Source organism: Apium graveolens, chromosome 1 (genome assembly GCF_009905375.1).
Source record: "Apium graveolens cultivar Ventura chromosome 1, ASM990537v1, whole genome shotgun sequence".
NCBI lineage: Eukaryota > Viridiplantae > Streptophyta > Magnoliopsida > Apiales > Apiaceae > Apium > Apium graveolens.
This window is the reverse complement of record NC_133647.1, coordinates 60273887-60345975: the sequence shown is the minus strand read 5'-3', so window position 1 is coordinate 60345975 and position 72089 is coordinate 60273887.

Below are 72089 nucleotides of genomic sequence, written 5' to 3'. Positions count from 1 at the left end.
AGGATAATGCAGACAAATCTACCACCAATGAAGCACATAAGTCAACATCCGTCGAGTTACATAATGCTTCATCCGTCACAAGACAACCTGCTTCATCCGTCGGTACTCAAAATTCACCATCTGTCGGGTTATCTAAAGGAGCAGGAAATCAAGGAAGGTCACCCATAGAAAGTACCCCTTTCTCAAATCAAAGATCCACAAACTTAGGGGGAGTTTCTAGCAATCATAACTCAATCACACATCAAGACAACATTGAGGTCTCATCATCTAGAGCTAATCTACCTCAACCAAGGAAATGGACAAAAGATCACCCCTTTGAACTGATTATTGGTGATGTTTCTTCTAGAGTTCAAACCAGGAGAGCAACTCAAGAAGAATGTCTATATAGCAGCTTTCTGTCAAAGGAAGAACCAAAGAAGGTAGAAGAAGCCCTGTTAGATCCTGATTGGATTTTAGCTATGCAGGAGGAGCTAAACCAATTTGAAAGGAATAAAGTCTGGAAGCTGGTACCCAAGCCTAAAGGAAAGAATCCAATAGACACCAAATTGGTATTCAGAAACAAGATAGATGAAAATGGCATAGTAGTAAGGAACAATGCCAGATTGGTTGCTAAAGGCTATTGCCAGCAAGAAGGAATAGATTTTGATGAAACATTTGCTCCTGTTGCAAGACTTGAAGCCATCAGAATCTTTTTACCCTATGCAGCCCATGCCAATTTCAAGGTCTATCAAATGGATGTCAAAAGTGCCTTTCTGAATGGAGATTTGGAGGAAGAAGTGTATGTTAGTCAACCTCCTGGCTTTGAAGATCCAAATTTTCCAGAGTATGTCTATTATCTACTGAAAGCACTTTATGGACTGAAGCAAGCACCTAGAGCCTGGTATGACACTTTATCAAAGTTCCTTTTGGAAAATCACTTCACAAGAGGTACTGTAGATAAAACTTTATTCTTCAGAAATGTTAATGGCTCTAGCATACTTGTTCAAATTTATGTAGATGATATTATTTTTGGCTCTACAGATGAGAAACTTTGTAAAAAGTTTGCCAAACTGATGCAAAGTAAGTATGAAATGAGTATGATGGGAGAACTAACTTACTTTCTTGGTTTACAAGTTAAGCAAGTTAGTGATGGAATATTCATCAGTCAAACTAAATATATTTTTGATCTTTTAAAGAAGTTTGATCTAATGGATTGCACATCTGCAAAAACTCCCATGGCCACTGCAACTAAGCTTGAACTAAACACTACTGAAAAGTCTGTGGATATTTTAAGCTATAGAGGCATGGTTGGCTCACTTCTGTACTTAACAGCTAGTAGGCCAGATATAATGTTTGCTACATTTTTTTGTGCTAGATTTCAGGTTGATCCTAGAGAGTCTCACTTGATAGCTATTAAGAGAATTTTCAGATATCTCAAGGGAACACCAAAATTTGGCATTTGGTATCCTAGAGATTCTGGTTTTGATCTAACTGGTTATTCAGATGCAGATTATGCAGGTTGTAGAATTGACAGATAAAGCACAACAGGAACTTGTCAATTTCTAGGAAACAAGCTTGTGTCCTGGTTCAGTTAAAAGAAAAATTCAGTTTCTACTTCTACAGCTGAAGCTGAATATATTGCTGCTGGCAGTTTCTGTGCACAGATTTTATGGATGAAAAAACAATTACTAGACTATGGTTTGCAAGTTGAGAGGATTCCTATTTTCTGTGATAACACAAGTGCAATTGCCATCACTGAAAATCCAGTGCAACATTTAAGGACAAAGCACATAGACATCAAGTACCATTTCATAAGGGAACATGTAATGAATGGTACTGTAGAGTTACATTTTGTTCCAAGTGAGAAGCAACTTGCAGATATTTTTACCAAGCCACTGGATGAATCCATCTTTTCTAGGTTGGTAAGTGAGTTAGGTATGTATAATTACTCTTGAATCTATCTGAGTTATTTTGCAAGTTGATATGTAGCCAGAAATCTAACTGTTTTTTTTTGTCATGAGTGAAATTTTGGCTAAGTCAAAATTTGCATCTCGACGGATGACTATTATCCATCGAGTTGAGTCATCCGTCGATATACTATGTGCAAATAAAAATCAATTACTTTTCTGGAATCTTTTAAAACTCAACGGATAACAGTTCATCCTCATCCGTCGAAGTGTCTAAATCTTAACCGTTAATTCCCTGAACATTATCCATCGAGTATACTTACAGTTTGTAAGCATTACACGACGGATAATGGGTGGAATTTTTACAGTTTATTTTTAAACGGCTAATTTAGGCAATTTCTATTGGGTAATTTACTTTTCTTTATTATTTTCATCCGTTATTTTTGAGGGAGTATAAAAGCTTATTTCATTCCAATTATTTTCTTTTATCATTCTCAAATTCAACTGCTTTTATTTTATTCTCTCTCAAGCAAATATCCTCTTTCTCTTCAAGCTTTCATTCTCTAACAATGGCACCTGTAGTAAAGATCATGTCTCAGACTGGGTTCATTTATGAGAAGAACAACTTCACTGCTTTGGTCAATAAGGGTATTCAGCAATCAGAAGACTATCACAAGATGATAGACTTCGTGAAGAACTGCAAGTTAAGTTATGCCATGCTTGAATCACCCACAGTTTACTGTGAAGTTGTTAAATAGATGTGGACCACTACAAACTACAACTCTACTGACAAAACCATCACTCTAACTATCAAAGGTAATGAGTTCTGTATCAATAGTGATGTGATAAAAGCATGTTTCAAAATTCCTGATGATAATGTAACTTCACCACACACTGACACTGATATTATCAATATGCTTAATTCCATGCATTATGCACTTCCTACTAATAAGCTAAGTGAGATTAGAAGATTAGGTCTTAGGAAGGAATGGAGTTTCATGTGTGATGTTGTGACTAAAGTTTTCTCTGGAAAAGTCAGTAATTTTGATTCTGTGAACATTTCCATGCTTAACATGCTATACATGCTAGTTAGAGATAAATTTTATAATTTCAGTGACCTTGTCTTGTATGAGTTAGGTTTTAAACTAGGTGAGTTAGCCAAAAGGGGAAAAAATGAATATTATGCTAGATTTTTCATGATATTGGCTAACCATCTTTGTCAAGAGATTGTACTTGAGAACCCAAACAACAAATTTGCTTGTTGGGTTCAAGAGAGAAGAATCATTGCAGATTTGAACAGAGCCAACCATCATAGGGATGTGCCAATGTTCTACTTTCCTTTAATGCAGACACCTCAGGTAAGTGAGGTAAGTTCATCCATACCCTCAACTATTCCAATCTCCTCAATTTCTTTGAGTTCAGGAGTAGTTATGGCAACTGTGACAATGACCAAATAGTTGCCTACCAAAGCTTCCAAATCAACTACAATTTCTAAATCCAAGTCAAAGAAAACCCCCTCTGGTATCTCTCAAAAGGTACCAGTTAAAAAATCTACCAAAGCCAAAGAGGGGAGTGTGAAGGAGGGTCAGTTAGGTGAGGGAAGGGGTGAACATCAAAGAAACCCCAAGGATAAGGTTGGAGAGTTGAGTGAATCCCAGCCTAGCCACACTGCAGTTTCCCAACAAACTGCAGTGCTTAAAAAGGACAAAAGCTCACTTCTAGCTGCATCCTCCCAAAAGGATGTGGTTATTGAACAAAGCTCCCAGCCAAGAGCACAGGCCAAAAGGGTTAGGGACACAAGCTCACCCCAAACTTACACAAGAAAGAAGAAATCCAAAACAACTGGGGATGCACAGGGCACACACACAGTGCAAACTGGTGCTAAAGACACAGTCCCTGCACTTTCTCAAATTCAGATTGATGTGGCTCCAATAAATGTGGAGTCACATCCAAAATCTCTTATAATAGAAGCCTCTGAAACACCATACTCACCAACAAACTCTCTTGAAGTGGATATGATAAACACTTCAATTCCTGATTCCCCTTCTTTAACTCTGTTGGGGAAGCCAAAATCTAGTGCAAGTGAGCATCATCTTTTAGATGATTTGTTGGCTCACTTGCCAATTCTTTCAGATCCTATTGTGACATCTGTGCCTCAAATAACTTCACTCAACATAGAGTCAACAATAGTTTCTCTTCCCACCTCATTAATTTCTACTCTCTCGATGGATATTGCTCATCCGTCGAGTAGTGATTGTATCCCGACGAATAAGCTTAACAGCAGTTATCCGTCGGATAGCTTTACCACTCACCCGATGGATATCACTTATCCGTCGAGTGTCTCTGCATAACTTCAAACTTTAATTATTTCTAGTGCAGAAGATTTAGTGGTAATACAGTCACTCTTAGGACTGAGAGAGGAGACTGCTTTGAGTGAGAGGCTGGGTTGCTCCCAGGCAAAAGGAGAGGAAAAGAGTGAATCTCAGCAATCCATTTATTCAGGATTGGCAAAAGTGAGTGAGAGGAGTCCCACCTTAGAAGGTGAAGGTGAGGGTGTGAGGGTGGGGAGCCAGGGTGAGACCCTGATGCAACAAAAGAGAGATTACGAGAGAAAGGCAGGTATAGGAGAAATAAGGGTGGATCCAGCCATTGCTAGTGAGTCAATGATTGTGGATGATGCTGAAAAGGGAAGACAAATTCAGCAACATTACAAAGCTGAAATTGATAACATTTCCTTGGATCCTGACACTTTTACTCATCCTGTGTCAGCCTATCAATTGTTGGCTGCTCAGGGCAATGTGGAGGCAGAGCAGACTTTGAATTTAGTGCACACCACAGAATCTCTTCAAAGAGATAAACCTGCTGTTAATAGGATACCTTCTCAAGCTGGAGAGCCATCTGAAGAATTTGGAGTAAATTCTAATGATGATGACTCTGGTTCTTTGGATGGAAGCATGACCTTAGGGGGAGCTAAAGGCCCAAGTTCTGCTTTAAGTTTACCTGATTGGGCATGGGCAAAGGAATCTACACCAGGACAATTTGAGGTGTCTTTGGTCAAACAAGTAATGGCTATTCAACAGGCCCTTCAGGAAACTTCAGATGTTGGTACCAAGGTTGTTCTTCAAGCTCATCTAGACTCTCTACATCTAATGAAGATCCAACACTTAAGACAGAATCTCAGTGTGGATGAATTGAAAAGAGATATAGCTGACTTGAAGACCTATAACTCTGAGAAGCTGGATTCAGTAATGCCATATGGTACCATGCAAGATCTACTACTAAGATTGAGGAGAGAATCAGACTCTGAAAAGAAGCTAGCCAAGCTGGAAAACAGAGTTCAAGTTATTGAAGATTCAGTGGCTATTCTTCTTCAAAATCAACAGACTCAGACAAATCTTCTCATGCAACTGGCTAAAGCACAAGGCCTAACTCCTCAACTCGATGATAACAAAAAGGGGGAGAGAGAATCAAGTAAGGGGGAGAAAGGACCAATAGAAGGGGAGAAACTTCAAGTACAAATTAGCAAAGTAATTGTACCTTCAATTACTATCTCCAAGCCACCAGTTGCAGATGGTATAGATCTAATTGAAGCAGCAACAGCAAATTTGAAAGTTGCTGAAAAAGGAAAGTTGAGTTTAATCAACTGGGAAAAGATTGATGAGGAAATTCAGAGAAAGTTTAAACTAGTCAAGGAGCCAGTTAAGTCAGCCATCCATCACTCTCATGTCAAGCCAATCACTGTGAATGAGATGAGCATGAACTATCTGGAGAAAGGACAATCTTCCTGCATCAAATCACAAAAGGCTGAAATAATTCTCAAACCAAGGGCAAATTATCCAAAGTCATCTTTGAAGAAGCCCTTGGACACTGTGTATGAGACACCCAAGCCTGATGAAAAGAAGCTTCTGTCAAGATCCATTGACTTCTATAAAGATCCAACTGATTCAGCCTCAAAAAGGAGAATTGCTAAGATATTCAGAAATGGAAAGGAAATTTGTGTAGTAGCTGGACATCCACAATTTGCTCAAGCAAAGAAATAAGAGAAAGCAAGATTAAAGAAGGAAAAGAGGCAAGCTGCTCTAGATGCAAAGAAATCTAAACAAAAGAAAGAGCAGATTGTCATCTTGGCCAAGCTACAGGCTGTAAACTCTTCTCAACAAATTCCCTCTCAACCATCTGAAGCTGCTGAATCAAAGAAGAAGATTGAAGAACAGAAGAAATCCCCAAGAAAGAAAGAATTGGCTAGAAGAACAAAAAGGAAACTGGATGTTGTTGACAAGGAATTGGAAGATCAATTTCCTAAGGAATCCACACCAGCTAAAACTCAAGCATCAAAGCCCTCTGTGGTATTTGAAGACATAAGGGTGGTGGACCCCTACAGGAACATACATGGAGAGCCTATTGTGCCAAAGGATGAGCCAATAGAGTGGGATAAATTACCAATTCCTGACTTCAACTTGCCAATCCTTACCAAGCCAAAAAGGACAAAATCAAGGGCAGTCAAGAAAGTGAAGTTGTCACCTCTCAAATCCAAGTCAGTAGTTAAAGCTCAACCCAAGGTCAACAGGGGAGACTACTTGTACTTGTGTGACATCAAGGAATTCTTAGATCTAAACCTTTATCTGGATGAACTGGATGAAATAAGGGCAATTGATGCATACAGAAACCTACCTGAAAGGTTGGTATTCAAGTACAAAGGAGGAAGGGAGATTCAGTGGCCTCTTCACAGGATACTTCAAGAAAGCCAAGCTATGTTGATCAAAGTCTATTCATCCTTCAAGAAAAACTTTGGGTTCAATGTAACTGCAAGAAGACTAGTATTGAAGAGGATTGAAGAGCTGAGGAGTGTTAGAGCTAAAGATGCACTCCCAAAGACTCTAATCATCCCATACACAGGGTGAAGAGTGCATCTAAGGCCCTACTGGCTGATGGAATTCATGGATGACAAGGGTGTGAGAAGATTCTTCAGACTAGAAGACCAATTGAGTATCTCTAACAATGAGACTCTCTTGGAGATGCTAGAAATGCTAGATCTCTCAGAATCTGATGAACTAGAATTCCACAGGCAGCTCCAGAATCAAATTGAAGAAAACAACAGAAAGCTTGGAAGAAGATCCAGACCTTCAAGGAACTAGAAAAACCTGCTCAGGCTAGAGGAGCATCTTGAACTGACTGTGAGCCAAACCTTGTACATTTTGTTTAATTGAAGCACTTTCAGTTTTATCTACTATCTTTAAAGATATATGTTTAGGATGTTTTTTTATCATCAAGTATCTCTTAATTTATGGCTACAATTCCAGTAGACATAAATTGGGGGAGATTGTTGTGAATATGCTGTGTACTTAATGATCACTTAAACAAAACATCTAACTAGATTTTACTTAGTGAAATAATGTAGCACTCGACGGATAAGAATTATAGTCTCGACGGATAACTCATTATAGTCCCGACGGATGATTAATTTATTATCCATCGAGTGAGTAGCTTATGTAATAATAAGTTTGTAGCACAGTGATGTATGCACCTTTGTATAGAATCTGTAGTAGCATATAAGTCATGTTGACTTTAACTAGATATGCAGAATAGGTTGATTAATTGTACATAAGTAATGTCTTGTAATTCTGTATAAGTGAAATGAAGTCAAGTGCCAAAATAGCTTCCGACGGATGATTAACAAAGCCTTCTACGGATGATCAAATGACTATCAACGGATGTTTAACATAGCAGTCGACGGATGATCAATTAAGTCATCGACGGATGATCATATCAAGAATTCAAACATCAGTTGAACAGTGAAAGCTGACACACAGCCGTCGAGTTGTATACAAACACATTGTGGAAGCCTATTAATTGGGTAATAGAGGACGAAAAGCAGCAAAGATTAAGACGTATAGATTTTATATTTGTTCAGTCTTTTTGACTTTGTAATCTTGGTATTATATAAACCAAGTGACTAGCAAATAGAAAAATAACCGAGATAGCTGAGAAACACAAAAAACAGAGAAATCTTTGTAAGCATAATCTTTAGCATTTCTTGTATTCTCAGCAGTTCCATTTGTAAGCAGCTGTGAGCATTTCTGCACACAGAGTCCTTTCGATATATTATATATATCTCTGGTGGAATTGTTTAAATCCACCAGAAAGTTTTTAAAGACTCCTGTTTTTAATTACTTATGTTTTGATTCATTTAAGTTTACATTCCGCATTGTGCTAATCAAAACAAATATATCTATAATCGAGTTGAACATTTTTATTTCAAGAAAAAGGTTCAGTAATTCCATTCAACCCCCCTTCTGTAATTCTTGCTATATTGTTAAGGGACTAACAACTATGGCACAAGAAGCTATCCCATTTAAACTTCAAGACCATGAATGAGTTGGTAAAGAAAGAACTAGTAAGAGGCATTCCTCTAGTGGAGTTTACTAAGGATGGACTGTGTGATGCCTGCCAAAAGGGGAAGCAGATTAAAGCATCATTTAGGAAGAAACTTGATTCAGCAATTGAAGAGCCTTTGCAACTGCTTCACATGGATTTGTTTGGACCAGTCAATGTATTGTCAATATCAAGGAAAAGATTTTGCCTTGTAATTGTAGATAATTTCTCAAAGTTCTCTTGGACATATTTCCCAAAGTCTAAAGATGAGGCTAGTGAAATCATCATCAATCACATAAGGCAAGTTAACAATCATCCTGATTTCAAAGTTAGAAGAATCAGGAGTGACAACGGAACTGAGTTCAAGAACTATGTCATGAGAGCATTTTGTGAAGAAAATGGGATCTTGCATGAGTTTTCAGCATCAAGGACTCCACAACAGAATGGAGTAGTGGAAAGGAAGAACATATCACTTATTGAAGCTGCAAGGACAATGCTTGAAGAATCTAAACTTCCAACATATTTTTGGGCTGAAGCTGTAAATACTGCATGCTACACTCAGAACATTTCTCTGATTAATCAAGCAAGATGCATGACTCCCTATCAATTATTCAAGAACAAGAAGCCAACTCTAAACTTTCTTCATGTCTTTGGCTGCAAATGCTATATCCTGAGAAATCAAACTGATCAAAATGGGAAGTTTGATGCTAAAGCAGATGAAGGATTTTTTGTTGGATATGCTGTTGGTAAAGCATATAGAGTCTACAATCTAAGAACCAATATTGTTTTGGAATCTATACATGTTGTGTTTGATGATAAAAGGATTGAAGGACTGGAAGATGGAGGTCGCCATGAGAGCCTCAAATTCGATAATGTTGAGATGGTTAGTGATGAAAGTAATGATGAGAGTGATCAAGAAACAGTGTCTAAGGATAATGCAGACAAATCTACCACCAATGAAGCAAAAAACTCAACATCCGTCGAGTTGCATAATGCTTCATCCGTCGGAAGGCAATCTGTGTTATCCGTCGGAAGGCAACCTGCCTCATCCGTCGATAATCAAAATTCACCATCCGTCGGGTTATCAAAAGGAGCAGGAGGTCAAGACAGATCACCTACAGAAAATTCTCCCTTCTCAAATCAAAGATCCATAAACTCAGGGGGAGTTTCTAGCAATCAAAACTCAATCACACATCAAGACAATCATGAGGCCTCTTCATCTAGAGCTAATCTACCTCAGCAAAGGAAATGGACAAAAGATCACCCCTTTGAGCTTATCATCGGTGATGTGTCTTCTAGAGTTCAAACAAGAAGAGCAACTCAGGAAGAATGTCTATACAACAGCTTTCTATCAAAGGAAGAACCAAAGAAGGTAGAAGAAGCTTTGTTGGATCCTGATTGGATTTTAGCTATGCAGGAGGAGCTAAACCAATTTGAAAAGAATAAAGTATGGAAGCTGGTACCCAAGCCTAAAGGAAAGAATCCAATAGACACCAAGTGGGTATTCAGAAACAAGATGGATGAAAATGGCATAGTAATCAGGAATAGAGCTAGATTGGTTGCTAAGGGTTATTGTCAGCAAGAAGGAATAGATTTTGATGAAACTTTTGCTCCTGTTGCAAGACTTGAAGCCATCAGAATCTTCTTAGCCTATGCAGCCCATGCCAATTTCAAGGTCTATCAAATGGATGTCAAAAATGCCTTTTTGAATGGAGATTTGGAGGAAGAAGTATATGTCAGTCAACCTCCTGGTTTTGAGGATCCAAATTTTCCAGAATATGTCTATTATCTTCTGAAAGCACTTTATGGACTGAAGCAAGCACCTAGAGCCTGGTATGACACATTATCAAAGTTACTTTTGGAAAATCACTTCACAAGAGGTACTGTAGAAAAAACTTTATTTTTCAGAAATGTTAATGGCTCTAGCATACTTGTTCAAATTTATGTAAATGATATTATTTTTGGCTCTACAGATGAGAAACTTTGTAAGAAGTTTGCCAAATTGATGCAAAGTAAGTATGAAATGAGTATGATGGGAAAACTAACTTACTTTCTTGGTTTACAAGTTAAGCAAGTTAGTGATGGAATATTTATTAGTCAAACTAAACATATTTTTGATCTTTTAAAGAAGTTTGATCTAATGGATTGCACATCTGCAAAAACTCCCATGGCCACTGCAACTAAGCTTAAATTAAACACTACTGAAAAGTGTGTGGACATTTCAAGTTATAGAGGCATGGTTGGCTCTCTTCTGTACTTAACAGCTAGTAGGCCAGATATAATGTTTGTTACATGTTTGTGTGCTAGATTTCAGGCTGATCCTAGAGAATCTCACTTGATAGCTATTAAGAGAATTTTCAGATATCTCAAGGGAACACCAAAACTTGGCATTTGGTACCCTAGAGATTCTGGTTTTGATCTAACTGGTTATTCAGATGCAGATTATGCAGGTTGTAGAATTGACAGAAAGAGCACAACAGGAACCTGTCAATTTCTAGGAAACAAGCTTGTGTCCTGGTTCAGTAAAAAGCAAAATTCAGTTTCTACTTCTACAACTGAAGCTGAATATATTGCTGCTGGCAGTTGCTGTGCACAGATTTTATGGATGAAAAATCAATTGCTAGACTATCGTTTGCAAGTTGAGAGGATTTCTATTTTCTGTGATAACACAAGTGCAATTGCCATCACTGAAAATCCAGTGCAACATTCAAGGACAAAGCACATAGACATCAAGTACCATTTCATAAGGTAACATGTGATGAATGGTACTATGGAATTACATTTTGTTCCAAGTGAGAAGCAACTTGCAGATATCTTTACCAAGCCACTGGATGAATCCACCTTTTCAAGGTTGGTAAGTGAGTTAAGTATGCTTAATTACGCTTAAATTTATGTAATAACCCCAAAATTTTGAACTTTTTGTAACCCTTATGAATAGTGTTTTTGCTGATATTGCTGAATAAGAAAACTGTTCATGCCACACTATGTAGGGGTTCTTTTATGGATATTCTGAGATTTTATTGGTACTCTATATGATATATAAGTGTATGTAAAGATCGTCAGAATCCAAATTTGAACCTTTTGATTTTTCCCGAAAATCCACCAGATATCGAAAGAATTGAGTATAAGGTAACAAGATAAAAAGGATTTAAATTCAAGGATTTTAATAGAGGAAAAAGGAATATAATGTATTGAGAAAGGTTAAGGGAACCTAAGTAATAAAATCCCGGGTATGATCCCTCAAATGATAAACGAAAATGAAAGTTAAGCGAACCGTATAACAGATCAGCGATCATTAGCCAAATAATTAAAAGCTAATCAAAGAGATTAGTGGGGATGATGTCATCAAACCAATGAGAAGATGACAAAGGAGGGAGGGTGACATCACATGGTGACATAAGCATGACCAAGCAAGTGTGTTGTTGGTTGAATTAGAACCACACAAAAATTACCATGGTAAAAAGGTAACAAAATAAATCAAAAAAATCAACCAACCAAGCCAACAATTCATTTTCACCAAAAACACAACATTTTCTCACCTTTCTTCTTCCATGCTCTCGGCTTTTTCTTCTTTTCCAAAGCAAGAAAATCAAAAATCAAGTTCCAAGCATTGTTAAATCACAAGGTAATTATCTAAGACTCCTTATGCATAGTTATGGATATCCTATAAGTTTGAGCTCCTAAATCATTCACAATCTCTTCCTAAAAAATCATGGAAGAAGATGGTGAATAGTGTTTTTCAAGAACTAAAATTTTTGTTCTTGAAGTTTTGTTTAGTTTAAGCTTGGATAAGGACTTTAAGGGTGATTCCAAGCCATTCTCTTGATTCTCCACTCTCCATGGAAGGTATAACCCCTCCAAACCCTAACTTTATTTGAGTAATTAGGTTTAGTTTTGTTGATTTTAATTCATGGGAGGCTTGCTTGTTGTGAATGTAGAGATTAGTTAGTTTTGTGAAGTTTTGGAGTGGTAATTCTTGGATTGTTGAGTTATGAACTTAAGTATAGTTAAATTCAAGTTTAAGAATAAGTATAAATTGTTAATGTTGAGTTGTTGGGGCTGTTATGATGTAATATGGATGGAGTTTTGATTGGGTTGTGATTGTGGATTGATTGTGGGTTGAATTGGAGTGTTTTAAATTTGGGTAATCGCGTAAACATAGCCGTCATAATGTCCGATTTACTTTAGGCTGTTTTTGTTCTTAACATTAGGACCCGTGAACTCACTGCTAGGTTTTGACCATTGCCATGATTAGATAGTTCATGTTACGAGCTTCATTTTGATATGTAGTTTGTTTGATTCCGATGTACGGTTTAGGAGAAACGGTCGTTTTAAGTAACGACGTTTCACGAACGAATCATTACCCCTCGCCTTACTTTGAAACATAGGTTAAAGACCAAAAAGGACTAATTCGAGTATGAAACAATTATGTAAAGTGTATGAGGCAGTTGGTAAGACACTAGTGAAAGAATCGCCTTAAAACTCGTAATGATTAATTTATTAAAAATGGTAGAGCCGAGGGTACTCGAGCGACTTAAGAGAATCAGTAAGCGCAAAGCAAGCGTTAGAGTCTAAATTGGTTAAAGTATAGATTGATAAGTGACTTTGGTTTAATTCCAACTTATATGTTGTTTATAGGTTACCAGACTCATCCCAAGCCATTTATAACCCCCAGTCGCTCAGGCAAGTTTTCTATCCGTTATACTGTTGTTGTGATGTATACATTTGTACATGCATTATCTTGTGATAGATGCATAATGGTTACTTAGAAAATTCTTGCGATATATTGTAGCATGTGATATGGTATATATGCATGCCTGTTTTGTATGCTTGATACATATATCTGTTGATTCAGTTGATAATACCTATGCTAGAGATAAGCGGTAATTTGCATATACCCTTAGTATAGGGGACCCAAAGGTGAACTTTTTCTAAAACCGGGAGTCGAGGCTCCCGAGTATAATATATATATATATATATATATATATATATATATATATATGAATAGTTTTCAAAACTATGAATCGAATAAGGTTTATTCGATAACTTTGTTTTATTAATGAATATTATATTGAATATTCATTCGAGGGTTTATGATCCCGTTTATTTTATTATTGAATATTATTTCGAATATTCATTCGAGGGCTTATAACTCCGTTTATTTTATTAATGAATATTATTTTAAATATTCGTTCAAGGACTTATGACTTCGATTATTTACTAAATAATATTCTTTATTTTATTATAGAATAATGTGTCGATAATCAAACTTACTTTTGATTATTCAAATAAAGATATTACTTTCGTATAAGTACATCTTTGGTTATTTAAGATTCATTTCAAGTATAAGTTTTACAACTTCTACTTCAATTATTTTTATAAAGATTATTCTTTATGGGAATATTATTTAAATAATAATATTCAGATATTTTCTAATATATTGGGACTAATTTATTTTATTAAATCAGCATTACTCCAAACATTCTTAAAAATGTTTTGCGAGTCTTCAAACTGATTTTAAAAGTTAGAGCGAATCCCAATACTCATTTTATATTTAAGATCCTCCTTTCGAAGGGGATTTAAATACTCGCTCAAAACCTGAGGGATCCGGCTATGTGGTGTATTTTATATTCGCAACAAGGTTGTTATTTTGATAAAAGAGTTTTGATTACTTACCTAATACTCGGGAAGTAAAATTCTTGGAACAAGTTAATCCATTAACAGGCATCGCCTGGGAAATATCAGTGAGTTTTCCTTTCCTACTAGATACGACTTCTTGGTGGAGCCGTATCAACAAGTTTCTACCTGGGGAAGGTGAGGACGAGCTTTACATTTCAGAGTCATGGATTTCATCTGAACTAGGAGTGGCGTAAGTGGTCGAGTGGCGCCGACCCAGCCTAATTATATTGGCCCAAATGGCCTGGAAGTTCCGCTAAGACGGTCCATTCCTTAGGAGTCCAGTGTTCGGTTGACAAGTAAATCCGACAGGTTCTCCTCTATATGTAGAAAATGGTGGGGTTGTACTACTGCGACTGATCATCGTAAGTGGTCTTCCTGGTGCGACAAACTCCCGTAATGAGTTCATCATCCAGTTGGATAATTCTGCAACACTACCCGTAGCTTTTCGATCGAAAGGCTACGAATGGGTGGTTGCCGAAGCATTGACAGGGTCAAACAGTTGTAATGGTGTTTCCATTGAATGAAGTATCTCGTAACTTCATTTCCTTTAAAAAAAAGAATTTTTTAAAAATTGAATCTATTCAAGTCTTAGCTTGTGGTCTCATCTATGGGATGACCTGTTGAAACTTATTATACTTTGAACAGTAATAGTTCAAGTAGATTTCTAAAAATGGTATAAGTATAATGAAGTAATTGGTAACTTCATCTTCCTTAAAACTTATATCCAGTAAGTAATTACCTTACACTTGATAAAGGATTCTAGTAAGTTATCCATTTAGATACTTGCATTATTGTTTACACTATATATTATCTTGCCAGCTGTAATTCTCACTCTTGCTTCATTTCTTCATCACACAACAACAGTTAGGAAAGATGGCCAGACTCAAGCAGACCCAGCGAAAGCGCGTGGGAAGCGCCCCGCGTCTTCCCGTTGATGTTGTAGCTGCTATAGCTGCAGAGGTAGATCTATTGGTAGATCAGGCATTCTACTTTTGGGAACCAAATATTGTATAATTATAACTTGTGGCAGATAATGGCAATTAACTGTAAATTTATCAAGTAATCATTTTGGGTTGTAATAACTTTTAAATTGTGGATTCAAGGACTTTTACTTATTTCAATTTCATCTCTGAGACTATAACGGGTTGTGGTGTGTGTTAGTGTGGGTCACAGCATAAGGTTATTTATTATTAATTAAGTGAAGTGATATTATGGAAAGAAAGACCATGACGACCCGGATCCCTGACCCCGGATCTGGGGGTGCCACAATTTATCTGAGTTATTTTGCAAGTTGTAATGTAGCCAGAAATTTAGTTGAATTTTAAGTCTTGGATGAGTTTTTGGCTAAGTCAAAATTTGCATCTCGACGGATGATCCTTATCCGTCGAGTTTAGTCATCCGTCGATACCCTACTTGTTAATAAAAGTCAATTGCTTTTCTGGAATACTTTATGACTCGACGGATATCAGTATATCCTCATCCGTCGAATTGTCTAAATCTCAGCCGTTAATTCCCTGAACATTATCCATCGAGTATACTTACAGTTTGTATGCATTACACGAAGGATAATGGGTGGAATTTTTACAGTTTATTTTTAAATGGCTATTTTAGGCAATTTCTATTGGTTAATTTACTTTTCTTTATTATTTTTGTTAGTTATTTTTGAGACAGTATAAAAGCTTATTTCATTCCAATTATTTTCTTTTATCATTCTCAAATTCAACTGCTCTTATTTCATTCTCTCTCAAGCAAATATTCTCTTTCTTTTCAAGCTTTCTTTCTCTAACAATGGCACCTGTAGTAAAAATTATGTCTCAAACTGGGTTCATTTATGAGAAGAACAACTTCACTGCATTGGTCAATAAGGGTATTCAGCAATCAGAGGACTATCACAAGATGATGGACTTTGTGAAGAACTGCAAGCTAAATTACGCCATGCTGGAATCACCCACAATCTTCTGTGAAGTTGTTGAAGAGATGTGGACCACTGCAATCTACAACTCTACTGACAAGACCATCACTCTAACTATCAAAGGTAATGAATTATGTATCAATAGTGATGTGATAAAAGCATGTTTCAAAATTCCTGATAATAATGTGACTTCACCAAACACTGACACTGATATTATCAATATGCTTAATTCCATGCATTATGCACTTCCTACTTCTAAACTGAGTGATATTAGAAGAATGGGCTTAGGAAGGAGTGGAGTTTCATGTGTGATGTAGTTACTAAGGTTTTCTCTTGAAAAGTCAATAATTTTGATTTTGTAAACATTTCCATGCTATACATGCTAGTCACAGATAAATTTTACAATTTCAGTGACCTTGTCTTGATTGAGTTAGGTTTTAAACTAGGTGAGTTAGATAAAAGAGGAAAGAATGTGTATTATGCTAGATTTTTCATGTTATTGGCTAACCATCTATGTCAAGAAATTGTGCTTGAGAACCCAAACAACAAACTGGCTTGTTGGGTTCAAGAGAGAAGACTCATTGCAGATTTGAACAGAGCCAACCATCACAGGGATGTGCCAATGTTCTATTTTCCTGTAATGCAGACACCTCAGGTAAGTGAGGTAAGTTCATCCATCCCTACAACTATTCTAACCTCCTCCATTTCTTTGAGTTCAGGAATAGCTATGGCAACTGTGATAATGACCAAACAGTTGCCTACCAAAGCTGCCAAAACTACTGCAATTTCTAAATCCAAATCAAAGAAAACCCCCTCTGGTATCTCTCAAAAGGTACCAGTTGAAAAATCCACCAATGCCAAAGAGGGGAGTATGAAGGAGGGTAAGTTAGGTGAAGGAAGGGGTGAATATCAAAGAAACCCCAAGAATAAGGTTGGAGAGTTGAGTGAATCCCAGCCTAGCCACACTGCAGTTTCCCAATAAACTGCAGTGCTTAAAAAGGACAAAAGCTCACTTCTAGCTACATCCTCCCAAAAGGATGTAGTTATTGAACATAGCTCTCAGCCAAGAGCACAGGCCAAAAGGGTTAGGGACACAAGCTCACCCCAAACTTACACAAGAAAGAAGAAATCTAAAACCTCTGGGGATGCACAGGGCACACACACAGTGCAAACTGGTGCTAAAGACACAGTCCCTGCACTCTCTCAAATTCAGTTTGATATGGCTCCAATAAATGTGGAGTCACAGCCAAAATCTCTAATAATAGAAGCATCTGAAACACCCTACTCACCAACAAACTCTCTGGAAGTGGATATGATAAACACTTCAATTCCTGATTCCCCTTCTTTAACTCTGTTGGGGAAGCCAAAATCTAGTGCAAGTGAGCATCATCTTTTAGATGATTTATTGGCTCACTTGCCAATTCTTTCAGATTCTATTGTGACATCTGTGCCCCAAATATCTTCAATCAACACAGAGTCAACAATAGTTTCTCTTCCCACCTCATTCATTTCTACTCTCTCGATGGATATTGCTCATCTATCGAGTAGTGATTGTATCCCGACAGATAAGCTTAACAACAGTTATCCGTCGGATAGCATTACCACTCACTCGACGAATATCACTTATCCGTCGAGTATCTCTGCACAACTTCAAACTTCAACTATTTCAAGTGCAGAAGATTTAGTGGTTGTACAGTCACTCTTAGGACTGAGAGAGGAGAGTGTATTGAGTGAGAGGTTGGGTTGCTCCCAGGCAAAAGGAGAGGAAAAGAGTGAAAATCAGCAATCCATTTATTCAGGATTGGCAAAAGTGAGTGAGAGGAGTCCCACCTTAGTAGGTGAAGGTGAGGGTGTGAGGGTGGGGAGCCAGGGTGAGACCCTGATGCAATAAAAGAGAGATTATGAGAGAAAGGCAGGTACAGGAGAAATAAGGGTGAATCCAAGCATTGCTAGTGAGTCAATAATTGTGGATGATGCTGAAAAGGAAAGACAATTTCAGCAACATTACAAAGCTGTAATTGATAACATTTCCTTGGATGCTGACACTTTTACCCATCCTGTGTCAGCCTATCAATTGTTGGCTACTCAGGGCAATGTGGAGGCAGAACAGACTTTGAACTTAGTACACACCTCAGAATCTCTTCAAAGAGATAAAGCTACTGTCAATAGGATGCCTTCCCAAGCTGGTGAGCCATCTAAAGAATTTGAAGTAAATTCTAATGATGATGACTCTGTTTCTTTGGATGGAAGCATGAACTTAGGGGGAGATGAAGGCCCAAGTTCTGTTTCAGATTTACCTGAATGGGCATGGACAAAGGAATTTACACCAGGACAATTTGGTGTATCCTTAGTTAAGCAAGTTATGGCTATTCAAAAGGCCCTTCAGGAAACTTCAGATGCTGGTACCAAGTCTATTCTTCAAGCTCACCTAGACTCTCTACATCTCATGAAGATCCAGCAGTTAAGACAGAATCTGAGTGTGGATGAACTCAAAAAGGATATAGCTGACTTGAAGACCTACAATTTTGAGAAGCTGGATTCAGTCATGCCATATGGTACCATGCAAGATCTATTACTAAGATTGAGGAGAGAATCAGATTCTGAAAAGAAGCTGGCCAAGCTGGAAGACAGAGTTTAAGTTGTTGAGAATTCAGTGGCTATCCTTCTTCAAAATCAACAGACTCAGACAAATCTTCTCATGCAACTGGCTAAAGCACAAGGCCTAACTCCTTAACTTGATGATAACAAAAAGGGGGATAGAGAATCAAGTAAGGGGGAGAAAGGACCAAGTGAGGGGGAGAAACTTCAAGTACAAATCAACAAAGTAATTGTACCTTCAATTACTGTCTCCAAGCCACCAGTTGCAGATGGTATAGATCTGATTCAAGCAACAGCAACAAATTTGAAAGTTGCTGAGAAAGAAAAGTTGAGTTTGATCAACTGGGAGAAGATTGATGAGGAGATACAGAAAAAGTTTGAACTTGTCAAGGAGCCAGTTAAGTCAGCCATCCATCACTCTCAAGTCAAGCAAATCAGTGTGAATGAGATGAGCATGAATTATCTGGAAAGAGGACAATCGTCTTGCATCAAGTGTCCAAAGGCTCAAACAATTCTTAAACTAAGGGCAAATTATCCAAAATCATCTTTGAAGAACCCCTTGGACACTGTGTATGAGACACCCAAGTCTGATGAGAAGAAGCTTATGTCAAGATCAATTGTCTTCTATAAAGATCCAGCTGATTCAGCTTCAAAATGGAGAATTGCTAAGATATTCAAAAATGAAAAGGAAATTTGTGTGGTAGCTGGACATCCACAATTTGCTCAAGCAAAGAGAGAAGAAAATGCCAGATTGAAGCAGGAAAAGAAGCAAGCTGCTCTAGATGCAAAGAAGTTTAAACAAAAGAAAGAGCAGATTGCTATCTTGGCTAAGCTACAGGCTGTGAATTCATCTCAACAAATTCCCTCACAACCATCTGAAGCTGCTGAATCAAAGAAGAAAATTGAAGAACAGAAGAAATCCCCAAGGAAGAAAGAATTGGCTAGAAGAATAAAAAGGAAACTGGATATTGTTGACAAGGAATTGGAAGATCAATTTCCTAAGGAACCCACACCAGCTACAACTCAAGCATCAAAGCCCTCTGTGGTATTTGAAGACATAAGGGTGGTGGATCCCTACAGGAATATTCATGGTGAACCTATTGTGCCCAAGGATGAGCCAATAGGGTGGGATAACATACCAATTCCTGACTTCAGCTTACCAATCATGAGCAAGCCAAAAAGGACAAAGTCAAGGGCAGTCAAGAAAGTGAAGCTGTCACCTCTCAAATCCAAGTCAGCAGTTAAAGCTCAATCCAAAGTCAACAAGGGAGAGTACTTGTACTTGTGTGACATCAAAGAATTTTCAGATCTAAACCTCTATCTGGATGAACTGTATGAAGTGAGGGGAATTGATGCATACAGGAACCTACCTGAAAGGTTAGTGTTCAAGTACAAAGGAGGAAAGGAGATTGTGTGGCCTCTTCACGGGATTCTTCAAGAGAGCTAAGCTGTTCTGATTAAAGTTTATTCATCCTTCAAGAAGAACTTTGGGTTCAATGTAACTGTAAAAAGACTAGTATTGAAGAAGATTGAAGAACTAAGGAGTATTAGAGCTAAAGATGCACTTCCAAAGACTCTAATCATCCCATACACAGGATGAAGAGTGCATCTAAGGCCCTACTGGCTGATGGAGTTCATAGATGACAAAGGTGTGAGAAGATTCTTCATATTAGAAGACCAATTGAGTATCTCTAGCAATGAGACTCTCTTGGAAATACAAGAAAAGCTAGATCTCTCAGAATCTGATGAACTGGAATTCCACAGGCAGCTCCAAAATCAGATTAATGAAAACAACAGAAAGCTTGGAAGAAGAACCAGACCTTCAAGAAACTAGAAAAATCTGCTCAGGCTAGAGGAGCATCTTAAAAATGACTGTGAGCCAAAGCTTGTACATTTTGATTACTTAAAGCACTTTCAGTATTATCTACTTATCTTTAAAGCTGTATGTTTAGGATGTTTTGTTATCATCAAGTATCTCTTAATTTATGGCTATAATTCCAGTAGACATAAATTGGGGGAGATTGTTGTGCATATGTTGTGTACTTGTTGATTTCATAAAAAAACATCTAAGTGAATTTTACTTAGTGAAATAATGTAGCACTCGACGGATAAGAATTATAGTCCCGACGGATAACTCATTATAGTCCCGACGGATGTTAACTTATTATCCATCGAGTGAGTAGCTTATGTAATAATAAGTCTGTAGCACAGTTCTGTATACATCTTTGTATAGATTCTGTAGTAGCCTATAAGTCATGTTGACTTTAACTAGATGTGCAGAATAGGTTGATTAATTGTATATAAATGATGTCTTGTAATTCTGCATAAGTGAAATGAAGTCAAGTGCCAAAATTGCTACCGATGGATGATTAACAAAGCCATCGACGGATGATCAAATGACTATCAACGGATGTTTAATATAGCAGTCGACGGATGATCAATGAAGCCATCAACGGATGTTCAGAAAGTCGACGGATGATCATATATCCAACGGATGATCATGTAAAGAATTCAAACAACAGTTGAACAGTGAAAGCTGAGCACAGCCGTCGAGATGTATACAAATCTACTGTGGAAGCCCACTAACTGGGTAATAGAGGACGAAAAGCAGTAAAACTTAAGTCTGATAGTTTGTATATTTATTCAGTCTTTTTGACTTTGTAATCTTGGTAATATATAAACCAAGAACGTAGCAAATAGAAAGATAAGTGTTGAGACACAAAAACAGAGAAATCTTTGTAAGCAGAATCTTTAACATTTCCCTGTATTCTCAACAGTTCGATTTGTAAGCAGTTGTGAGCATTCTTGCACACAGAGTCCTCTCGATATATACTATATATCTCTGGTGGAATTGTTTAAATCCACCAGAAAGTTTTTAAAGACTCTTGTTTTTAATTACTTATATTTTGATTCAATTAAGTTTCTATTCCGCATTGTGCTAATCAAAACATTTATATCTATATTAGAGTTGAACATTTTTATTTCGAGAAAAAGGTTCAAGAATTTCATTCAACCCCCCTTCTGTAATTCTTGCTATATTGTTAAGGGCTAACAGTGATAATACTAGTGCTATATCTATAGTAGCTAATCCAGTTAATCATTCTAGGACAAAGCACATTGATTAGAGGTACCATTTTATTAGAGAGCATGCTACTAATGGTACCATTGAGCTTATTTTTGTACCAACAGAAAAACAACTAGCTAACATTTTTACTAAACCTTTGGATGAAGTTACTTTCACTAGACTTGTAGGTGAAATTGGAATGCTCAATTCTTCACCCTAAGGCAAGAACTTAGCTAATGCTTTGCAGCAGATTAATCTCTAGTAAATCAAAATTAATTTGATTAAATTGGAAATTAACTGAAATATGAATTATAAATATTTCAGAAATCTCTGCATATTTGTTTTTCAAATTCAATTAACTTGGAACTTTTCAAATTCTGAGTAAACTCCTTAGTTGTTAATTTACATCATTTTTATGTAAAATTAACACAAGGCAGAATTACAATAACCAAAAGTATCTAGCAAACTAAGTTCTCGATAAGTATAAATTGACTTCTCGACAAGTCATTTTAAGACTTCTCGAGTGAGTCCTCGATAAGTCAACTCAATGACTTCTCGAGTGACTTCTCGATAGGTTTAAAATGACTTATCGGCAAGTCCTTGTAGAGTTCTCTAATAATGTTCATTCATAGAGTTCTCTACAAGTACAATTCTTGACTTATTAATAACTCAGAACTGAAATAATTTAAACTGATAAATTATTTTGGTAAATTACTTTTGGAAAATTTATTCTAATTTTATTTCGAATTTATTCAAATAAAAGTTAGAATTGATTCAGTCCGCTTTTTGGACAAACTGGGTATTTATTTGACATTTCGATAAGTCAAGTTTGAGTTCTCTATAAGAGTAATTTAAAATGACTTCTCGACATGTACTTCACTTCCTTAAATGACTTCTCGATAGACAACTCCAAATGTCTATTTTTGAGTTCTCGACAAGTCATCTATTTTCACTATAAATACCTAGACTTTTTGATTAATTTGAACTTGGAATTTTTCAAAATTCTAAGTAAACTGAATATTTATTACTTCATATCCTCAGTATATGAACTTAATAAATAACAGATCAAAATAAACAAAAGTATGAAAAACTGAAAAAATTTAATTCATAAGTTCTGTTCAGAAAAATACTTTTGATATACTTTGTCTCTAATTTCTCTAACTTATTGACACATCTACATGCTTATATGATTTCTTGTTTACGTGGAAATAGGTTAGTCCAATGTTAGTAGACTAGTACATTATTTATGTTGTTTTGAGTATGCTAATAGTGGTTAATTTATTTGACTGAATGCTGATAGGAGGAGTTACTTTTTGTGTAGGGAGTACGTGCTTATATGCATGGGGAATAGTCACTCTCTAAAGTAAACTAATATTCTTGAGTACTTGCATTGGGAATAGTAACTAGTCATTTCTAACTGTCTAATATGCGTATGTGTTTATTATTCGTATTATCCGTGTAACTCAAGAATCTATTGCTTTCTATCTTTATTCCCTCTATAAATTAAAAACGCCTCCCTCTTTATCATTCATTAGCACTCTCTTTCGAATAAACTTTTTAGCCTCAAAATTCACCTATTGTTCTTTTCGCTCCAATGGTTGCCCCCGTTTTTCACACACTCAACCACGGTGTTTATCTTCCAGCTCGGAACTTGAATGACGATAAGGTCTATTATGACCCTTTTGGACTTCAAATCCGCATCAAGGGGTTCATATGCAGCCCTTTTAATCTTTCACGAGAGATCTTTGATGAACTCTCATGGGATGACCAACTTGGTATTCTTTTTTTTAAGATGGAAGTCTCTCTTGAGCAGGAGAGACAAGCCAGGTGGCTGAGCAGCAACGACTTGCTGCTCTGGAGCTGCAGGAGAGAATCATTTCTCTTGCAAACTCCATGTCCAGAGCGTACGAGCGCAGGGCAAGGAGGTTGGCGGCATATAAGAAGGAGGCTGAACTAGAATAGTTAGGATTATAATTTACTTGTTAAATCTATGTCTTAATGTACTATGTTTCCATTTTTAATGAAAGTTCTGATTCTTGTCTTGCAATCTCTTGTTTTTGTAATAATTACTATGTGCTTATATCTATATTAAATTTTGTCTTCTCTATAATAATGCTTGCAACTAAAATATCTTACAATGTATTTGTCTAATGAAACTCCAAAAAGATACATTTGTTCAATGCATTACAGGTTTATACAAGACATCAACAGGGAATTCAAATAATCAATTCACAGGTATTGGTGCTAAAACTGCAGCTAAAACAATTCAAAACCAAACTGCAGTTTACCCAGGCACAACAACACAAACACAAACTCAAACACAATCTCACTCAGGTAACTCTCAAAAGGAACCTGTTTTACAAAAGGACAAAATCCCCAAAATGTTCTTCAGTTATTTTATTGTTTGAGAAAAAGGAACTGGTATCATAAACATGGAAATTTATCAGCTTTTCATGAATATCACTAATGCACCTTCATATGCAAAACAGTCTTAACGGACTGATAGGTTTGAGGGTAGTACTCCTGAGGGGGAGCTATCTAAATCCTCTCCAATTCAATTGGAGGTTCCTCAAGAAGGAACAACTCCCCTCATAACTCTAGCAGAGGCTGCCCTAGCAGTCAAAGCTAGAAGAACAATTGCCTATGATAATGTCATAAGAAAGGCAAGCTTAGCATATTTAAGTGTCAGTGTGTTGCAAGACACACAAGGTTTTGAGGCTGGTGCACATGGCATTAACCCAGTCAAATCCCCTCCAATTCAATTGGAGGTTCCCACTATAAGTGGAGGACAACACACTGTCATAACCACAGAGAAATCTGTGAGTCAAACTGTGGCCCCAGTCATAGATGCTTATGCACTCATTTTTCTGGTGAAATAAGTATGATTAGCCCTATATGGTCTTCCCCTAATCGTATGATCACAGATTAACTCTTCTCAGCCACCTCTTATTTCTGTAGGACAAACAACAATTGAGCCTTTCATGTGAGAATGAGAGAATAGATTGAGAGAAAAACATAAAATAAGAGAGGCAGGATCCTTCCTGGCAAAAGGAGAGGTAGAATGAGTGTCTAGATTTAGCAATCCTTGTGAGGTAACTCTGACTCTTAAAAGTCATTAGACTAGTGCAGTGAGAAGTAGTGAGACTACTTATTCAAAAGAACAGAGAGCTTAGGATTTTCCTATTCTAATTTACTTGGTAAACTCATCACTACAGACTTCACTAAAACTTGAAGCTGCTGATAGTGTTCTACATGAACATTGACAAAATCTTGAACAATATGCATCTAGCTGGATCTTTCTTCCTGAAGATAATGTCAAAAAGGTGGAAAATATATCTAAATGCCAAAACAGCTAATGGATGTTGCCAGATAATAATATTCTTTTCTTGATAGGGGGGAAGGGAATTTTTCTTGATAAGAGGAGAAGGAAGAATAAATCTAAATGCAATTCTGCAACTCACAATAGAAGATCATATGTGGAAATTGGGTTCTGTATTTAGATAAAGTTTTGACATCATCAACCAGAACTTGTGCATAATTTCATAATGAACAAGTTGGGGGAGATTGTAATACATAATAGATGATGTCAAAGATTACTGAAGCTGAAAATGTCATTAGCAATCAGTTAATCTTGAGGCCAATCCTAAGTAAGTTGTATTGTTATCTAAATTTGTATTCTGTACTTGTAACACTTAAAGTCTGTAAAAATGCAAAGGAGCGGACTAGAGTCTTTTTCCTAAAATAGTCTCAAGCCTAAGGATTCTATCTGGAAGAAGATCAAGAAGATCATGCCTCAGAAGAATTTTGAAGAAGCTTTGAGTTGAATAAATCTGTTTGGAGAAAAATGTTCTAAATCAAGATCTCTACAAGTCACAGATTTAATGTTATAGAGAAGTCATTCGAGAACTCCAGAATGACTTATCGAGAAGTCATTCAAACTCCAAAGAGTACCGACGGATAAGCAATATCTACTCGAGGGATGAGCTATATATATCCACTCGATGGATGAATAACATCTACTCGACAGATGAGCAATATCTACTCGACGGATAAGCTATACATCTACTCGATGGATGAGCAATATCTACTCAACGAATAAGCAATATCCACCGGGAGTAGAGAAGTCAGGAAAGTTACTCGAGAACTCAAAAAGATATCGACAAGTCATTCCTTCACTAGAGAACTCAGAGGTATCGACAAGTCTATATCCATTCGAGAACTCAGTGATATCTACAAGTCAAGTGAAGTTATGAAGACTAGAAATCTCGATGACCTGAAGACCTCTACAAGCCAAACTCATTATGGAGTACTAGATATCAAGTGTTCAAATGAATCAAACTGGAGATCTCGAAGTACAGTCTCAAAGTACAGAATTGCAGATCAGTTTAATATCCAAGATAAACAATCAACAAATAATCCAACAGCTGGATTGACAAGTCTACAAAAAGCAGTTTGAAAAGTGTGCAAGATCAAAGGCAAAGATTAACTGACAGAGGAAGATTAAAGTAAACACGGGATGCTAAAGATATGCTAAGCCAGAAATGAAAGATTTGCTTTTCTATAAATAGAAATGACAAGTGATAGTTTAGAAAAGCTAATAGCATGTTTATTATCCACTGTGTAAACTATCAGTTAACTGAGCTATAAAGTTAACACTGGTCCTCTAGTTAGATGTAGCAAATTAGATAAAAATTCTTGTAACACTCTTGAGAAGAAGCTGAGCTCTTTAACTTAGAAGAGCTTAGAAATTTTGTAACAAAGCATCTTAATTTTTAATACAAAAATTAAGTGAGTTTTGAAGATATGTGTTCTTTATTTTATACAAGTTTAATCCCTGCATGAACACTTTTCTATACAGGATTTAATTTACTTTGTTCAACCATTATCTTTCTAGAAAAGCCTAAAATCAGAAAACACATTCAACCCCCCCCCCCTTTGTGTGTGATTCATTACCTAACATTGTTCACCTGCATCCATACCTATGTCTACAACTATAAAGTTGGATGAAGATAAAAAGGGCAAACGTGTAGATATTTCAAGATATAGAGGAATGATTGGATCTTTGTTGTACTTAACTGCAAGTAGACCAGACATCATATTTGTAACATGTCTGTGTGAAAGATTTCAAGCCAATCCAAAAGAATCATATTTGATGGTTGTGAAGAGGATTTTCGGATACTTGAAGGGGACCCCAAACTTGGAATTATGGTATCCTAAGGGAACTGGTTTTGAATCTGTTGGATACACAAATGCAGATTTTGCTGGATGCAGGGTTGACAGAAAGAGCACTAGTGGAAGTTGTTAGTTTCTTGGACAAAAACTTGTATCCTGGTAAAGAAAGAAACAACAATCTGTGACAACTTCCACAGCTGAGGCTGAATACATAGCTGCTGGAAGTTGTTGTTCTCAAGGGCTTTGGATTAGAAATTAGCTAATGGATTATGGCCTAGTGTTACACAAAATCCCAATTATGTGTGACAATACTAATGCTATATCTATTTTGGCTAATACAGTTAATCATTCTAGAACAAAGCACAATGATGTAAGGTACCTTTTTATTAGAGAACATGCTGTAAATGGTACCACTGAGGTCATTTTTGTTCCAACAAAAAAATAATTAGCTGAAATTTTTACGAAACCTTTGGATGAAGCAACTTTCACTAGACTTTTAGGTGAAATTGGAATGTTAAATTCTTCATCCTAAGGCAAGAACGTCAGCAAATGTTTTACAGCAGATTAATTTCTAGCAAATCAAAATTAATTTGATTTAATTGGAAATTAACTGAAATATGAATTATAAATACTTCAGAAATCTCTGCATATTTATTTTTCAAAATTCAGAATTTAGCTTGGAATTTTTCAATTCTAAGAAAACTATGTAAATGTTGATTTGTATTTTCAATATGTAAAATTAGCACAAGGCAGAATCAAAATGATCAAAAGCATATAGAGAACTGAGTTCTCGATAAGTCTAATTGACTTATCGACAAGTCATTTTAAGACTTCTCGAGTGAGTTCTCGATGAGTCAATTTTCTGACTTCTCGAGGGACTTCTCGATAAGCTTCTTATGACTTATCAATATGTCATTGTAGAGTTCTCTATATGTGTTAACTCACAGAGTTCTCTACAAGTATATTCTTAGACTTATAAATAACTCAGAACTGAGATAATTTAATTTCATTAATTATTTTGGTAAAATACTTTTGACAAAATCATTCTGATTTTATTTTGATTTACTCACATAAAAATTGGAAACAATTCAGTCTATTTAGGACAAACTGGGTATTTATTTGACATCTCCACAAGTCATTTTCTAGTTCTCGATAAGAGTCAGGAAAATGACATATCGATATATTTTTATTTTCTCTTTATGACTTCTCGATAAGCAAACTCCAAACGTTTATTTTGAGTTCTTGATAAGTCATTTACCTTTTACTATAAATACCCAGACATCTCGACATACACATCCTTACGTCTTCGAGAACTCTATGTGACCTAATTTTCAAATCCAAACCAATTTATCTCTCGTTTCAAGCTCTTTCTCTCTCATTTTTCTTACCCATTCTTTCTTATTCAACAACAATGGCACTCAACAATGTTAGAGTTGATATCCCCAAGAATGGAACTACCTTTCTTTCACTGATCCTAACCAGGCCCCTGATTCTTTCAAGGGGTTTATTAAGTTCTTGTCTTAATTATATGTTGCAGGTTCTTTAACTGCTAACCCAGTCATGTACCTGGATGTCCTGCATGAGTTCTGGAAAGAAGCTGTAGTAAGGACATATATACATGACAACTGTGTATCTATGGTGGTGACTTGCTCAATTGGAGGCCAACAAATTGAGTTCAATGAGCTAGATGTAAATGCAGCTTTGGGTCTTCCAACTGAAAATCTGGTGGAGGTGCCAACACAAGATGAGCTAGCTGAGTTCATAGTTTTCATAAACTATGGTGGAAGAATCAACCTAGCAAGTCTGAACAGAACAAATATGAGAAAGGAATGGTCTTTCTTGTTTGAATCTTATAGTGAGGGCATTCACCTGCAGGAAGACAGGTTATGACAACATATCAAGTGTGGTGTAGAAGCTAGTGTCCTCCATAGCCCACAATAGACATTTGAATGTTGGTCTATTGATCCTTCAAGAACTTTCCACCAGGCTCACAATGCCCCTAGCTGCAAGAGGTAAGGAAATATTCTTTCCTATATTTATCATGTCTACTTTAAATCATCAGACATTCATTTACTTAATGGTATAAATAATACAAAAATAGGAAATCTTAAATAAGTGTCTAAAATTATATTTGGCTCACTAACTACAAAGAAAAAGGTGCGGGTGGGTCTTAAACTAACTCCATTCCTGTTGGAGAAATTTAGGACTTATCCCTATCCTATGCCTGGCATGAGGTCTAATGTAAGTCAATCTAGTACAGTAATGGTCCCTGAACCTGTGGAAGTACAAATACAGGAACACCAATAGGGACCTTCCAATACTGAGACCCCTTCTTCTATACCAGTAGCTTCTTGGAAGCCAACCACTTCATCCTTTCAAAAGGGTGAAGTGAGTAAAAAGAAGAGAAAGCGGGCACCTTTACCAGTTATCAATGAGAGTGGTGAGGATAAAACACAAATAGAGTCTACCTTGGTCAAGAAACTAAAGAAGGCTAAAAACTTAGAGCTGACCACTCAAACCACCAATGCATCCTCTCAAAAGGATGTAGTTGTAAAATAGGGACAAAAACATACTCTAGGGGCATCCTCTGAACAGGGTGTCTCTATTGAAAAGAGCACTCTCCCTAGTGCACATTGTAAAGGCTCTGCACCATCACTTGAACACATTCAAGTGTATGAAAGAAGGAATAAGGATGACACACACAAAGAGAGCACATTACTTGAAGCTCCCTCTTCAATTCAGGGGGAGCTGCCAACACTTCAATCTGAGATTCAAACTTTGATTTCTAAAATTTCTTCATCTTATAGTTAAACACTTGAATCTAATCTCATGTGTTGCCAACTTCAAGTGACATTGTTCAAGAAACTGTGCTCACCACCCAGACACCAAATCTAGATGGGGAGAGGCTACGAGTTGGGGTAGACCTTAATGACACCGTCACAAACATGGGGGGTCCATCAGTTTTTACTGCAGACCTCATGATAGTTACAGATGCACCTTTATGTGCAAATCAATCTTCATATGATGTAAGGTTTGTGTTGGTGAGACTGCATAGCTGTATGAACAGTTACGTGATAACTCAACACAATAACAACACTAGAACAAGATAGGTTAATAATACTATGTCTACACAAGAAATCAGGAAGAATGAAGACAAGAAAAATACAAAGAATCAGAAGATTAGAAGAAAGCCTGAAGTCTATCTACAGGTCACTGAAAGAAGTTCATTAATATGATCATGCCTCAGTGAAGAACAAATATTAAAGACTTTCAGGGTTTCAGAAATGTTGAAGATTCAGTATACAAGTGCTACCGGAAGATTTCAGTGTATTGGCACTGATTGAAGATAGACAGTGTTCGAAGCATAGGAATCTGAAGAATTGAAGGAAGGGTATAGACAGAAGTTCATGAAGACATTGTCTAGAGTACCAGAAAGGATTCCAGTGAAAGTACAATTGTTTATTGACAGTCAGTGTTCGAAGCAATAAAGTTGAGGCAAGCTAAACAATTTAATGAAGGCTATAATACGAAGACCTGAATCGGGGTTAGTCGTCTGTGAACCAGACAAGTTGCACTAGGTCTCAACAGCTCGTGAAAGGAATCTGAGTATTATTTATAGAAGAATTGTTAAGTTGAGGAACGTACTTGGATTGAACGTTTATCTGTTAAAGTTCGAGAAAAGGTGCGCGGGGTATACAACTAAACAGCTCAGGGGATTGCGAAGCACAAAGTTTAATTGTTAAATTAAATAAATTATATAATGGACTTTAATATAATTTATTTATTAAACTTAAAATGATTTATCTTATAAACTTTAAATAAATTTATTTTATAAATCTAAATTAGTTTATTTATATAAGTTATATTTAAGTTAATTTTATAAATTAATTTAATTACAATTTAAACTTAAAAAGAAAAAGAAAAAAATAGAAAAATAGAAAAACAAAAATAGAAAAAGGAAAAGGAAAAAAAACAAAAAAAAGAAAAGAAAAAGCAAAAAGAAAATGAAAAAAAAAGAAAGAATAAAAAGTTAACCAAGGGTGGTATTCCCTGGTCGCCACGGAAGGTGACTTGATTTTAATTAATAAGTACATAAACATGTACAGGTGGTTTGTCGCCACAGGAGTTTCCCCCATCCCCTGTCGCCATAGCAATCTTTACTCCCTCTCCTGTCGCCACAGAAGTTTTGATAAGCTTGCTCGCCAGAGAATCCTTAGCCACACATATTATTGATAAATTCTACACTTTGCAGCAGAAGATATTAAGCCATTCATTTTTTGGATCAAGTTATGTTCATCTTCTCTCCCAAGAGAGGAGTGAAAATGGCAGCATTGATTTACAGAGAAGCTCAAGCTTTTTGTTTATCTGTTTAACTTCTCACCGGAGTAACGTTATAATGCCCGATTTAATTCTTGTATATTCATAGGGGCATTATAATCGTTTCCCGGTAATTAAATCCTTAGACAAACAAAAGCTAGATTATTGTATAGGATTTGATTTGTAAATCTTTGTAGAAGCTAGGAACTTTGTTGTTCTTAGATTGTAGCCAATTAATTTATTTACCGGAATGTAGCAACACCCTCGAGGATTTATCTACGAATATATATTTCCCCGAATATCTTGTGTTCCTCGTTTTTATCATTTCAAACACTATTCCTCTCAAGAACACGAAATCACTAATCGAACACTAAATATTTTATCCGCTAAAGATTCAAAATAATTTTTAATTTAGTGATTATCGTATTCAACCCCCCCCCTTCTACGATAATTCGGGACCTAACAATTGGTATCAGAGCCAACTGATTGATACACAAATCAAGATCCTTAAATAAATTTATTTTATTAATTTGAATTTACATATATTTATTTTATAAATTTGATTTAAAATATTTATTTTATAAATTTAATTTAAATGAGTTTATTATTTAAACTTGAATAAGTTTATTTTATAAACTATATTTAAATAGATTTATTTTATAAATTTGATTTAAATTAAATTATAATTTAAATTATAGTAAATAAGAATTTTAATTTAAATTATTTTTTCGATCCTTTTTGGAGTTATTATTAGCTGCCATTTTTCCAGTTGTTTAGCTCGTTCACTTCTGCAGTTTAGGAGTCCATTTTGTTTATTCAAGTGAATAAACAAGTTTTGGCACCTGGAGATAAACATGAAGTAAACATTTGGGCAGCGAATGGTTTTCTAGTTAGTGACCATCACGCGCGCTAAAAACAATTGTAGGAGTCTGCTTGATGTCACGAGTACACGCGCCAGAAAACGGGACTTGCATCTCTCTACTGTTTTAATAAAATGAAATCAAAGCTACAGGAAGCAACAGAAGGTCGCAACACGCGAGTTGGGTGTTTTTGTTATTCACCTGTAGTCGCCATACACTCTGTGGCGATTGCTATAAATTCCTTCTCACACTTTGTCGCTATAGATTTTTTTTTCGGTCCACAGAGTGCTAGTAGGTCGTCACAGGGAGAAATTTGGAGTGCATTAGTCGCCATAGAGCACTTAACTAATTTTTGTTACCTTAATTAATTATTTCTGATTCAATTATTTTTCCATAAAATTTAAAATTCTTAAATTTAAATTTTTCTTAAATAATAATTTACGTTTGATTTAATTTTTAAGAAAATTCGAAATTCTTGAAAATTAATTTTCTTGTAAATATTTATTTTTAATTAATTTATTTTCTAAAAAATTTAAAAATATTGGAAATTTAAATTTTTCATAAATATTAAATTAAGGGTACTCAAGGATTGGTAGACCCAAGATTCCTCCGGGCTTTTTCTATGATTCTAGATTATACAGTCACACAGTGGTTTATACCAATGCTATATTTATCCGGGAATCAATGAGATCATACAGGCAGGAATTGCGGAGGTAAGAGAGAATAGTGGGTAGAAACAAACATCTCAGTTACATGCAGTATAGTTGAAACCTCGGGACAGAATGTTGGAGTCACTGATAGTTGAATCAGAAGAAGCTTAGGTAGAAGTACTTGAGGGACTGGACGTCAGGGCAGTGTTTCACATGTCAGGCAAGTTTGGTCGTATCAGATTCACAAGGAATACTTAAGCTATATCCAAGGATCAAGCCTATCTATTCTGAAGCAGATATTTTTACAGATTCAGTTCAAGAGGTGGTTACAGACTGAGAATGGGACATAAACAACATTTGATAGCTACAGGTATGACAAGCGATATATGTCAAGTAACTATCAGGGGTTTTGCTACAACAGAACAAGAAGCTTGACAAACAAGGATGAGTAGGGATTCAGTTGAAGAGCTGAGACAAAGGTGGAATATTTTCTTAGGGAAGCTGCCAGTCAAAACTTATAGTGCACGGGTAAGAGTTGAGATGGATCTGATGACGAGCATAATGAATATCTTGCTTTCATAGCAATCTCCGAAGATGGTCCAACTCACATATCTCAAGTTTCAAATTTCTTGAACCACTGTAATATTTTGCTCTCAATATTTAATGCATGATAAGATCATAGTGTTTAAATGTTTAACACTCGCACAAGCATGATAGCATCATACATAGATAATGCTGAACTAGTTTACTAGACTATTTTTCTGGTAACTAGGATTGATGTTTACTTATGCATGTTACTTTAAGATGATCTTAAATATGTGTTTGAATATTTGTTGAACATGATTAATTGCTTTAGTGAGGTATAGTTTTTCCAGCGTATAAGACCTTTGTTTATGATTATCTTCTATATCCTAATACATTGTGGTTTATTCATTTGATCTGAATTATTTGTTAAGATGTATTACTTTATTATTGGATTGAGATAGCTAGATGAGATTTATCAACAGGATTGGACTAGATAGATTTAGTGATTTATTTGTTAATTCTGTTTGTTCCATATCATGCCTGTCTTGCTTAATTCTTATGCGTAATATTTTTGAATGAATGCCATGTATTCTTAATACAATGCTTGCTTATTTTTATGACATGAATGCATCTCTTAGTACTTGCATTAATTGTAGAAAAATCATGTTTAGAATTACAATAGGTCAAAGACTGCTAGTCCTCCTTATGTAAGGCTGGAACCATTTTTCCCTAGCCTAGAGACAAATCTATCAAGGGTATTAAACTAGAGAAGATGGTCAGTCAAAGATAAGAATTAGCATGATAAGGTAGCAACTGTTGTTATCTCTGTTTATAATAAAATCTCTAATCCATCTGGACCCAAACTGATTAGTTGGGTACCGAGAACGATTAATTCATTTGTGAGTGCAGGACATAACAGGTTAATTGATTCATATGTATTCTTGATAATTCATACTCAAGGCATATGATCAAATAAAGAGCCTTACACAAATGCGATTAATAAAAGCTATTCCGTCAATAATCTTTGAAGATGACAACAAAGGTTTTCATTATGGGACAAGCTATACAGATAAAGGGATGTCATCATGAATTGAAAAATTGGTATCACTGATAACAACTAATCATTGGTGTCACTGATAACAATTGAAACAACTTCCTTGCTGGAGAATCAAGGCACAAATCCTCTTATCAGACATGTAACACCCCCAAATCCGGGGTCGGGGATCCGGGTTGTCACGAGTTCCATTTCCCTTAATAACACCCAATCTTAATAAATAATCAACTACTCTGTACTGTGACCCCACAATAAACACACACACCACACGTTATAGTCTCAGAGATGAACATCAAAAAAATAATCATAAGTCATTTTATTCCACAATTATCTGCCAATACACCTTAAAAGGTTTTCTGAATAAATTTACATTTTCTTTGCCATTATTACAATTCATAAATATACATAATCTGATACATCAAAAGTTGAAAGCCTAGCCTATTGGTAGTTCCTACCTCAGCTACAGCGACATCAACGCCTATAGGAAACTGCAGAACGTTTCCTAATCGCTTGCGAATTGGAAGCTTGGTCCTGTTCATCTTGTCTATCTGATGTTGTGTGATGAAAGAAGAAAGCAAGGGTGAGCAGCAAGCCCACCAAAATAATATGTATAATAATTAACAATATATGAGCATTCTCATAGTACTCATGAAAGTCTTGGTCAAGAAGAAATGAACCAAGTTGATATCTTAATGCGATGAAGTCGTAAAAAAATTCAGTATATGTACATATATACTTTTCAAAATCTTGGAAGTCCTTTTCCATGTATAATATACACAAAGTTCCAGTGTATAACTGTATAAAAATACCGTTGCAAGGTGATCTCATATATCTAACCTTGTCTCAACGTTTTTCTGAAAATCTTTGTCATGCATAAGATAATCATTTACTAGATATAAGTTTAAAAGATGAAGTTATAAGATACTCCAATATACTTATATCTTTTCCAAATACTACTTGAACTACCACCGTTCAAGTTATAATTAGTTCAAAAGTTCATCACATAGATGAGACTACAAGATAATACTTGAATAGATTCAATCTTTGAAATATTATTGAATGAAATGAAGTTACGAGATACTTCATTAAGTCCCGATATATATATACACCTATATATATCTCTCATACATTTCCTGAAAACCTCTGTCATGTAAAGTATGAACAGGGTTGCAATATCCAATGAATTTGGAAAGGAAAGAATTTTGGCATAAACCTAATATCTTGCTGATCAGGCAAAGATACCAATAAGTAACATTTTCTACTAGTAGATGGATGAATCCCCCACCGGTCATCACCCTGGCCACATAAGGACCTTGTGCTGGACCGCCACCCGGCCTCTTACGCGTTGATGGACTGCCACCCAGCCACTTACACTTTGATAGACCGTACCCCGGCCTGTCGCTTATGCCGACTCAATTAGATGGGCTTACTTCCCGGACGTTGGGTAAGTAATCAATTCATTTGTTTTCTCAAAACAGCAACCACGTTGCGAATGTAAAATGCACCACAGAGCTGGATCCCCCAGGTTTTGAGCGAGTATTTAAATCCCCTTTGAAAGGAAGATCTTAAATATAAAAAAATGAGTTTTGGGGTCCACTCTAACTTTAAAAATCATTTTGAAGACTCGAAAACATTTTTAAGAATGTTTGGAGTACTGCTGATTTATTAAAATAAATCAGTCCCGATATATTAGAAAATATCTTAATATTATTATTTAAATAATATTCTCATAAAGATAATCCTTATAAAAATAATAGAAGTAGAAGTTTTAAAACTTATACTTGAAATGGATATTAAATAACCAAAGATATACTTATATGAAAGTACTATCTTTATTTGAATAATCGAAAGTAAGTTTGATTATTGACACCTTATTCTTTAATAAAATAAAGAATATATTTCAGTAATAAGCGGAGTCATAATACCTCGAATGAATATTATAAATAATATTCATTAAATAAAATAAAGGAGTCATACATCCTCAAATGAATATTCAAATAATATTCAATTAATAAAATAAAAGGAGTCATAAGCCCTCGAATTAATATTCAAAATAATATTCAATAAATAATATAAAGGAGTCATAAGTCCTCGGATGAATATTCGAAATAATATTCAATAATAAAATAAAGGAGTCATAAGTCCTCAGATGAATATTCGAAATAATATTCAATAATAAAATAAAGTTATCGAATAAACCTTATTCGATTAATAGTTTTGAAAACTATAACCATATATATATAAATATATATATATATATAAAATCTACTCGGGATCCTCGACTCCCGGTTTTAGAAAATGTTTTCACCTTTGGGTCCCTATACTAAGGGTATACGCAATTTACCGTTATTCTCTAGCATAGGTATTATCAACTGAACCAACAGATATATATGGCAAGAATACGAAACAGGCATGCATATGTACCATATCACATGCTACAATATATCACAAGAATTTGCTAATATAACCGTCATGCATTTATTACAAGATAATGCATATACAAGTGTATACATCACAACAACAGTATAACGGATAGAAAACTTGCCTGAGCGACTGGGGGTTACGAATGGCTCGGGACGAGTCTGGTAACCTATAAGCAACAAGTAAGTTGGAATTAAACCAAAGTCACTTGTAAATCTATACTCTAACCAACTCAGACTCTAACGCTCGTTTTGCGCTTACTGATTCTCTTAAGTGACTCGAATACCCTCGGCTCCACCATTTTTAATAATTTAACCATTATGAGTTTTAAGGCGATTCCTTCGCGAGTGCCTTACCAACTGCCTAATCCACTTTACATAATTGTTTCATACTCCAATTAGTCCCTTTAGGTCTTTAACCTAGGTTTCAAAGTAAGGCGAGGGGTAATGGTTCGTTCGCGAAACGTCGTTACTTAAAACGGCCGTTTCTCCTAAACCGTACATCGGAATCAAACGAACCACATATCAAAATGAAGCTCGTAACATGAACTATCTAAACATGGCAATGGTCATAATCTAGCAGGGAGTTCTCGGGTCCAAATGTTATGAACAAAAGCAGTCTAAAGTAAATCGGACATTATGACGGCTATGTTTACGCGATTTCCCAAATTTAAACCATTCCAAAACCATCACAATTCAACCCCAATTCACAACCCAATCAAACCTCCATCCAAAATACATTACAACAGCCCCAAACCAACTCATTATAATCCATTTACTTACTCCTAAAACTTGAAATTAAACTATACTTAAGTTTTTTTAACCAAAACAACAAGATTCACCATTCCATTTCACTACCACTCCAATCCAAACTCTAAACCACAAGCATTAAGCTACTATATCATCATAACAATCAAAATCATCTTATTATACAAAGGAATCTAGGGTTTGGAGATGATATACCTTCCTTGAAGTGGTGGGAGTAGCTAGGAAGCCTTAGGAAGCCTTGAGGAGTCTTAGGAAAGCTTGGATCTTAAAGGAAAAGCAAGAAAAATCAAGTTAAAAACCTTGAAATCACTATTCATTGTCTTCTTCATTGATTTATTGGAGAAGATAGAGAATGAATGGGATGCTTAAACTCATAATATAGCCATATCTATGCATAAGGAACACTAGGGAATTATCTTACCAATTTAGGAAGCTTGGATCTTGGATTTTGAAAATTTTCCCTTTAAAATTGAAGAAAAGCCGAGAGCAACCTTGGTGAAGAGAAATATTTTGTGTTTTTTTTGATGAAAATGAAATGATTGGCTTGGTGGATGAAGTTTTGTTTTTGTTTTGGTTAATTACCTTTTTAGCCTTAACTTTGTGTGGTTTTAATTCAACCACATCTCCTTCCTTCCCATGTCATGCTTATGTCATGCTCATGATGTCATCCTCCCCTCCTTGTCCTCTTCTCATTAGTTGGGTGACATCATCCTCTCTAATCCCTTTGATTAACTTCCTAATTGTGTGCCTAATGACCGCTGATCTGTTATACAGTTCGCTTAACTTTCGTTTTTTTATCGTTTGAGGGATCATACCCGGGATCTTATTACTTAGGTTCCCTTAACCTTTCTCAATATATTATATTCCTTTTATGATCCTCTCTTATAATCCTTTAATTTAAATCCTTTTTATCCTGTTACCTTATACTCAATTCTTTCCGTATCTAGTGGATTTCCGGGAAAAATCAAAGTGATCGGAATTGGATTCTGACGATCTTTACATACACTTATATACCACATAGAGTACTAATAATATCCTAGAAGATCAATAACAGAACCCCTACATAGTGTGGCATGAAAAGTTTTCTCATTCAGCAAAAACACTATTCATAAGGGTTTCAAAAAATTTCCAAAAATTGGGGTTATTACAGTCTCCCCTCCTTAAAAGGATTCCGTCCCGGAATCAGATGGAAAATGAATAGGGATACTCTCTTAGCATTACACTTTCTAACTCTCAAGTAAATTTTCCCACATTGTGGTCCTACCACCAAACTCCGCCTAGTTTGATAACCCTTCTCCTAAGCACTTGTTCCTTTTCACTCTATAACCCTTCCTGGTTGCTCCATATAGGTTACGTCTGGTTGCATGTCTATGCGCTCATATGCCCCTATTTATCTGGCATCCGAATTACACTTCCTTAACATTGATACGTGAAACACGTTATGACTTGCTACATGTTCTGGGGTAAGGCTAGCTCATATGCTAACTTCCCAATACTTCTTAATATATCCAAGGGTCCAACAATTGGTGGACTTAGCTTTCCTTTCTTTCCGAATCTCATTAATTCTTTTCAAGGGAATACTTTTAACAATACAAGGTTCCCTCCTTCCTATTCTTTGTCCTTTCGTGTCAAATCGTCATACTTCTTATGTCCTTCCTGGCTACTACCAGTCGTCCTCTGATTAGATCTATTATATCCCTGGTCCTTTGGACTACTGCAGGTCCGAGCATCTTGCGCTCTACAACTTCATCCTAACATAAGGGAGATCGACATTGTCTTCCCTCAAGGATTTCATAAGGCGATACCTCAATACTGACATATGATCTATTGTCGTAAGAAAACTCAACCCATGTTAAGTGATCATTCCAATTTCTTTCAAGTCTATTGCACAGACTCTCATTATAGCTTTTAGCATTAGAGCTTTTGCTTCTCAATACCCATTCTTTTCGAGTTCGTAATCGCTACTACCTTCCGTTCCTAATATTATACTGGTTATACTTTTGCTCGTTAGCGTTCTATAACCTTTTAATACCCATGTCAACCTTAGTATCACGAATGTGTTTCCATTCCGAATACCACCGCAACTTTACTACTCCTTTTTCAGTTGTTTCTATTTCCCAAAGTTTGATCAATCATATAGAAGTAAAGGAATTTGTTGAGAGATCACTATGATCATGAACACTTGTCATATCGCATAGTTAGTACAGAAGGTGGCCAGCCTTTAGTACTTGACAAGCAATTAAACAATATATGGTATCCTACTAGGCTTCTATCACACAGATAGATAGTCATTCGGTAATACCTCCCCTTCTGGAAGGGTTGTTCTTCTCAGCTTACATGAAATGAAAAGAAGAGAAAAGAACGAATTGAAGAGAATTGTATATATGAAAAAAAAATATACTGCCACCAAATATCTGGCTTGGAACCTACCTCTGAACTATAGAGGTTTGTCACAGGAGAACAAAACATATATGTATTTATATCAACATCCAGTATTATAGCATCGTATTTCACATGCCTAAATATTTTCGCCATCCCGTCCATCATTCTATGGACCCATGCTCTTCCTCGAGCTTATACACAATCACCTTTGAAACTCCCTCGACATCGAAAATTGAATCTGGGATCTCATTCTATATATCACCGTTACTAGAATTCTATGCTTGCACCGCAACCTTCCTCATATAGTAATACGACTCTCTTTTCATAAGAGGGAATAAATATTCAATAGGTAGATACTCTACTTAATTAATCTATCAATGATAACTTATACACTACCACGACCCGATTAGTGGTACTCAATCTCAACATCCATTCCAATACAACTCTCACGGTTGTAATCAACTCATTACTCGCAGAATCATTGCTGCATTACTATGGTCCACCACTGACCTACTGTCGTCATTCACTTTCCATGAAATCTTCATATCTAACCATACGGAGTCCATACATGTCATATAGAATACTTCTAAGGAGTTAACATAACCACCAATCATAATTCATGAAGAACACTCCAAACTCTGACGTACTTTCATGACATGAAGTAGATAAAATTGCAGAAGAGTTTCAGTCAAAGCAACGATAGCAGGTTAATACCATTCTTAATCGTATGCCTTAAATAGAAGACTTAACTCAAGGGTTCGTCTAGCCCTTTTTGAAACATGGTCCTGGCTTATCTCAAGATAATATCTTCTGAGATAGATAGCCCGCTCATGGAGATTACACGAATTAAACCTTTACCAACTACTATTACGGTTGGGTATTGCACAGTCATCAGAAGGAATGTCAATCTTCCAAACCATAATACAACCTGCACAGCTTTAACCATCATCACTGTATTCCTTTGGCACAAGCGCCTATAATTATCCTATTACCTTTAAAGTGTCGGCCACCTCTTTGGCCTTTCCTGATAGTAAAATTTCCTTACAGTCAATGTCATTTTAACCACCTCCAAATAAATTTTCTACCTTATTTCAGTCACAGCCTATGTGAAGATGTTTTCCTTAAAATCTGATGTGTAAAAAAAAATTACCATTTTTCCATAAGTTATTGCCTCAGTCTTTAGAGGTTAATCACTGTCACGACTGACTCTCAATCATACTTAGAACATCTTTTATCTTAAGTCCTAATTGCCCTGAACAATTTCGACCATTACTGGTTCGATCCATACTTTCTCGTGGTTTAACACGTGCCCCACTTGGCATCATTATAATTATGTCATATTTCCTTTATCAACATTTCTATTCTTGAGAATTTTGAGTATTACCTTTCTCCTTGTAAAACCTCTAAGGTTATCCTTGAATCGTTCCTCCTGTATTCCCTAGATACAGGGCATATCAAAATACCATTTACTAATACTAAAACCATTGTCTATATACTTCTGAAAAATTTCTCCACTGATTCTTAAAGGTTGTTGTTACCTTAACCCTTTCCAAATCATACTGTCAAAACTCATACTGTCCCTATTAAGGGTGAAATGCCAACCTTTATGCATTCCCCTAGGATTCATTTTAAGTTACCGATGTTCTATCCGTAATTCCACCTTTAAAAGGTACCTGCATCCTTCCATGAATAAATCAAGTCATATATCCCTGATAAGGGTGTCTTATTCAATCATTCCCACCTTGATAGTATATGCCTAATTTCAAAATAACATCTGTATACAAAATGAGGTTAATCAAAATGGCCTCCAAAAGATAACAACGGTTATCTGCTTTTCTTGCCTAATCTGGTAACGATAACAAGGATGTTCTGGAAGATATTGGTCGTGTTCAACAGGAACTTCTTCTTAATAATTCCTTATTTACTTTTGTTATTTATTTCAATAGTCATCTCAATGTTGGGATATCTTTCATACCTGGCGTCTCCCTTTCTGGGTATCAAGCCACCGGTCTTACACTTCACATTCTTGAAGGTCACTTCCTTCATCCAATTTTCCTAATTTCTTACTTCCTTGTCTCCTCAGTCTATCCGCGTCTCATTATTTATCCTTCGAATTATCTCAAGGTTTCCTCGAATCCTCCCAACTTACAGGGGATAAAATATATGTATCTCTTGTGCCTTCAACCATCAATTTTAACTCATGGTGAATCACCCTCATCCTGACGATTACATACTTTTCTATTTCTATTGCTACGAGTCTTTAGGGTTTCCTCATACCCAATTCCTTTATCATTCCTCAAACTCTATTGCCTTTATATTCCTTTCCACTTCAGTTTCTTTTTATTTTCCTTTCTCTTATCATTATTTCATGAACCAACACAACATAAGCATTGATTTCAACATCCCGTCATTCTGGATTCATGTCCTCAGAACGAATCTTGATAACTTTTACAGCTTAGATTCATAATTCATCATACTCGTCTGCCTTTGTTCTGGATTTAAAGCTTTTACACTATCTCCATAACCTTGGGAAGTACTTTCCTGAAAACAATTGACTGAACTTTAATCAGTTTATTCTAACCTCTGGCTCCGTGCCTTTTTTGGTCTTTCACCAGTGGTGGCCCTTCTCTTAGGAGGGTAAGTGACAAAAATAGTCTTTTGTGATTCGTCCATCATTTAGAATCTCAAATGATTCCTATATTTCCTTTAGCCAGACTCTTGCCTCGACTGGGTCAACCTGCTCCTTGGAACTCTGAGAGCTTAGCGACTGAAAAGTCATGAAAGAATTTCCTACCGCATTGTTTCCTCAAGGTGGTGGTTGGGGATAATAGTCTAAGTTCTTTTTAGACAGGTCCATGAATTGTCGTATAGGAGTACCGTCTCGGGTCTCCTTTCCTTACTCGACTTCTGTTTCCTTAGTCTGAACGTTCCCTCCTCCTCCCCATAATTGGGGTCATCCTATATGTTTTAAATCCTCATTTTCCACTTCATTATGTTATGGGTTCCTTCTATCTTGATGGCGACCTCCCTGACTATCACGTTCAGGGTTTGCTCTAAATCTTATTCCTCAAACTAGCTTTCATCTAAGATTTCATCTTTAAGCTCTTGAACATTTGGAACCCAAATTCTGTAGGAATACCTCATTATTCCCTTATCATCTTTCTCGGTATTAATCTTTTATCTAATTGTTGGCTCTCTGCCTTCATTCATCACCTTTTTTTCTGGCACAATATGTTCTTTTCCGATAATTCGGACTGTATTGCAATCTCAAACAGCTTTTCGGTACCAGCTCCGGTTACCTTCACTTCTATTTCCATTTTCTCAAAATCTCTTATAAACTCTCCCAAAGACATTATCATCTTGAGTCTCTCCTTTTTACTAAGGGCATCAGCCACCACATTGGCTTTCCCCGAATGATAAAGCATCTCCCAATCATAATTCTTGATTAGCTCTAATCGCCTCATCTGGCGTATGTTGAGCTCTTTCTACGGGAAAATGTACTAGAGCACTTATGGCTTAAGTAAATCTCGCACTTCTCTCCATACAAGTAGTGCCTCCAATCTTTAGGGCAAAACTATTGCCACGAGCCCAAGCTCATGGGTGGGGATATCGAATTTTATATTTCCTTAATTTTCTTGACGCGTACGCGATTACCTTGTTGTGCTGTATAAGAGCACCCTAATTCCTTATGCGAAGCGTCAATACAAATCACAAAATCTCCTTTTTCCATCCGGCAACGCCAATATATGGGCCATCACCAACCTTTGCTTCAGTTCTTAAAAGTTGTTCTCGCATTTCTCTGTCTATTCGAACTTCTCAGTCTTACGAGTAAGCCACGTTAAAGGGGCTACTATCTTTACAAACTTGAACGAACCTCCGGTAGTGATCGACCAATCCTACCTCTGGTAGTCAACCTAACCATGGTCATCAATTCATCAGTGGTCCTTTATTCATTCTTGTCAGGATCCTCCATGGGATCCTCCTCAGCAACTGTCCCTTCTAGGACAACATCCTCAACCGCTACATCCTCAATATGAACATCATCCGATCCCACGTTAGGACGCTCTATCGGATCCATAATCCGATCTCCAATAAGTAATAAAACATCATCGCGTTGTTGCTCCTCAACCTCAGGGTTCGGAGTCCCGCTACCATCTACGATAACGAACTACGCTTCTATCACGATATTTATAAGGGTTCCCATAAGGGTTTTAACTGTCAGTACTATGTTAGGTAGCCCGACTAAGAACTTGGCAAGAGTTCTTATTATCTTAATGAACTTATTATCTTAAAGTCACATCATCTCTGAGGTTTATAACGCTTAGCTCTGATACCATTTCTGTAATACCCCCAAATCCGGGGTCGGGGATCCGGGTTGTCACGAGTTCCATTTCCCTTAATAACACCCAATCTTAATAAATAATCAACTACTCTGTACTATGACCCCACAATAAACACACACACCACACGTTATAGTCTCAGAGATGAATATCAAAAAAATAATCACAAGTCATTTTATTCCACAATTATCTGCCAATACACCATAAAAGGTTTTCTGAATAAATTTACATTTTCTTAGCCATTATTACAATTCATAAATATACATAATCTGATACATTAAAAGTTGAAAGCCTAGCCTATTGGTAGTTCCTACCTCAACTACAGCGACATCAACGCCTATAGGAAACTGCAGAACATTTCCTAATCGCTTGCGAATTGGAAGCTTGGTCCTGTTCATCTTGTCTATCTGATGTTGTGTGATGAAAGAAGAAAGCAAGGGTGAGCAGCAAGCCCACCAAAATAATATGTATAATAATTAACAATATATGAGCATTCTCATAGTACTCATGAAAGTCTTGGTCAAGAAGAAATGAACCAAGTTGATATCTTAATGCGATGAAGTCGCAAAAAAATTCAGTATATATACATATATACTTTTCAAAATCTTGGAAGTCCTCTTCCATGTATAATATACACAAAGTTCCAGTGTATAACTGTATAAAAATACCGTTGCAAGGTGATCTCATATATCTAACCTTGTCTCAACGTTTTTCTGAAAATCTTTGTCATGCATAAGATAATCATTTACTAGATATAAGTTTAAAAGATGAAGTTACAAGATACTCCAATATACTTATATCTTTTCCAAATACTACTTGAACTACCACCGTTCAAGTTATAATTAGTTCAAAAGTTCATCACATAGATGAGACTACAAGATAATACTTGAATAGATTCAATCTTTGAAATATTATTGAATGGAATGAAGTTACGAGATACTTCATTAAGTCCCGATATATATATACACCTATATATATCTCTCATACATTTCCTGAAAACCTCTGTCATGTAAAGTATGAACAGGGTTGCAATATCCAATGAATTTGGAAAGGAAAGAATTTTGGCATAAACCTGATATCTTACTGATCAGGCAAAGATACCAATAAGTAACCTTTTCTACTAGTAGATGGATGAATCCCCCACCGGTCATCACCCTGGCCACATAAGGACCTTGTGCTGGAACGCCACCCGGCCTCTTACGCATTGATGGACTGCCACCCAGCCACTTACACTTTGATAGACCGTACCCCGGCCTGTCGCTTATGCCGACTCAATTAGATGGGCTTACTTCCCGAACGTTGGGTAAGTAATCAATTCATTTATTTTCTCAAAACAGCAACCACGTTGCGAATGTAAAATGCACCACAGAGCTGGATCCCCCAGGTTTTGAGCGAGTATTTAAATCCCCTTTGAAAGGAAGATCTTAAATATAAAAAAATGAGTTTTGGGGTCCACTCTAACTTTAAAAATCATTTTGAAGACTCGAAAACATTTTTAAGAATGTTTGGAGTACTGCTGATTTATTAAAATAAATCAGTCCCGATATATTAGAAAATATCTGAATATTATTATTTAAATAATATTCTCATAAAGAAAATCCTTATAAAAATAATCGAAGTAGAAGTTTTAAAACTTATACTTGAAATGGATATTAAATAACCAAAGATATACTTATATGAAAGTACTATCTTTATTTGAATAATCGAAAGTAAGTTTGATTATTGACACCTTATTCTTTAATAAAATAAAGAATATATTTCAGTAATAAGCGGAGTCATAATACCTCGAATGAATATTATAAATAATATTCATTAAATAAAATAAAGGAGTCATACATCCTCAAATGAATATTCAAATAATATTCAATTAATAAAATAAATGGAGTCATAAGCCCTCGAATGAATATTTGAAATAATATTCAATAAATAATATAAAGGAGTCATAAGTCCTCGGATGAATATTCGAAATAATATTCAATAATAAAATAAAAGAGTCAGAAGTCCTCAGATGAATATTCGAAATAATATTCAATAATAAAATAAAGTTATCGAATAAACCTTATTCGATTAATAGTTTTGAAAACTATAACCATATATATATAAATATATATATATATATATATATAAAATCTACTCGGGATCCTCGACTCCCGGTTTTAGAAAATGTTTTCACCTTTGGGTCCCTATACTAAGGGTATACGCAATTTACCGCTATTCTCTAGCATAGGTATTATCAACTGAACCAACAGATATATATGGCAAGAATACGAAACAGGCATGCATATGTACCATATCACATGCTACAATATATCGCAAGAATTTGCTAATATAACCGTCATGCATTTATAACAAGATAATGCATATACAAGTGTATACATCACAACAACAGTATAACGGATAGAAAACTTGCCTGAGCGACTGGGGGTTACGAATGGCTCGGGACGAGTCTAGTAACCTATAAGCAACAAGTAAGTTGGAATTAAACCAAAGTCGCTTGTAAATCTATACTCTAACCAACTCAGACTCTAACACTCGTTTTGCGCTTACTGATTCTCTTAAGTCACTCGAGTACCCTCGGCTCCACCATTTTTAATAATTTAACCATTATGAGTTTTAAGGCGATTCCTTCGCGAGTGCCTTACCAACTGCCTAATCCACTTTACACAATTGTTTCATACTCCAATTAGTCCCTTTAGGTCTTTAACCTAGGTTTCAAAGTAAGGCGAGGGGTAATGGTTCGTTCGCGAAACGTCATTACTTAAAACGGCCGTTTCTCCTAAACCGTACATCGGAATCAAACGAACCACATACCAAAACGAAGCTCGTAACATGAACTATCTAAACATGGCAATGGTCATAATCTAGCAGGGAGTTATCCGGTCCAAATGTTATGAACAAAAGCAGTCTAAAGTAAATCGGACATTACGACGGCTATGTTTACGCGATTTCCCAAATTTAAACCATTCCAAAACCATCACAATTCAACCCCAATTCACAACCCAATCAAACCTCCATCCAAAATACATTACAACAGCCCCAAACCAACTCATTATAATCCATTTACTTACTCCTAAAACTTGAAATTAAACTATACTTAAGTTCTTTTAACCAAAACAACAAGATTCACCATTCCATTTCACTACCACTCCAACCCAAACTCTAAACCACAAGCATTAAGCTACTATATCATCATAACAATCAAAATCATCTTATTATACAAAGGAATCTAGGGTTTGGAGATGATATACCTTCCTTGAAGTGGTGGGAGTAGCTAGGAAGCCTTAGGAAGCCTTGAGGAGTCTTAGGAAAGCTTGGATCTTAAAGGAAAAACAAGAAAAATCAAGTTAAAAACCTTGAAATCACTATTCATTGTCTTCTTCATTGATTTATTGGAGAAGATAGAGAATGAATGGGATGCTTAAACCCATAATATAGCCATATCTATGCATAAGGAACACTAGGGAATTATCTTACCAATTTAGGAAGCTTGGATCTTGGATTTTGAAAATTTTCCCTTTGAAATTGAAGAAAAGCCGAGAGCAACCTTGGTGAAGAGATATATTTTGTGTTTTGTTTGATGAAAATGAAATGATTGGTTTGGTGGATGAAGTTTTGTTTTTTTTTGGTTAATTACCTTTTTAGCCTTAACTTTGTGTGGTTTTAATTCAACCACATCTCCTTCCTTCCCATGTCATGCTTATGTCATGCTCATGATGTCATCCTCCCCTCCTTGTCCTCTTCTCATTGGTTGGGTGACATCATCCTCTCTAATCCCTTTGATTAACTTCCTAATTGTGTGCCTAATGACCGCTGATCTGTTATCGGTTCGCTTAACTTTCGTTTTCGTTTATCGTTTGAGGGATCATACCCGGGATCTTATTACTTAGGTTCCCTTAACCTTTCTCAATATATTATATTCCTTTTATGATCCTCTCTTATAATCCTTTAATTTAAATCCTTTTTATCCTGTTACCTTATACTCAATTCTTTCCGTATCTAGTGGATTTCCGGGAAAAATCAAAGTGATCGGAATTGGATTCTGACGATCTTTACATACACTTATATACCACATAGAGTACTAATAATATCCCAGAAGATCAATTACAGAACCCCTACATAGCGTGGCATGAAAAGTTTTCTCATTCAGCAAAAAACACTATTCATAAGGGTTTCAAAAATTTTCCAAAAATTGGGGTTATTACAAGACAGTTCTGCATCGAAGGAAAAAATGTCAATTCAATGAAGGATTAGTGTCTCATCTGAAGCAGGAAGATTGAGAAGCTTGTTCTGGTTAAGAGTAAGGAAAGGATATGCTCGTGGATAGACTCTCAAGAAAGGTGAAGTCAATGGTTTCTACTATAAAGCTTCATTTGACAAAAGTTTAGCTATGGTATTAGAAGCTCTCACCCTTGAACATTAAAACAAGGAACTCTTTTGTAAAAAGAGTTTAGTGAGAGGACTGCCTCATCTGGAATTCAGAAGATGAAAAATGCGAGGCATGTCAGAAAGAGAAGTCAAAGACAACTTTACTTCAAAGTAAAGATATACCTTAGTGATGGTGGTTGGCTACTCTTATGAAACAAAGTTGTTGTTCGTGCATTCTCAAGACAAGATATCACAGATGGTGATTGATCATATTAGAAGGTCAAGCTGGAAGCAACTGTAAAAGAAATGATCTTGTGGTCAGTTAATGGGACTGAATTCAAGAAGCAGTTCTGATTATTATCTGTAACATCAAGAATATTTTGAGACATATTCAGCACTGGAAGCTCCATGTCAGAATGGAGTGGTACAAGGGAAGAACTAGAACTTGATTAAATCTACAAGGGAAATATCAAGCTAATCAAGACTTTCTAAATACCAAAGGGCTAGAGTAGTCAAAACAGTTTGCAACACGTAAGATCAAGCCTTGATCTGGATGTATACATGAAGCCCACTATTGAGTTAATGGCCTATGGAAGCAAACACTAGATAACTTAAAAGTGTTTGGAGAGAATGTTCTACAGAAGCAAACAATAAAATGTTTTCAGTTGTTTGAAGATCTTGGGATTTACAGCTAAGACTTGTAAGGATATTCTTCATGGCTACTTAGTGGAGTAAACAACCTACAGGGCATTTATGGTTGATTAACAGAAGATGATTGAAAGTCTAAGTGCACAGTTCAACAACTCAATGCTCCAAGCTGTTAAAGGAGAAATTAATGGTATTGATGATTCATATCCAAGCAATGGAATGGCAGTGTATAACACAACTCATTATTTCAATGAAGCCAGTCAGCAAGGGTAAGGATTTTCAGGAAATCCCAGTAACAACTTAGGGGGAGCACTAGAAGGATCAACTAGTCAGACACAACACCACATTGAAAATCAGAGGACATTAAAGTACATATCTGCTGAGACAAAGGGTTTGATGTCAAAATTATTCCCAGAGTCTAGTTTTCAAGTGATCCAGATGGAGGAGTAATGATTAGAAGGGCTAGTGAGTACGAATGATTATTTCTCTAGTTTTCTATCTGAAAAAGAAACTGAGAAAGTTACAGAAGCTCTGATAGATCCGGATTGATTGGGTGATTGCAAAGGAAGATGAACCCAATCAATCAGCAAACAGATTGTAGGGAAGCTGGTATCCAAACCAAATGCCAATATTGTAATTTGTACAAGGATAACCAGAAGTCAAGCTGGATGACAATGGCATTGTTACGAGGGACAAGGCTAAACTGGATGCTAGGTTATTATCAGGATGTAATATCTGACAAAAAGCACCAGTGACGAGACTTGAGGATATTATGACATATCAAGCACCTGATGCACATTCTACCTGGAATTGGACTCTGGTAAGTGTGTACAAGTGCACTCCTGGTTGGTGAGTCAAAAGAGGAAGTCAAATGCAAAACAGTTCATGGACTTTGCAATAGCAGATCAATTAGACTCTGTATATCTCTTCTTCACAGGCTCACTTCAGATTGGTATGAACTAGTATACTACTCAAGAAATCATAAAGGACATGGTATGGCACTCTAACTGAAGTTACAGTTTAATATGAACTAGTAGAGTCGTCATGTTAATAACTCTCTTATCACTAGACACAAACATAATGTTATATATGTGCTCTAATATAATGATAATGTTATATGTTGGTCTACTAACAAAAACTTGTGCAAGATTATTTGCTAAGTAATTGCAGAGTAGGTATAGAGGAGCGTGTTGGAAAGGTTGTAATTCTTTTTAGGATTACTTTAAGCAAACCATTAGAATAATTCTTTTAGGAGCTCAAGCAAGCCAAAAGAACAATTCTTTTAGGAGAACAAGTAAACCAAAAGAATGATGGCAATAAAAGTAAGTTAAGGATCTTTTGAAGATGCAAAATTTGGAAGATTCTGAACATGCCAAGACTACTTACCAACAGAAACCACTAAAGCTTGATCAGTGCAACTCAGGTATAATAACAAGCTATAGAGGTATGATGAGCTCACTCTTTTACTCAAATGCTAATGGACAACATGTAATGTTCTCAAGATGCCAATGTGCAAGGTTCCAAGTGGATCCTAGAGAATCCAATTGTATAGCTATTAACAAGATTATTAGATATCTTAAGGGACTACCAACTCTTGGAGTAAATTACCCTAAAGATATTGGGCTTAACATGTTTGGCTATATAAATACAGATTATGCAGGTTGTAAGAAAGATAGGAGAAGCATCTCTGAAGCTGTCAACCTAAGTGACAGGAGAAGCATCTCAGGAAGCTGTCAAATTCGTGGAAGAAGATTGATTTCTTGTTTTGATTAGAAATAAACTCAAATCCAACAACTACGTGGAACACTCTATGACAAGGCACTTTCACACCAGGTATCATTTATTTTGAGAGCATGTCTTTTAGTCAAAGAACTACTTGCAGAAACACTTATTAAATCACTTGTTAAAATTAATCTTTCAAGACTGGTTTGTAAGTGTGGGATATCATTCATTGCATATAGTTGGAAATCCCATATGTAAGGAATTCTTTATATAAGTTCACAAGTATTAAATCTTCAATATTTAAAGGACTTATGAATTTATCAGTAATCCAGTACCTCGTACTTAGTGCTACTATCTTGATTATCATGATTACAATGTCATATACATTTCTGGTAGTTAAGTATTATAGCATTAAGTTAAAATATTATTTTAATTGATTTAAATTATGACTGTAGACAATTCCATTATATATCAGTCTCATAATTTAAATTATGTTAAAATAATATGCAACATACTTATATGTATCATGTATGAATAATTATGATACTTTTAGTATTAGTGATATTATTTAAAATTTCTGTTCTAAGTAATCAATGCTTATTTCTAAAATCACTGATATTGAAAGTTGAAGTATTTTCTAAGTCATGTGTATAAAACTCTCAGTATTCTATATGCTTAGAAAGTATTTCTAAAATTTCTAATTATCCAGAGAATGATTTCCATGTATATAAGTCATATATCCTATTGGTGATTATTCAAGGATAATTATGAAAATATTTAAGTGCTAGTATCTAACTCATAGATATTTAGTATTTATTTATTTATTTAGTATTTATTTTGGGTAGTTTGGATTATAAAAATTGAAGCAATTCAATGATTTTACTTGCTCCATAATACAAACTAACTTAAAATAAATAAGCAGTATGATTGATTATAACTAAATTTGTCAACAATTGATATCTTGTATATTGATTGTAACTTATGTGTTATAAGTTAATTATGAGATTTTGGTTTTAGTGAATTTAGCAATGTTTACATCTCAAGAATGCACTCAAATCAGTATCATGATTGTAGCATGATTAGTTGTGTGTAATTTCTTGACTTATATCAGTTAATGATATTTAGTTAAGAGTTTAGCTATGAACTAATTGTGAAGTATTAGTATTTGTGACATTACTTTGAACTCCTCTAAGTAATCAATACTTATCCTCAGTCACTTATACTGATATAGAAAGTGTAGAAATTTTTCTTAAGTACAACTATGGTTAAAATGTTTGATTGCTTTATTAGAAGTAACCATTTGTTGTCAAGTTAGAATAATTTTATACTTATTTTCAAATTCCTATACACATTGATAAGAGATGCAATACTCAATGGATCAAAGTATATGGAACTTAGAATATTTTTCTAAGATTGCAAATAAGACAATGTTGGTTAATGTTGCTTTATTTATCGAACCAATATATTTTGAGATATTACAGTTGTTAGGAGTTAACAATTGTATGAAATATGAAATTGAATGTTGATGTCTTTTTGATAGATAATTGGTATTTAATTCATTGATATCTTATTTTAATATTTAAAATAGGATGCAACATAATTATTGGTATCTAAAGTACTTGACAAGTATCAGACAATGATATATTGTTAATATTTTCTTGTAGATAATTGTGAGATTTTAAGTTCTAGTGGATTTATATGAGTTGCTATATCTGAAAGATTCACTATAATTTGAAATCAGCAGCATAGTTAGTCTTATTAAGGTTATTTATCAATAAACATTTTTGTTGATTATAATCTTATAAAGATAGATTATGGAGCTTTTGATATTAAAGAGAATTTCTTAGACTTTACCCTGAGTGATCAATTATTTTACAAAAACTCATTCATAATAAAAGACAAAATCTTTCTTTCTCTCCTTAATACTGCTAGGTCATCAGTCTGTGTCTTATAAAATCACTTATCTTTTTAGGCATAAAAACAGACTTGTGCACTCGAACAGTTTTAGGAGAAAATCAAACTTCTTTCTACATTGGGGATATCTTATTTCATTAAAATCATTTTGAAATCACTATTGTACATCATTTCTCTCAAAAGATTAAATGCATAATTTTCATTCATTATAGATCTTAAGTGCATTTTATCTCTATATTGCCATATGTTCAGTGATGCAGGTTCAGCCTCCAATGGCCTTCTTTAATTTGATAGTCATGAGGTTGAAACTCACAACTTCTATCCCAGACTGTAAAGACAAACACAGAAACAGAACCAACCAACACTCTCTTACCAATAAAATAAAGTATGAATGAGCGTGGGGGATAAAGTGCCTTAGTGCACCATATAAGGAAGGTTCTGAAGTCAACCCAGCAACTCTGTCTCCTACAAAGATGAGTAGTATTTAAACAAAGACAACTGCTAGCCCCCATACATCTTCTCAAAAAGATGTAATGGCTGAAAAGGCATAAAAACAGTCACTAGATTCATCCTCTCAACAGAGTGCGTCTATTGAAATTCGCCTATCGGCCAGGGTATCCGATGTAGTGTCACCACCTAAAATATAAACAATTCTTGATGCACAAGGAAATGTTACACACACAAAGGATAAGTTGAAGAAAACAAGAGTTTCGACCATTTTAAGGTCAGATTCAATTGTTCAAGGTTCTTTAATGGACTAATTGCCTTTACAAGTGTTAGGAGAGGATACTGATCTAATAGCCATATGTCAGTGGTCAGTGTCTACCTCCCCAGGACTAATAAACCTGGATGCATCTGCGGATAGTGGATCTGATATAGGTGCAAATCGGAAACTTGTTGACAATGATTCAAATATTACCTGATGAGTCACAAGGAAATGTCTTCACAGACATTAGAAATAAACTTTGATCTTCATGCTAAATTCTTTGGATCCTTGTTTACCTTCCCAGAGTTCAAACTTGGAACCCTAAAAGGGAAACTAGCAACTTGTAGATTATGACTCAAATTCATCTGACGAGTCTAACAAGGATGGGGATTTGCGAACTCCCATTGCACCACCCTTGACCTCCTTAAGGATGGCTAAGGTGATTTTCCTTACAGGTACAGCTGGATTTTGGAGCTATGAGAGGAGTGATACACTTGTGAGAATGAGTGTAAACATGAGTGGAGAGAAGAGTGAAACACTTATGAGGTACACAAAATAGAATCACACACATACAGTGAGGAAGAAAGAGAAACACAATATCCCATCCCTTAACATGGTTCTTGATACTTCAGGTCTCGAATCTGTTTATGATTGGAACCCAACTCTTAGGGATCTAACATTTAAAGATTGGATTAGAATACTCTGGGACCTTTGGGAGCTAACAATTGGTGATCTCACAGTAGGGAGGTATAAGGAGTTGGGAAGATTGGTGAACCTGATGATCAACAGTGAAGTCATTCTTGCAGCATTTAAAGGGACATGGTTGATCAAACAATGACTTGTTAATTCTTTTCCAACCAAGTAACATATGAGAACTCCTTCAGACAACAGCATACATTCCTTCTCAAAGGGGGAGATAAAAGCTTATATAATAGTTTGGAGGATTCCTCAACTAAGGGGATAAATTGCAGGAAAGAAGAAAAAGGTAAAGTACATGTACACTACACCACACCATTGTTGTTTGTAACTATGGATCCTATTGTACGGGAGAGGTGGTAAACACAAGGAGATTTCCTAGTGATCAGAAGAAGTGGTTTGGTTCATCACTATTCTTCATAAGGGGAGAAGTTGTCTTCCAAAAGGGGAGTACCATTAGTTTTATTTACGGATGCTATTGTACGGGAGAGGTGGTAGACGAAGGTGATCTCCTTTAAGTAGTTGATTCTCATAGGGGGGGAAACAAGAGAGATATGCGGTTCTCAACAGGAAATGTGGTTGTACAAAAGAAGCTGCTGATGATTACTTCAAGACTGAGAAGTATTATCTGGAAGAGATTTAAAGAAACCAAGGAAATGAAGATGAAACTACTTGAAGATCAGTTCAGAGCTAGAGGAACAAGCATCTTTCATTTCAGTTACTCGAGAAATCTAGAAATGTAGTATTTGATCCAGAAAACCAGTAGCATTATTTACAAGTCCCGGTACATTACTTTTTCTAGTTGTTAGTTGAGTTATCCTCTCTATTTAATTTGTTTGTAAGGTTTAACAATCAAATAGGGGGAGATTATTGGTGAGACTGCGTAGCTGTACGAACAGTTACGTGATAACTCAACACGATAACAACACTAGAACAGGATAGGTTAATAATACTATGTCTACACAAGAAATCAGGAAGAATGAAGACAAGGAAAATATAAAGAATCAGAAGATTAGAAAAAACCTGAAGTCTGTCTACAGGTCACTGAAAGAAGTTCATTAATATGATCATGCCTCAGTGAAGAACAAAGGTTAAAGACTTTCATGGTTTCATAAATGTTGAAGATTCAATATACAAGTGCTACCGGAAGATTTTAGTGTATTGGCATTGATTGAAGATAGACAGTGTTCGAAGCATAGGAATCTGACGAATTGAAGGTAGGGTATAGACAGAGGTTAATGAAGACGTTGTCTAGAGTACCAGAAAGGATTCCATTGAAAGTACAATTGATTATTGACAGTCAGTGTTCGAAGGAATAAAGTTGAGTCAAGCTTAACAATTTAATCAAGGCTATAATACGAAGACCTGAATCGGGGTTAGTCGTCTGTGAACCAGACCAGTTGCACTATGCGTCAACATCTCGTGAAAGGAATCTGAGTATTATTTATAAAAGAATTGTTAAGTTAAGGAACGTACTTGGATTGAACGTTTATCTGTTAAAGTGCGAGAAGAGGTGTGCGGGGTATACAGCTAAACAGCTCAGGGGATTGGCGAAGCTCAAAGTTTAATTGTTAAATTAAATAAATTATTTAATGGACTTTAATATAATTTATTTAATAAACTTAAAATAATTTATCTTATAAACTTTAAATAAGTTTATTTTATAAATCTAAATTAGTTTATTTATATAAATTATATTTAAATTAATTTTATAAATTAATTTAATTATAATTTAAACTTAAAAAGAAAAAGAAAAAAATAGAAAAAGAAAAAGAAAACAAAAAAAATAGAAAATAGAAAAAGGAAAACAAAAAAAATAAAAGAAAAGAAAAAGCAAAAAGAAAATGAAAAAAAAAGAAAGAATAAAAAATTAACCAAGGGTGGTATTCCCTGGTCGCCAAAGAAGGTGACTTGATTTTAATTACTAAGTACATAAACATGTACATGTGGTTTTTCACCACAAGAGTTTCCCCCCACCCCCTATCGCCATAGCAATCTTTACTCCCTCTCATGTCACCACAGAAGTTTTGATAAGCTTGGTCTCCAGAGAATTCTCAGCCACACATTTTATTGATAAAGTCTACACTTTGCAGCAGAAGATATTGAGCCATTCATTTTTTGGATCAAGTTCTGTTCATCTTCTCTCCCAAGAGAGTAGTAAAAATGGAAGCATTAATTTATAGAGAAGCTCAAGCTTTTTGTTTATCCGTTTAACTTATCACCGGAGTAACGTTATAATACCCGATTTAATTCTTGTATATTCATAGGGGCAATATAATCGTTACCTGGTAATTAAATCCTTAGACAAACAAAAGCTAGATTATTGTATAAGATTTGATTTATAAATCTTTGTAGAAGCTAGGAACTTTGTTGTTCTTAGATTGTAGCCAGGTAATTTATTTACCGGAGTGTAGCAACACCCTTGAGGATTTATATACGAATATATATTTCCCCAAATATCTTGTGTTCCTCATTTTTATTGTTCCAAACACTATTCCTCTCAAGAACACGAAACCACTAACCGAGCACTAAATATTTTATCCGCTAAAGATTCGAAAGAATTTTTAATTTAGTGATTATCGTATTCAACCCCCCCTTCTACGATAATTCGGGACCTAACAGTTTGAGGGTAGTACCCTTGAGGGGGTGCTATCTAAATCCTCTACAATTCAATTGGAGGTTCCTGTTACAGGAACAACTCCCCTCAAAACCCTAGCTGAAATTGCACTAACAATTGAAGCTAAGAGTTCAATTGACAATGATCTTGCTATAGGGGAGGCAAGTTTAGCACATTCAAGTGCAACCTCAATGTAAAATGAGCAAGGGTTTGAAGCTAAAGTACATGACAGTAACTTAGCTAACTCCCCTCCAAATCAAATGGAGGTTCCCACATCAAGTGAGGAACAACAAACTGTTAAAACCATAGAGCAAATTGTGAGTCAAACTGTGACCTCGGTCACAGGTGGTTCTAATCCTTCAGATCAACCTTCTACTTCTCAACCACAACAACACCTCATCTCCCAATGGTTACAAGTAGCTCAAGCTCAACCAACAACTGTAGATGATCTTCTAGTTGATCAGTTGTATGGGCTTTCTCAAATCTTTCAACAGCTGCTAGCTTCAGATATGTCTAACTAGGATTATCAGGCCATAATTCTCACATATCAGACAGAGGTTCAAGAACAACAAGCTAAAATTGTTAATGAAGCTTAACAGGATGGAAACTGTGATGCTTGGCTGAACAAGGACTAAAGTCTTGAGATGGAAGTTATTTTGGGAGGATTATTTGACCATACTAGGAAGCAATGCAAAAGCTTTAACTCCTGAAGAAGTGTATGATGCAATTAATGAGGTTCACAAGGCTCAACTCAAAGATTTTCACCTATTTGGTAAAGCAATAGAAATCAAATTAACTGGTCATGAAGACAAGATTAGGAAGCTAGTGAGAGAAAAGATTGATGAGATTATTCATTCCCAAGTCACAATCACCTCCAAATTCCAATATTTTGCTGATCAAATGGCAATAGTTGATTTCACTTCTCTAGAAAAGGATGTCAAAAATCACAGACAGTCCTTCATAACTTTGCATGAGGTGGTTTAACAACATATTTTTAAATCCAATGATATAAAGATCAAGTTGAACTAGCTTCATCAAAGTAGGTATGAGCCTTCTGCATTGTTCATGGAAGGAACCAAACAAGCTATTCAAGACACCTTTGGTACCTCTTTTCCTTCTAGTTCTCAATAACCAATCTCTACATCAACAAATCTGCAACTTGAAGCTCTTCAAGAACAAGTTTCAACCTTGCAATCCTCCAATGACTCACTCACAGCTCAAGTGCAAGCTCTCACTATACTAGTGCAGAGTCAACAGAAAGATATACAGACCTTGGTGGACTCATATAAGCATTTACAAATGCAAAATTATGTGGCTTTGGGAGCTATCATGGGCAAGCTCAACATTCTATTGCCTGCCCTTCTGAGACTGTGAGGCCAGAAATTCCAACTCCCCTACTCATGCCTGTTCCCAAGACTAAGGGAGAGATATAAGCTAGGATTCAAGAATAGGGATGCTGGTAAATCAAAGGAGCCTAGCAAATTGACATCTTCTACTCAAACTGGTCAAATATTTTTTAAAGCTCAATTATCCAAAGATGTTGGAAAGGAAAGACTTCTAAAAGCTGCAGAAGGACCCTGTCAAGATCAAGAACTCAATGAACTTCTAGCAGGCTTGAGGGTGTCTATCCACAACAACTACATCACATACAAGAAAGCTTTAGCCAACAACATCAATTTTGTTAGAGTGGTGATTGTCAAGATTGATAACTTTCTGGTGAAAAGGATTGTAGCTAATGTGAAGGATTGTGGATTGGACGGATGTCTACAGGTGTCTCTCTCCAATATTCAAAAAATGAGAGCATCTGAGATGGATTTAGTGATTGAAAAAGTACATGTAGTTACTCCAGAGGATACCCAATTACTACATGACCTCAAGAAGGCTCAAATAGATGCTTTTCCTAAGCCTATCTCTATCCAAGCAAAGGGGTGGCCTACATCTGTCCTCAGTCTAAAAGATGCAAAATCTTCAATGTTCCTAAGAATTGTGTGAGAGGAAGCATGAGACTAATAATGACTCTTCAGTCTGATCTGAACTGCAAGAAGCACAAGAAAACTGAAGATGAAGAGATGATTAGAATCCTTAAAAGATATCTTGTGAATGATGATGCCATGTTGCCAAACTTACAATACAACTTAAAGGATGACAAGGATGATATTGATCAGAAGCAAGATGATCAACCACCTTCTGGATCAAATCCAAGTCAAACCTCTAGAGCAACTAGTAGCAAAGATAAGAAGCAGGATGAGAATAAGTAGGATGAGAAGAAGAGAGGGGAAAAGAGAAGTAGAAAGAAGAAGGAAGACATCTCAGAATCAAAAAAGCAATCCCTACCAATCCAAATCAACCAAGCTCAACCCTCTAAGCCAACAAACTTAAATACTAAACCACCACAAACCTCAAATACCAAATTCTTGTACAAACAAACTGCTAACACCCTTCTGAAAATACCGATCACCTCATGCCAAACATCTCTAAAGAAAATCTCAAACCTACCTTCTGTTAAGCTACCAACCAAACTTCATTACAAAACTATTGGGAGAAAACCAAAGAAACTGTAAGTGACTGAGAGGGCCATCTAAAACTATTTCAATCAAAGTGATTTTCTACCTCGAAATTGGTGCATCTCAGATTAAGACTACTTTCAACAATTAGCTGAAGGAATGGTCAGAGTTTGGGTGGTAACAATATGGGAAGTAAGAATCTACTATCAGGATGGATCCATCACATTTCTTGGCAACAACTTAATGGACACATTTTCACGCACAGAGATCAAAAGAGTGATCAGCTTACTGAAGGATAAGGATACTATAACTAAGGCATGGAGATCTGTTTTGGCTGAATGGTTGGTAGAAAGGGAAGAAAGAAGAAAAAGAAATAGAGCTGAAAGTGAGGAGAGGAGAAGAAAGTATATGGAGGAGATAGACATGTATATATAAAAATCTGAAGATCTCAAGGTAAAGGTGTAACGCCCCCAAATCCGGGGTCAGAGGATTTGGTCGTCACGATGAAACCTCAATCCAAAATAACCTGTTAAATCAATAAATAAATGCCAGCGGAAGATATTTATCATTTATGACCCCAAACTAATCCAAGATCTTTTAAGGTTACAGTTCTAGAAACAAGAAATCCAAATTCCACAATTAATTTTTCTCACTTTCTTTTAAATCTCTTTTCAATAAATTCCAACTCAAAACTAAACCCACTAGTATAACTTCGAAATGAAGTATAGTAGGCCCAAATAAAATACAAAACTATAATATAATATAATATAAACAACTTTATACAATAAAACTTACACTAGATCGCAAACCCTGGACCAACCACCTTCCAAGAGCTTCTTCTTTGCTTCCTTGAATTACGGAGTTAAACAGCACGAGCTAATCCTCACTGGAGGTTAAATTTAAAAACAGGCAAGTATGAGCGAAAGAAATGCTCAGCAAGTTAATTATAGCATATATAGGGTCGTTTTGATATAAAACCAACATCTGCATTAGAGCAAAACATTTTTAAAATCATAGTTGCTGAATCATAAAATTTTAGTTGAGGAATCCCAGATTTAATTCCTTAATTGTATTCAAAACCATTTTTGATATTCTTGAGCGATATGCTTCGGCAATACTTTGAATCTTGACGAGAATAAAACTCGTAAAAACAGTGTTTACGGAAATATCGTAAACCGCAATAACATGAAACAATGATCATGGAATGAATCATAAACTTTACTCAAAACCGAACTCTTGAAATTAAGACTTATTAACGTTCAAGAAATTCCTAACTATTCAGTATCCATCATTATCGACTAAGTTTCCATAGACTTAGCCTGCTAAACCAGCCTGATAAGGACGGGTTGAATAATTAAGAAAATCCCATATCATTCAAGATTCTAAATATCACTGAGCAACAAATGCTGCAGCAACACTCTGAACCTCGAATTCATTTATAAACACTGTAATTTCCCGAAACTGAGGGCTAAGAAAGAATAACTTTAACCCATAATCACATTTTACTTCAAGAGGGAATGCCATTAATGGCGAACAACAATAAATTGGACTGAACACTAGAAACCAACATATGCACTATAACCTGCTGATCAGTCAGGAGATAGTGCGGATCTATACCCAACTGCATAGACCCAACCAACATTAGGAGTACTCAGGCAACTATGGCCTAAAGGGTCCGGTCCATCTCCGGCCCATAGGATCCAGCTCATCACTGGTCCTTATATATATATATATATATATAGTAACCATCCAGTCCGTGGAGTATTTTGATGTCAAATCACTTTGGGTACTTGCTCAAGAGAGCCATCGATGATAAAGAAATAATAGTGAAAGGAACTTGCATAAATAAGAGTAATTGCAGCGAAATGTAAAACAGTTAACTATTCTGAACTTAGAATAGGAGCGAATAAATATTTGCAGTATTTAAAAGAAAGTTCGGGAATACTTGCATAAACAGAATTATTTAATTCAGCGATATGTTTATCGATTCTAAACTGAGAATAGGGAAAACAATACTTGCATAATATAATTCGAAATAAACATCACTTGAATGATAAGTGAAGTCAGGGGTTACTTGTGCAATATGAATCGAATTAAACGTCACTTGAATGATAAGTGAGGTTAGTGTACTTGCATGATACGATTCAAAATAAAGATCACTTGAACAATAAGTGATGATAGAAATACTTGCCTTTGGGTTTTAGCAGTTAGTCACACCCGCAATGACGCATCTATTCTGACATTCTGTCTTAAAGTATCACCGTCTTTCTTTTCAACACTTCACCGATATGCTGTTCCTGCGATTGCTAGAAGCCAGATACCCAATACCATTCCATCTCATTCCTTATCCAACGTCTTGTCCTGATCAACTCGAGAGATCCGCATCTATAATTAAAATATAGAACTTTAATTGTCTAATCGATAACCACTCGACGAATTACGCATCAAAAGCCTATCGTCTACCCATACGATAGCCTACACATAATTATATCAGCCAAACACAGGAATCTTGACCCACATATGCACATAATTCACATAGCACGTAAGCACATAATCCACGTATCATATAATTCATATAACACATGACTCGTCTCGCCAAAACATTCGACTAGGTACGTTTTAAACTGAATCGGGTCAAAAATATGATTTATCGATCAAAAATCGACTCAGAATGACTTGTAAAACAAGCGACCTTTCAAAACAAAAGAATTTGGGTCTCGAAAGTATTTTTAATGAAAGCGGAATATTTTTCTGAGTCTAGAGGCGTTCGTTTCGTATTAAACGGACGAACGGTTTATTTAATATGAATTTTTGAACATTTTTCGGAATTAAAACAGGTCTCCGAATTATTTATAACTAAATAATAGTGCTCGAACACTCGAAATAATTTTATAAGAATTATTGAGCCTGTAAAATAATTTAAAATAATATTTTCTTGGAAATTGGACAGCACCTCCTCTATTTCTCGGACTGCCAGTCGATATCATATCGACACAACCAACAACAATCAACACAATAATTTATATTTACGCGTATAAACACTCCAGAAATGAATAACACGGCCACCTGAACCAAAACTCGGACCAAAAGTGACTTCTCCAACAATTTCTAAAAATTATGAAATAAATATATAAACATTAACATGCTATAATATACACAAGTACGAAGGCGGAATTTCGGAATCGTTACCCAAAATAAATTCTGATCAACCCGAAGAGAAAATCTGATGTCCGGAAAATATCTCCAGAAAAATCCGAAATTAATAGCCATAGACATATACACGCTGAGATGCCATTTGGAGTAATCACCGCCTCCAAACTCTTTTTCTATGCCCCGAAAATAAATTAAAACGGAAATATAACGGAAATATGCCCTGCAAATTTTCTTCTTAAAACCTTGCAATATATATACCTATGCGTAGGTATCGAAACGCTGATCGTTTATATATATAATAATTGAAATTTGGATGAACGGTTTGTAAGATATGAATTTTTGAAAATTAAAAAGTATATACAGAGGAGATAGAAGTGAAGCAGAGAAGAGAGAGACAGGGGGTGGGGGTCTGATGCGTAGGGAAATAAGGGGGGGGCGTGGCAGGGGTGGGGGTGCTGGGTAGTTTTAGGATTTGACACGTTTTTCTATTTTTTTTTTTTTTTTTTTAAATTTATTTTGCCCCGCATTTCTCAAATTATCGAATAAACGCGCCGGTAAATAAAATCAGAAAAATTACCGAACAAATTCTAAAATTCTCAGAATAATTAGAAAACTAGTAAATTAAAATTTTCATAATTTTTAAAATATTTTTGACTTGCGCTCTATACCCGTATTATACAATTTAACGAACCGAGCTGCACTTGAAACAAATTCAGAAAATCACGAAAATAGTCTTAAAATGTTACAAATATCCCGAAGTTTATAAAAACATAAATTTCGAAATTTTAAAATAATTTTTGAAACGCAATTTATACCCGCTTTCATCAATTAAACGATTCAACGCGCGGGTAAATTTAATCCTAAAAATTCCCAAAATAATTTTAAAATTCTCAGAATATTCCAAACTTAATTAAATATGAGTTTCATAATTTTTGAAAAATTTTAGAATTATATACGGATTTTATAAATAAATGCATTCAGAAAATCATACATGGCTAAATAATTGATGAAATATTGATTTCTAAATTTTATAAAATCCCAAAAATAATTATTGTAATTATAAAGTCATAAAAATATTTTTGAAAGATAATTTAAATATTTATGAAATTAGATTTTCAATAAAATCACTTTTAAAGACAAAAACAAAACGATACGACTCAGTAATTAATAATACAAATAATCCTCAATGACAACTGAGTCCCACACAATTAATATTACATATAACACATAGTAGAAAGAATATCCATCCAATCCCTAATATTACTAAACGAACTCAATTTACCGATATCAATAAAATGATCGGTTTTCAAATAAACTTTTGAAAATAATATATTTAAAGAAATATTTTCAGAAATTAACAAGGATCAATATAACACTCAACAATTAGCACATTACCATTTAATAATACCAACTCGTCAAATAGGAATAAAATATCCCCAATTTTATTCCTTCTAAATCAGAAAATCACATAAACATATTCAAATAATAATAATAATTCTGAAAATACGGGATATTACAATCTACCCTCCTTATAAGGATTCCGTCCTCGGAATCAGCAGAAGAGAGCACTAGGGATCTTCTGGCCAACTTTCCATTTCCAAATAACCTCAATTTTCCATAATCTCAAATAAATCTTGAATTCCTTGTATAATAAAACTTTTACAGGAGCTTCACTGTGCACCACTGTTCCATTCACATCCTTTGACCAATTTCTCAATAGCATCGCTTTTACTGATTGCGAGAAAGATTGAAAGTTTGAGAGAAGAAAAGAAAGAGATAAAGAGAGAAATAAAGAAACAGATTGACTTCGGTATATGCCACTAATATTCTAATCGCATTGCAGTCCACTGTCGTCCTTGATACTTCCAATACATCGCCTTACTTTGACTTGACCAAGATAACTCAGCTTAACTTGATTGGCATACCTTTGAATATTTGGAATGATAAAAATCATGAAATTTCATAAAGAAAAGAATTTGATACCATAATGGAACCAAAATCTAAATTTGAGAAAAAGTCTTGTTGAAATAAAAGAATAACTGAGAGATCAATATGATCAAATGAACTTGGTATTGCGTGTCCAAATTAAGACACTACTAAAGATTATTAACCTTCATGTATTCACAATACACACAAGTGATGGCGTCCCATCTAACTCCTATCACACAGACAGGTATACCTTGCGTCCCCTATAGTTAGGGTTGTTCATCTCAGTCAGAATAAAAGAATATGAAAGAAATTGAAAATCAACTGAATAAAGCTGACAAGATTTCAAAGCTGATATTTCTGAAGGAAATGAAATCCAGAGAACAAAATTATGTCACCAAATGAGCAAATGGTGTCACATCATCAAGAAACTATCCACCAAATAAAAAAAGTGGAATTTATTATCATAACTTGACAGAGCTATCAAAACCTGAAAAATAGGCTTCATGACAGACTCCGGCACATTTAAAACACAGATATGATTGAAAATGAGTGTTAGGGAATATATCCTCTAACAATTATTTCTTTTTGAGAGAGGCCAAAAGAAATTATGGAAAGAGAAGGTATTGCCAAAGTCTTAATATTTATCTTCAATTTGAACTCTTCAGTTGACTCGTCATCCGATTCTAGACGCTTCTTCATGTTCCAGGGATATCGATAATCTTCATCGTCGTCGAATCGTAGTAGCCTCGAAAGATTCCACCATAGAAGTTTGCAGCTTTCCGGAGTTCCATCCAGTTCAGCACAATCATCTCAAACGAATGCGCCTTATCTTAACTTACTCGTTGGTACTATATCCAATAGTCCAACAGGAACTCGATATGAGCTCAAGCGTCCTCACATAGCTATACACACTCCTACACACTCTCGTTTCTAGTTTACTATAACCTCAGCTCTGATACCAACCTGTAACGCCCCCAAATCCGGGGTCAGAGGATTTGGTCGTCACGATGAAACCTCAATCCAAAATAACCTGTTAAATCAATAAATAAATGCCAGCGGAAGATATTTATCATTTATGACCCCAAACTTATCCAAGATCTTTTAAGGTTACAGTTCTAGAAACAAGAAATCCAAATTCCACAATTAATTTTTCTCACTTTCTTTTAAATCTCTTTTCAATAAATTCCAACTCAAAACTAAACCCACTAGTATAACTTCGAAATGAAGTATACTAGGCCCAAATAAAATACAAAACTATAATATAATATAATATAAACAACTTTATACAATAAAACTTACACTAGATCGCAAACCCTGGACCAACCACCTTCCAAGAGCTTCTTCTTTGCTTCCTTGAATTACGGAGTTAAACAGCACGAGCTAATCCTCACTGGAGGTTAAATTTAAAAACAGGCAAGTATGAGCGAAAGAAATGCTCAGCAAGTTAATTATAGCATATATAGGGTCGTTTTGATATAAAACCAACATCTGCATTAGAGCAAAACATTTTTAAAATCATAGTTGCTGAATCATAAAATTTTAGTTGAGGAATCCCAGATTTAATTCCTTAATTGTATTCAAAACCATTTTTGATATTCTTGAGCGATATGCTTCGGCAATACTTTGAATCTTGACGAGAATAAAACTCGTAAAAACAGTGTTTACGGAAATATCGTAAACCGCAATAACATGAAACAATGATCATGGAATGAATCATAAACTTTACTCAAAACCGAACTCTTGAAATTAAGACTTATTAACGTTCAAGAAATTCCTAACTATTCAGTATCCATCATTATCGACTAAGTTTCCATAGACTTAGCCTGCTAAACCAGCCTGATAAGGACGGGTTGAATAATTAAGAAAATCCCAATTCATTCAAGATTCTAAATATCACTGAGCAACAAATGCTGCAGCAACACTCTGAACCTCGAATTCATTTATAAACACTGTAATTTCCCGAAACTGAGGGCTAAGAAAGAATAACTTTAACCCATAATCACATTTTACTTCAAGAGGGAATGCCATTAATGGCGAACAACAATAAATTGGACTGAACACTAGAAACCAACATATGCACTATAACCTGCTGATCAGTCAGGAGATAGTGCGGATCTATACCCAACTGCATAGACCCAACCAACATTAGGAGTACTCAGGCAACTATGGCCTAAAGGGTCCGGTCCATCTCCGGCCCATAGGATCCAGCTCATCACTGGTCCTTATATATATATATATATAGTAACCATCCAGTCCGTGGAGTATTTTGATGTCAAATCACTTTGGGTACTTGCTCAAGAGAGCCATCGATGATAAAGAAATAATAGTGAAAGGAACTTGCATAAATAAGAGTAATTGCAGTGAAATGTAAAACAGTTAACTATTCTGAACTTAGAATAGGAGCGAATAAATATTTTCAGTATTTAAAAGAAAGTTCGGGAATACTTGCATAAACAGAATTATTTAATTCAGCGATATGTTTATCGATTCTAAACTGAGAATAGGGAAAACAATACTTGCATAATATAATTCGAAATAAACATCACTTGAATGATAAGTGAAGTCAGGGGTTACTTGCATAATATGAATCGAATTAAACGTCACTTGAATGATAAGTGAGGTTAGTGTACTTGCATGATACGATTCAAAATAAAGATCACTTGAACAATAAGTGATGATAGAAATACTTGCCTTTGGGTTTTAGCAGTTAGTCACACCCGCAATGAAGCATCTATTCTGACATTCTGTCTTAAAGTATCACCGTCTTTCTTTTCAACACTTCACCGATATGTTGTTCCTACGATTGCTAGAAGCCAGATACCCAATACCATTCCATCTCATTCCTTATCCAACGTCTTGTCCTGATCAACTCGAGAGATCCGCATCTATAATTAAAATATAGAACTTTAATTGTCTAATCGATAACCACTCGACGAATTACGCGTCAAAAGCCTATCGTCTACCCATACGATAGCCTACACATAATTATATCAGCCAAACACAGGAATCTTGACCCACATATGCACATAATTCACATAGCACGTAAGCACATAATCCACGTATCATATAATTCATATAACACATGACTCGTCTCGCCAAAACATTCGACTAGGTACGTTTTAAACTGAATCGGGTCAAAAATATGATTTATCGATCAAAAATCGACTCAGAATGACTTGTAAAACAAGCGACCTTTCAAAACAAAAGAATTTGGGTCTCGAAAGTATTTTTAATGAAAGCGGAATATTTTTCTGAGTCTAGAGGCGTTCGTTTCGTATTAAACGGACGAACGGTTTATTTAATATGAATTTTTGAACATTTTTCGGAATTAAAACAGGTCTCCGAATTATTTATAACTAAATAATAGTGCTCGAACACTCGAAATAATTTTATAAGAATTATTGAGCCTGTAAAATAATTTAAAATAATATTTTCTTGGAAATTGGACAGCACCTCCTCTATTTCTCGGACTGCCAGTCGATATCATATCGACACAACCAACAACAATCAACACAATAATTTATATTTACGCGTATAAACACTCCAGAAATGAATAACACGGCCACCTGAACCAAAACTCGGACCAAAAGTGACTTCTCCAACAATTTCTAAAAATTATGAAATAAATATATAAACATTAACATGCTATAATATACACAAGTACGAAGGCGGAATTTCGGAATCGTTACCCAAAATAAATTCTGATCAACCCGAAGAGAAAATCTGATGTCCGGAAAATATCTCCAGAAAAATCCGAAATTAATAGCCATAGACATATACACGCTGAGATGCCATTTGGAGTAATCACCGCCTCCAAACTCTTTTTCTATGCCCCGAAAATAAATTAAAACGGAAATATAACGGAAATATGCCCTGCAAATTTTCTTCTTAAAACCTTGCAATATATATACCTATGCGTAGGTATCGAAACGCTGATCGTTTATATATATAATAATTGAAATTTGGATGAACGGTTTGTAAGATATGAATTTTTGAAAATTAAAAAGTATATACAGAGGAGATAGAAGTGAAGCAGAGAAGAGAGAGACAGGGGGTGGGGGTCTGATGCGTAGGGAAATAAGGGGGGGGGGCGTGGCAGGGGTGGGGGTGCTGGGTAGTTTTAGGATTTGACATGTTTTTCTATTTTTTTTTTTTTTTTTTAAATTTATTTTGCCCCGCATTTCTCAAATTATCGAATAAACGCGCCGGTAAATAAAATCAGAAAAATTACCGAACAAATTCTAAAATTCTCAGAATAATTAGAAAACTAGTAAATTAAAATTTTCATAATTTTTAAAATATTTTTGACTTGCGCTCTATACCCGTATTATACAATTTAACGAACCGAGCTGCACTTGAAACAAATTCAGAAAATCACGAAAATAGTCTTAAAATGTTACAAATATCCCGAAGTTTATAAAAACATAAATTTCGAAATTTTAAAATAATTTTTGAAACGCAATTTATACCCGCTTTCATCAATTAAACGATTCAACGCGCGGGTAAATTTAATCCTAAAAATTCCCAAAATAATTTTAAAATTCTCAGAATATTCCAAACTTAATTAAATATGAGTTTCATAATTTTTGAAAAATTTTAGAATTATATACGGATTTTATAAATAAATGCATTCAGAAAATCATACATGGCTAAATAATTGATGAAATATTGATTTCTAAATTTTATAAAATCCCAAAAATAATTATTGTAATTATAAAGTCATAAAAATATTTTTGAAAGATAATTTAAATATTTATGAAATTAGATTTTCAATAAAATCACTTTTAAAGACAAAAACAAAACGATACGACTCAGTAATTAATAATACAAATAATCCTCAATGACAACTGAGTCCCACACAATTAATATTACTATAACACATAGTAGAAAGAATATCCATCCAATCCCTAATATTACTAAACGAACTCAATTTACCGATATCAATAAAATGATCGGTTTTCAAATAAACTTTTGAAAATAATATATTTAAAGAAATATTTTCAGAAATTAACAAGGATCAATATAACACTCAACAATTAGCACATTACCATTTAATAATACCAACTCGTCAAATAGGAATAAAATATCCCCAATTTTATTCCTTCTAAATCAGAAAATCACATAAACATATTCAAATAATAATAATAATTCTGAAAATACGGGATATTACAAAAGGGGATGAGCAGAGTTACTAAGGATGGATAATTTCTAAATGTCAAAGATGGTAGATTCTCAAAATTTAGGATTGATTTATTGAGTGGTTATCCATTACCTAACAAACTCAAACTTGTAGAAGCTCTAAGAGGGACACCAATCATAGAGGAACTGCAAATACTTGTAAACTTAAAGGACCTCAACAGAGAAGAAACAGGAGATGAGATATTTGTTTGATGTATGTATCTGTCAAAATCAAGAAATCACCTAATGTATAAATGTTGTATTTCTGTCAATTTTGTATGTAATGTTTTATTTCTCATTGTAGCTTGGGGTTTGTCTTGTTAACAGGCATGAATTTGTGATAAGCAATCTTCTCACAAATTGGGGGAGATTGTTGTGCAAGACATGCCTGTACTATAACAAGACTAAGTCAAACTGATAGCCCTAAGTAATTTGTATGATAATTACAGTTTCCTTTATGTTTTGTGTTACTCGAGTCTGTAAAAGTGTCAATAGATTAGACTGGAGTATTTTTCTGTAAACAGTCTCAAGCCTAAGAATAAACTCTGGAAGAAGATCATGAAGATCATGCCTCAGAGACGTTATGAAGAAGCTTGGAGTTGAATAAATCTATTTTGGGAAAAACATTCTAAGTCAAGAAATCTACAAGTCACAGATCAAGTAATATTGAGAAATCATTCGAGAACTCCAGAATGACTTATCGAGAAGTCAAGAATAACTTATCGAGAAGTCTCAGAGATATCGATAAGTCAAATGAGAATATGAAGATTGGAGATATCGACAAGTCATTCCTGCATTCGAGAACTCAAAGATATCGACAATCCAAAGTAAAGATATGAAGATTGGAGATATCGACAAGTCAATTCTACATGCAGAGATTTGGAGACCTCGACAAGTCAAGCTAACATTCGAGAACTCAAAGACCTCGACAAGTCAAGACACTTGTAGAGAACTAAGAGATCTCGATAAGTCATTATACTTATCGGGATGTCGAGTTCTCTATATAACAATCTGGAGATTTCGATATAAAACTCAAAGTACAAAATGCAGACAAGTTAAATATCCAAGATTATCAATCAACAAACAAATCAATCACTGATTTGAAAAGTCTATAAAAGCAGCTTGAAAAGTTCAAGATCAAAGGCCAAGATTAATTGACAACGTAAAGTCACAGACATGCACGATTTACAAAGATACACTAAGCTAGAATAGATTCAGTTAAATAAAAGTAGGTTTTAGTACTTGCTATTACATGTTGTGTAAAACCTGTGTTTACTATTCTATAAAGAAAACATTGGATACTTTGTTTTAGGCGTAACAAAAAGAGATCGAGAAAATCTTGTAACTCTAAAGAGAGAAGCTGAGTTCTTTATCAATAAAAAACCCAGAAATTTGTAGCAAGACATACTTTATTTTAATATAAACTTATGTGAGTTTTGAAGATAGTGTGTTCATGTGCATGTTTTATTATTCATGTTAAAACATATTATCTTTACAAGTTAGACTACTTTGTTCACCACTTCCATAACAGTTCAAAAAGGTTAAAAATAATCTAAAACACATTCACCCCCTCGGTGTTGTATTCATTACCTAACAAAGATCAATTCCACTATCCCCTCCATCACATGCCCCCTTATGAAATGGTACCTAATACTGATGTGTTTAGTTATAGAATGTTGAACTGGATTTCCTGTCATTGTAATAGCACTTTCATTATCAAAATATATAGGAATTACAGAATACCCTAACCCATAATCCAATATCTAATTCTTCATCCATAGAATTTGAGCACACCATCTTCCTGTAGAAATATATTCAACTTCTGTAGTTGATGTTGAAATTGACTTTTGTTTCTTTCTAAACCAAGAAACCAACCTGCCACCAAGAAATTGGCAGCTTCCAAAAGTGCTTTTCCTGTCTATTTTAAATCCAGCAAAATCGGCAATCGAGTATCCAATTAGCTTAAAGTCTGAATCTCTAGGATATCATAATCCAAGATTTATGGTGCCTTTGAGATTTTTAAAAATTCTTTTCACAACTAATAGATATGGTTCTATTGGATCAGCTTGGAACCTTGCACAGAGACATGTAACATACATGATATCAGGTCTACTAGCAGTCAAAAATAGGAGTGAGCCAATCATATCTCTATAGTTACTTATATCTACTGATGAACCAATATTTAAATCTCATCATAATCTATGCCTTCTTGCTGTGAATATCCCTTGGAAACCATTCTTGATTTATTTCTTGTAATGATGCCCTCACTATCAGTTTTGTTTTTGAACACCCACTTTGTACCAACAACTGATTTGTTCTTTGGTCTTGGCACAAGAGTTCATACTTTATTCCTTCTAAATTCATTAAGATCATCTTGCATTGTTGTGACCCAGTCAGCATCTTGAAGAGTTTCTTCCACATTTTTTAGTTCAGTTTGAGATAGAAAAGAATGGTAGAGACATTCATTTTGAATAGCTTTTCTGGTTTTTACACCACTATCAGGATTTACAATGATTAAGTCAGGTGTGTGTGACTTAGACCATATTCTTGCAGATAGGAGTTGACTCCTTGAAGAATAACCTCCCCTTGATCCATGAACTCTCTTGTATCTCTTTGACTTGTACCACTATCATCTCCTTTTGCTCCCCCTGAATTAGT